Genomic DNA, 72,089 nt, shown 5'->3' with positions numbered 1-72,089 from the left:
GTAACTGCACTTTGTATATGATTTCGTGTATTTGATAATAAAAGAATTAACATTTCTGTATATGAAAAAATATTGTTAGGATTGATAAAAAATCATTGATTATTAAGTAAATAATTTTTCAGGGATTCATATATAAAACTTTAATGGTGATTTAAGTAAAAAATATAAAATGCGGTATGGAATTCTTACTTATAAGTTCAGTGTAGCTAGACATATATCGTATGTAAAGAAGAAATAAAATAGTTTGTATAATGTAAGTATCTTTATGAACACAATTTTAATATAAACTCATATTTTTCCTAACTGAAAAAATATTAAAACAAAAGCAGGTATGAAAACTAGCTGCACCAATATATCTTAAACGCGCATTAGAACTGGCACTTAAATGTGGTAAAAATTCTAGATGTGGCTTGCATGACAGTTTATTGTTTTTTATATAGATAATATCGAGCCATTATTCTAGAAAAAAAAGCTGTGAACCACATCTAATGACTCGTTGATAAAATGTTTACATTAAAAATATAATAAATAATCAATCATTTCTCCTGTCTTTTTTAATAAGTTTGTAAATTACAAAATTTTCTAATCAAATTATACTGTTTGATTATCAATTTAGTAATTATAAGTAAATAAAAATTATTTAAAAAAAAAAAAAAATTGAGCTTTTACCGAAATCATTATTATACGTGTCTTACAGTGTTGTTATCTTGAAAATTTTAATTCAGTAAAAATTAACAAATATTATCTTCTGTTATTCCAAATCGGAACTACGGTTTAAAATATAAAAAATATATAAAGAGTGAGTGTTTTTTTAATGTATCATGCAAAATAGTAAATATTAATAATAATTATTATTACATAATTAATACTTTTTAATTACAAATATTATAATTAAAAATTAAAAAACATAATTTATATATATTTTTATCATAAATACTAATTTTACAATCATAATTGCAGCTCTTTAACATTTATTAAAAATAAATTAATGAATCTTTCACCTGATACTCAAATCAAAACTATACTCTATGTTATTTATAGTCATAAAGCTGTGGAAAACTTGATATTATTATATTTCAAAATTAAATACCAGGTGAGAGATTTATTAGTTTTGTTAGCCGTAAAAGGCGACGGTCATCACACCATTTTATTCTAATCAAAAGATATAAAATTTATTAATTTTAGTCGAACAAAGTAATGAATTTGGGGAGAAATAGAACTGTTTGCCAAAATGCAACTGAAAATATCACTGATTATTTTGAAATTAAAAGGTTTTATCGATACCGAACTATATAAATCCTCCTTCTACCGCATACAAATTAAAAAAAAGAAAAATAGTTAGATGTGTGCATTTTGAGAATCATAGAGGAAAATGGAAACATTTATTGAAGACTGATAAAAGTAACATATTGAAATCGTTTATTTCTGTAAAATTAAACGTTAATTTTATATTTTGTCAATTTCTTCTAACATTAATTCAATTCAAATATATATCAATTTTGTATATTGATTTATTATATTATTAAGAATGAAATAAATTTAACGATGAATATATGTGTTTAATTACCTGAAAATAAATCTTGCATCTTAGTTAAAATATGTATAATACAGTGTAAAAATAATTGAATGTCTAAAATAATATAAAATAAAACTATTTATTCGAAAAATATTTATTTTTATGAAGTAAAAGTGTAAGTAACAAAAGTTGAAGATGAAATTTTTTCACCGAATAAATTAAATATTCTGGTAATTCATTATTAAATTTCTGAACAACCAAAAATACTTATAATAAGCATAGGTGTCATGGCCGACTAATCACCGCTTTTAATATACTGTTGCCTGTAACTAGTACTAAAATTATAAACGTATGTAATTCACAGATTTTTTTTTTTATATATTAGTTACATATTTTTATTTCAATTTGTTTTTTTTTTTAATTTTTAACTGTTCGCCGACACAAACCATTTTCTTAAAAATGAAAAAAAAAAAATTAGTTTTGTTGTTACAATATCGTCAACTAATGTATAAATTATAACTGTAATCTATATTAATAACACATTGATTACATCTAATGAATTCATTGAAGTTCAAATTTTTATTTATTAATTTTTATTTTCTTTCCTCATTGGAAATCGTGTTTTGTGATCCTAACACGGCGCTGAACAGAGATAAGAGGGAAATGCGGACACCATAGACGCGATGATAACGAAAGAAAGAGACATACACCGTGATAGTAAGAGGCTGTAATTTTTACTATTAAAAAGAGATTCTTTCTTATTAAAGTTGAGAAATAAACTCCTGAAATCATTTATTGTAAAACAAAATCTACACATCGAAATTACAGTTTATTATTGATTTTATTAAAAAAGATTTTATTTAAAATTTTAATAAATTATGAATACAAAATGATCTTGGAAACTGACTTGGAGAAGATTTTGGCCTGTGAAAATGCAACTGTAACTCATTGATGCTGTCCTTTATTACCAATATATATGGAATCACCAAGAGATTCGACTTTATCTCCCCACTGAAAATGCAACATTATACCTGTAAGAGATATCACTGTTTAGGCAAGTAATCCTAAAAAAAAGGTATTCCAACGCAGTCAGGAACTGAAATAATAAAAAAATCTGCCTTGGAGCTATTAAATTTATCTTCAATTATTACCTTCCGATCAGACTGGCTCCATAATGCAGGAGTCATCTCCGGAAGTAGTGTTATATTTTATGTTTTTAGCACTGTGGAATAATATATGTTTAAAATATAGAGTATTTATGTGTATTCTACGTATAATGTGCACAGCTACGATAAAAAACCTTCGATCTTGCAGGAATGATTCTCACAAACTTCTCCAAGTTTAAATAAACATGACAGGAAACCAGACAATTTATGCAGAAGTCACTGGTGACGTATGATTTTATTTTGCACAAGAAAATCTAGAGGATTGAGTAGGAAAGAAGTGAGAGTAATTAAAGAGTTTTAGGCAACTAAAATAAATTACAGATGCTAACAAGCTAAGAAAGAATTCAAGGATATTATAAGAAATGTAAAGTGCATATTTCGTTATAAAATGAGTACCGACATTTCAGAGAATCGGAGCTCTGTTTGGGAATGTTGGTACATATATATAAAAAGAGAACATAGTGAAAGATATGAAAATATAAATGAAATAGTAATATTTACTGATCTTAGACAGAGTAGGAGAAGTATATCCTAGATAATGATATTATAGCCAAGCAAAATATGATAAGAAGGAGATAAGCATAGAATTTTAATTATAGAATTCTATTGGGTGTCTTATAATTACCAAACGGCTATAACTGCCTGGTGTAATTCAGTTAATCTGTAATGGATTTAGAACTATCTGTTTAAAATATTTTTAATTGCAATTAAGAATTTGTCATATTCCTTTTTAAATATTACAATTCTGTAGATTTTTTTAGTAAATAACATATTAATATAGAGGTAGTTCAATGAAATCTTCAACTTCAGCTGTACGGATTTTTGAAAATTATAAATAAACGTTTTAGTAAAACACAAAAAATACTGTTTTGTATATAATTTATTCGCTATTTTTCTTTTACACATTGATTTCCCAATTTTTTAATTATTATTATAAAAATCCCTTATAGTTATAAATATTCTTGATTTCACAAAGTGATTGATGCGACATATATTAAGGCTCATGGACCGGAGATTGTTTTACTTATAAATATCTGAATATGAGGAAAAAATTATAGATTTCAGAAATAAACCAATTACTTCATTATGTATCTATAATATTTTCATTTTAAGAGCAACTCATACCGAAAAAAATTTCTAGGTTGATAAACATTAATAATATACCCTAGATTTCATAATGTATAAAAAATGTAAAGGTATCAATAAAAAAAAAAATTACAGAAAGCGACGAAAACAGTATTTTAAGGGATGAAAGATCATATGTTTTAGATGAATATCAATGTTTTAATTAAATTGTTTTTTAATTTACAATTTGAAGGAATAAATTTTTTTTTACAATAGAATAACAATCAAATTTCAACTTTTCCCTAAAAATATTCTTTAAATTAAGGATTACTTTTAAAATAAATGTATAAGTTGTATTAAAATTGTATTTTTAATTAATCTTATATCTATCAAAGTTAGATAAAGTCTATTAAAGTTAGATATGTTATAGAAATAAGAGTACTTCTTAGGTAGATGCATACGCATAATTATAACATCGCGAATGTAGTTATTCATATTAATTAATAATTAAATGTTACTTACCTGTGAAATTTAAAATAATTAAAATATTTATTTGGTAATTTTGGTTTGAAAATATACATTAATTTCAAGATAATATCTCATTTATTAAAGTAAATATATATATATATATATATATATATATATATATAAATGTACAGCCTACATTTATGTTCTTCAAATATAGTAACAGTGTTGGTTTATGAGCAGTTCTCAGAAGATACACTGTCCCAGAGATGCTGTAATAAACACACCATAATCCCAAGAATCTTAAATCTATGTTGGAAGGGAAAATAGTACATGTTACTCAGGGTAAATATACCACCGGAATTTATATGTACAGGTCTGAGCAGGAGGGGGGTTTTACTAGCTCAGAGTAGAGTCCGTTTTTGCCAAGATGTGAGGGATTTATGTTCCGTATCTCCGTACCCTCTATACCATCTCCCTTTTCGACTCCACTTCACTAGCATCCACACACTGCCTAGACCTATCCGTCTCCTCCTCAACACTATCTAACCAAGCAACCAACCCTAAATAATTTTTTAGGTCTTTTCTACATCTAACAATTCATAGGCATTTTTTTCGGTAAATATAGGATATTTGTTGTTTTATGGGCTTCCTTATTGCCCTGTCTAAGACTATTAATAAAAGACTTGATACAGGCTATAATTTATTTTATACTTTAACCAACGAGGTTGTTTCCATTATATATGAACTAAATCTTTTCTTTATTACTAACAACACAAAAACTACTAAGCTTAATTAATTAATTATCTATTATTTTTAAAGTATTTCTAACTAATCGCTGTATTAGTAATTTAAAACAGATGAACATAAAAAAAATAGTCTGAAAGAATGATAAATTAAAATTTAAGATGAACCGATTAAGAATCTACAAATGTATGTATCCTAGTATATTTTTTTTGTACATAGAAAAAGTAAAAAACTTGTGGTATTAAACAAACATTCAAACATCAATATCTATTCCTCATGGTTTAAAATGAATTAGTAGGGAAAAATTTATAAAGTGTGATTAATTTATTGTAATCAAATAGTTCGAAATTACATTTGTTGTTTTTGTTTTTGTTAAGTGTCAAGAAAAACAAATTGATACGTTTTTAAGTTTTATTGTATTATTATAATTTTGATTATTAAATTATAACTAATATCATTAATGTGGAAGTCACTATCCGACGATACCTCTCAGAGATTGTTTAAACAATCTTTGTGATATTGACGACCGATAAATTTCAATAATCGTAACATAAGAACATCAATCCTGAACTTTTGTTACACTCCACTTCATTATTTTTTGTCTTTATATTGTTTGGTCAACCTCTATATGATTTTAATTATTGTGGTTTATGGTCTGATGAATGTATCAGCAGAGAAAAATTCGAATACCCCTGTCATTCCATGTGTATTCGTCATTAATCATTGTAGGCTATGGTCTTATCTTTTTTTTCAGTAATAGGAAGAAATGTTTATGCACTTCTTCTTCTATTTGAACAATAAAACATTTTTTCTCTTGATATAATCACAAAAACCAATTGCTATGGTAGGACCTTTTAAACTTGATTTTTCAGAAGAAAAAACAAACTTTTATAATTTTTCACAGTTGTTTCAAGTCCACAAATCGGCAATTGATTCTTTAAAAAACTGTCGGAATAAACATTTCGCATAAAATTAGACTAATCTCTTGGTTCAAATTTTTGTCCACAAAATGAATAGACGACAGGTACTTTTCCCAATAGTAATTAAGGATGTATTTTGTACATAATTAGCGATGCCGTTTATCTCAAAACAAAACCATATCATGGCTCTTGAAAATATAATCGAGGATAATATAAATCTCAATACGCTTGCAAAAAGGGAATGCATTTGTTTGTCTTTTACGTGTCTGACGGTATAAAATTCATACCCATACTTGAGCGCAAAACATAATGGAAACAAGTACTGAAATCAGATAGGTAAGTCTAATTTAACGATTAATCACTCTGACTCGCATCTCATACTGCCTGTCTGTGTATTATTTCATTTACTATTGTAAAATTACACTATCACATAATAAATAGTATAAAGCATACAAATAAAAAAAAACAAAAAGAACACTAATTTAAGTTTCTTGACGCTTAATATTAATTTTCATTTATAAGAATCTTTATATAACCTGTACATATATAAGAATTATTTTTTTGTTTGGATAATTGATTTATAAGTAAGAGTAATTAATTATTAAGATAAAATTTAATCGGTAAGGGAGATTTTTTAATCAACATGTATTAATTAATAAAAAAAATTTAATTGATATTTTATAATTATTAATATATTAAATCGACTATAAATTTTAAAAGTAAAATTGTATGAATAAGAAAATAAAAGTGATTAAGAAGTTAATTCACAAATGTACATTTCACCGTTTTTAAAAGCTGATTGCGTTTCACTGCACTACCATCACTAACTATTTCACCCTATTACAAGTTTGTATAACTTTATAATATAACATATAGTTTTTCTTATAACTGCGACTATTTTGTAAGTGTAAGATAACAGGCACTGGCCAGAATTTGTTTTTGTAGAGTGGTAGTGGTCGTTCTGATGAAAGGAATCTAGTTGTTAACTGAAGTGCTAAAATAAAACTTATAATTCACTGGTTTGACATGTTAATACGCAAAAATACGTAGACCAAATTCGGTGAAGAAACCAAGGGAAGAAATTCTCATTAATCTCTCTATTACGTCGATAATACTTTTCTCTTATTGTTGAATTATGCCATTTGCCAGAATGACTTATGTCAGATCTCTTAAAATTAATGACATTTATAGCATGTTTCAAATAAATTGGATTACTATAATCTGGGGTATTTTATAACATAAATACTAATTATTTTATTTCTTTGAACGAGAACACAAACTCGAAACCAGTTTATAAAAATAAAATCTTAAAAACGTAAAGTGATTCCTCAGATTAGGAGTCGGAAAGTAAGATAACTAAATAAATGTAACTTTAAAATATTACAGGACTCATAATTTCTATTAATTGAAGTTTACCACAAAACAGATTACAACAAAAAGTTTTGTATAACGTGCACTTAAATAATACATAGTTAATAGCAGAGGTCCTCAAAATATCAGTCAAAAAATGGATGTTAGCTATAGAAGCTTGAAAGGACATATGTGATGACGACATATTCCATAATTATGGGGGCTAATGTATTAAATATTAAGCTGAAAACTCGTAATTAACAATATGCATATTTATTTTCTTGGTTTTAAAATCAAATTTTTAAACTTTTTGATGCAGGAGATGGTGGGTATCCTGCTGAAAAGGTGTATATGATGGAAGATTTTAATCAATGGATAGGAACTTTGCTCAAATACAGAATTATTTATGAAAATAATCATGATAGTACCTGAAGTTAAAAAAACGTAACCGTAATAGAAAATATAGTAAAAACTGATTATTCTGGTTTGTTCTTACTAAAAAGTATTTATATCCAGAAAAAAATATTAATTTATATAATCTTTATTACCATCAATTGGATTGTTTCTGCCAATCAGGGATCATTGTTATTTTATCAGACTTGGTAATCTACATTAAAAACTAAAATATCCTTGTAAATGCAATATCAAATGATAAATATTTTATGAAAAAATATGTTAACTAAATTAGTGGCGTATGTAAGACAAAGTAACCATGTTTCTTTACTAATGTAAATTACTTTCGGTACCTCATTATATTTCCAAATTCAAATTATTTTTACAATATTTAACACTAGTGAATTTAAAAACATTAGAAAAGTTCAATCTGTCTACTTACCTCCAAAGAGGTTGTGTAGAAAAGATTATAGTTGAGTTAGTGTGGGCCAAAGCTCAACAATTGTAAAACGAGTAAGTTTCCTTAGGAATTCTCAGCCACGTGCTCTGGCTCTTTAATTTGCACAGGAAAATTAATTTCTATGAACACAACTTTTAACAGATCTATGCTAATCCATTTATCAGTAATATGGTGCTCTGATTCTGGTCACCCAAAACTGTTAATGATTTTGCAAGTGTGTTCAAACCAAACATTAAAGAGCCTTCAAGCATCCTTTAATTAAGTTTATCTTCACGTTTGATTCCATGATACCTTCATAAATAATATTTACTTTTCAATATCTATTCCTTTCCCTTACCGTTGATCAGTTCTTTCCGAATGTGTTCTAAAGATTTTTGTCAGATTTCTATCTGATTGGGAATAACAGTAGAGAGATGTAAAATATTTCTAGACGCAGTTTTTGAAAATATTTTGTGTGGTTAATGGACCTAAATTGATCGTACTAACTAAAGACTTATGTTCTATCCGGTGGCTGTACAAATTCAGATAAAGCTGGTGCCCCTTTTCTCTTCTAATTCTTAATTAGAAATATTATATTTATTCTTTTAGACTTTTTGAAAAACCATTTAAAAAAAATTTTAGGTAAATATGGAATAAAAAAAAAACTGTTTTAAAAATAAAAATAAATGATATGCAGATTACCCATCTGAAATTTTATTTTCATTTACCTTGCGTGATGAGTGTTGTTTGCTACACCTCATATTACCTTAATCCACCATATTCTTCTACTCAATCTTCTCACTATAAAGCAATTCAAGAAAGCCAATCACTTCAGTCGTTCTTTTAATAAAACGCAGAACAACAGAACCTCGATTCTTCAATTTCAAATATAGGCATTTCACTCTAAAAATAAAGCAAAAAGAAAAAAATATTAACAAAGAAGTATAAAAACTAAAAATAATTCAAATACAGTTAAACTTACATCCTACATAAGGTTATGGTATACAAAAAATACCCAGAACACTCATAAATGGAGAAATTTTACTATAATAAAACATTTCTTATTAACACTTTTATTAAAATTTACTCGTAGAAATGCTTTTTGAACTAGGATATATCAGGGTGGAGTAGAATTATAGCTGTATAACCACTTAAAAGAACGAAAGACAAATTAAAAAAAAAAACTGTTAAATTTTTAGATTAACGGTTCCTCAATTTTACCATTTTTTTTCTTTGGATTTATATACACCCCTCCCGGAGACGGACCCGCAGTTAAGCATAATTCAGCTCCGGGAGGTTTCGTCGCCAACTCAACCTAACCAAGACCCACTCGCGTCTTGGACGTAACAGTTATCTACCTCTAACCGGGTCCCCCGAGGGGCCCTCAGCCGGGTCTTGGTCTTAACAGATCAAAGGCGACTGAGTCGTGTCTCATCATCGTCGACCATCCCGGCAAGCCCGGACGAACGACGACTCCATAGACTGCTTTCTATCACCCCCTCGCTACCTCGTCGTTCCTGTCTTTGTGCTGTAGTATCGTTTTTATATATTTTGACTCAGCCCTGAATTTTTAGACTCCAGATTGCATGTTTGGTATAATCGTGTCTACATAGACGGGTCCAGTTATTTGTTCGCCATTGCCTCTTTCAACCATCAACCGTCGATACCTGAATACTACATGTTCAGGAGAGTCTTAGTCTCCGCAATAAAGGCACTCGAAATTGAAAGCCCTCTTCTTCCCGAAAAGTTATGAGTGGAAGACCCCCTGCCCCGTTAAATACTGGATTGTTAACGCCCAATTTTTCACTTGTTGTTGGTATTAATTAATAAATACCCTTACCTTATGACCTCGGGTGTAGTTAGATATTTTACAACACCTCGTTTCAAATGATATCCTCTGCAAGTTCCATCATAGTAAAATATAACCAGAATATTGAAATATTATAAGCTCTGTAGAAATCTACCTATTAACCTTTCTACCTTTTTATCTTATTATTATTATTATTATTATCTACCGTATCAATTCTGATAATATAAAATTTTCCTACTTAAATGTACATATGTATGTAAAATTGGAAAATAATCGTACATGAGAGAAAAAAATCACATCCATTAAATAATTTTGCTTTCCTCTTTCAACTGGTTTTTTTTTTTTGCGTATGATCAGGATGACTTAATATGATGTGCTGAAATTAGCTGTTAATAAATATTGCTAATTATCTATTACCGGAGAAGTTATTTAAAATTCTGTAATGAATTCTCATCGAGCTATAAATGATCAAATTACCAAGATAATTAAATTAGGTTTAAAGAGATTTACTTCAGCCGTACCAAACTGTTACTGACTGACTACAAAATGAAAGAGATAATTTTTAAATACCTCTTTAATAAAACGTTATCTGTAAATTACTTTTAAGTAAATAGAAAAGCCTCTATAATCCAACCTCAAGAAAAATAACTTCAACTGAAATTTTTAATTTTCAATTAAAATAATGGAAAAAATATCTTCTTTTGCAAAACAAAATTAATTTAATCGAGTTGTTATACAAATTGTAACAAAATTATACCACTTAAACCCTCGACAATTTAAAATCTTATTAAGTTTCTAGTTAATTGGAATTTTCTTTTGGTTTAAATATTATGTGTTATATACCTACCCATTAAAAAGAAAACGTGAAATTAAACAGTGCACGAGTTGACCTTTAGGAAAACTAATGTCTATTTGTAGAACAATGAAATTTTGTATTAATATTTATATGTATATAAAACAGCTTAGTTTATTTACAATAAATTGCTACAATAACATCGAGTTAAATATAATTTAAGAATTACTTTTAAAAATAGGAAGTTGTGTTCATTCTTCTCTGAAAGAAGAAACTATCTCCAGTCTCTAAGAAGTAAAGGTAATTTTCAGGATAATAGAGAAGGGACAGTGTAGTTGCAGATAAATAGGAAACACTGCACTTAACAACGTACTGAAAGCTTCTTATTTTCTTTATAACTGTTATTTCTCTTTCTCTTTCCCATTCGTGCACGTACGAAAGAATAAATCGGTGTGTCTTAGTACGTGAAAATTTCAACATTGAAACACGTATACTCCAATCACAGGTCAAAATTTTTCTTTATTTTCTAATATCGTCTTCATTTAATCTTTTCATTGCACCAAGTTATTAAAATTTCACAGTGAAACTATGTGAAAAAAGAGTATATATACAAATAAATTTAATATATTTTATTAAAAATTCTATATAAAATAAGAAAAACGTTAATTAATTTCACGTGCTTAAACAGATGCATTTTATTATATCAGTAAATCAAAGAAAACATTCCAAATCTTTTCTTTTAATATCACCTGTTAATAAAAAAAATATTACAAAACGACAGAATAATTATGAAATTTCCACCATTATAAGTAAAACAAAATTCATACTTGTATAGTATAATTGTATGTATAATTGGTTATTTAATAACATTAACCCTAAAATGTAAACGTTTGTTTGCAAATAATGTATAAAATTGACTCATCGGTTCGATAACAACCATATAGGATTTAAAAGCTTTACCAATTTTTAAATATTACTGCAATTTTTTCATATTATTTATACAAAAATAATAATTTTCTATTTTTATTTTTTTACCCCTGTTAGCTACGCTCAATCTCCATGTAGACCTTATCTTTCAGGAAAGCGGAATGACTACTCTAGTGTGAAGAAAGTGCATAGAGCAGTATAGAAAAATTTGGCCTAGGCGCTTGTTCTACCAGGGAATGTTTAAATTGAAAAGTCAAATAATTTACCTAGAGAGTTTAAAAGTACAATAATAACCAAATTTCGTTATAAAATAAAAATAAAATAAACCAGAAATAAAAGAAAAATATTAAACAATCCACAATATCAAAGATATCACATGAAAAAACAATACATGAATAAAAGTCCCTAATAAATCATATTTATAATATTACGCGATCTAATACCAAATATGTCTATCAAGTGACTATATTAATTGAATTTATCAACACACTTAGTTAACGAGTCAACTTGCTATCAGCAGACCACTTAAACAGATTATGCCTAGCGAACAAAAGTAACAGGTAGGCTTATATTTGATATATTATCTTCAATAATCCCATTAACAATCTTATGACTGAAAACAAGTATCTAACCAATACGTCTGATCTTAAGAGTATCCGTATTCCAACAACTAAATTCATCCTTATATCCATTAAAGGAATGACTAAAACTATTCAAGCGCAATATATAGAATTGTCACTTCTAAACTGTCTCTATCTGACGACTAGTGTAATGATAATTCCAAATGACAACACAGTACTCATGGATAGGTTTTACCATAGCCATATATTGGTGCACGATTATATGTGCATGCTGGAAATATCGGCCAGAAGGTCGATAAACGTTTATTCTGGTTTTGAAGAGTATTCTATTTAAATGCTCTTTGACGATTATTAAGAACTACAGAGAACCCAAAGATCCGAAGTACCTTCAACGCGCTATATATATAAAAGCTGACCAATTCTTACATATATTGTGTGCCCCTGGCACACAAAAGAATGTCGTTATCAGCGCCGGGACACAATATTACTATAGTGAACAATAAAAGCTAACAAAACCAAACTTAAACATTAAATGACAGTAATAAAACCACAAACAAAACCATCCATTGAAATGCGCAATATCATCACGAAATATATTCCTCATATAGTAGAGCGTAGATGTAAAGTAGTTATGTCGTATACTAAAGGCAAAATATAACCCCACTGAAATACAATTTAGTAAACCTAACTTAAAGAAACTAAATTACTGTCCGACATTCGCCTCCTAGCATAATAGCATAAATAGACGAAGCACATTTTAGCCAAGTAGCATAATAGCATAAATAGACGAAACACATTTTAATAATACTCTTTTTTCTTTTTTTTTTCAAGTTTTTAGGGGCATCGACTACTTTGGTCATTAGCCCCATCCCACTTCAAAAAATAAATTTAAAAAAAGGTTCAATGATTCACATTCTCATGAATCAAAAAATGTTCAAAAATTTACATTTTCATATAACTTCGAATCCAAAAAATTACTTCCTAGGCTTTCCTTTCGGCCATCCTTTCTTGCACCGTTTTTCCATTCTGCGAACGACCTAAACTTCCGATTACAGTGTGTCTGAGGCCTCAGACATGGCATCGTCTTCTCTTTCTAATGCCAATGACGTTCGCCGGCTTACATCAGGTGATGAAAGCTTCATTGGTGCTGTTAGCTCGTTGCTATGGAATCTAAACTAGCAAGCGATGTACTTTCCGCGGCTCATGAACTGGATTCTATCTCTATTGCAGTGCTGGGTCCAGCTGAAATAGATGCTCTCACTGAAGCTGTTCTTTGAGCTTTTGGGGGCTCCATTATTGCAGTTTTTATATCATCTGCGTCTGGTGCTTTTTCAATAATAACTTGCACCTCCATTTCAGTAGACTCGGATTTTCTTAGGCTGGTGACTAGACGACGGAGTGATCTGTTTCTCTTTGTCAGATAAGTCAAGATTTTTAATTTTTACGCTAGTTGGTGGCTTTACGATCGCAGAATTGGCTGGTTTTTTAAACGGCGCTGGTGCGTCTCTCATGTCAATGGCGTCGGTCCGGGGATGAGCCGTCTCATCTTTACTTTGTTTTCTCTGATGAGTGAACTCAATCATTGAATCAATGATTCTTTCAATCATTGTCGCAAGACTTGGTGCCATCGTGTTAAGCAACTGCTCCACATTAATTTCAGATGTGGAAGGGGCAGCCGCTGCTTCTGCGTAAGAAGTCGATGGTCGTGGTGTACGCTGATTAACAATTTTCTTCGCTTCAGGATAATTGACCTTCTGAAGCGTTTTAACTTCCTGATTCGCTGTTTCTAATTTATATTTAGGGCAGTTTCTTGAACGACAATTGTTATGGCCTTTACAGTTAACGCAGGTTGGAGGGTCTTTACACGGGTCACCGTGTATATGTGTTTTTTCTCCACATATACATATTTCCTGCGCTTCACATTCAGCTGCTGTGTGTCCGAATCATTGACACTTAAAACATCTCATCGGCTGCGGAATGAAAGCTCGTATATCAAGCCGATGGATGCCAGCTCGTACCTTTTCAGGAAGATTCGGCCTATTAAATGTTAAAACATGCGAGGCCGAAGGAAGAATCTCACCATTTCTTCTCATAGTGAGTGTGTGACATCGAGTCACTCCCTGACTCGACATTTCTTGTACAATTTCTTCTCCTGTAAAATTAAGAAGATCGCGACAAACAACAACTCCTCTGGATGAGTTCAGTGTGCTATGCGGTTGGACAGAAACCGCAAATTCACCGATCTTCTTCAACGCCTGAACTTTCTGGCTTTGCATGTCGTTGATGGTTTCGACATGCAATCCATTAAAAGTTTTCGAATTTCTTTGACAGGACCACCAGCACAATTAGTAATTTCTCTTGCGATTAAGAACGGGCTAACTTTTTGAAAGTTTCCATTCTCCTATGTAATAATTAAAAACCTTTGCTTAGGTACGCTATAGCCAAATAAGCTTTTACGTAAGTCTTTACTGATTCTATCAGCATCTTTCTTGATTTTGTCACACTCTTTGCTCTTTTTCCTCTTCACTTGTGGCGAATCGGAGGATTCTAAACGAGGGTGTTTACGTGCACCCTCTGCCACGTTTGATTGTTCAATATTCATGAACGATTGATTCCTTCTGTAGCAAGGGTAGCCGCCGGGTTACACCCCCACTCCAGGGCTACTAACCTTGGAGGTCCGATCCGGTACTCCGGTGGAACCGGCATATGTCCTGGAAGAGAGCGGATGCGCAATCTCTGCACTGACTCCAGGCTCCTACTCACTGAAGCTTTCAGAGCTCCCATGCACCGACATACATGGGCACCATTGCTACATGCTTGCCATCTCAGGGAGCATGTGGACAACGGAAGGGTCTCCGTTACACCTCCAATAGCATTGACCCTGGCCGCCACATCGCCAGCTCTAAAAGTGGTATGAGTCCATTTCCAAAATCGTTTAGTATTCCATTTCTGCAGGTAGCCGAAAAATCCAGTCCGTTTAGTGACCTGAAGTTGAAAACAGGTCAAAAGTAAAAAAAGCATAACCGAGGAATTTACTCGGAACTTAATTTACTCAAATATTTAAATACAGATGCACTACCTTAAGAAATAATAACACAGTCGATAACATCGTCATTATGTTCCCTAAAATATTTAAAATAACCCCCTAATTTAAGTTTTCGATTCATTCCCGAATAACGGGAATTCATTCCCGAGGGCTATAACTTGTATAGCCCACAAGGATGTGGTGTACCATTAATTGGCTGTCACAGCGAGTGCAAACGGGTCCATCGGTCTTGGTCGTGAGATGTCCATGAGTAAATCTGCTGTTCTCTAATTGCAAAAGCCAAATAATATCTTTTTCTCGACGGTTATTTCGGCATTAAGAATTGCACGGACGACATAGTAGGACTCCACGGTGACATAATATTCCTAACTGGATGAAGTTTACTGTTAATGGTAGCAATCCAGCAGTCCACTCACCTTGCACTCATAACGAACCACACTCTTCAGAAAACAGACAAGGTCATCCAAAAAAACACGATTAGTGAAAGGAGGCTGCAAACAAGCCTCTTTTGCCGTAAAATCTGCGCGCTAATTATCTAACTTACAATATGGATGGAGATTCAGCAAAACCTCACACTTGTGTTACGCCGAGTCATTTCAGAAATAATAGACTGTATCTCACAGATCACAGAGTGTCTAGAATACATGTAACTAGCAAGGCACTAATGGAATCTGAACAGACAAGTATGTATTGTAATGTTGGGTGAACTATATCTAAAGCCTTATAAACAGCATACAGCTCCGTGAAGAAAATACTGATGATGCTAGGAAGGCCAAACACGTATGTTCTATTGCCAACCACAGAAACACAACCAACAGAATTCTTGTTATTAGAGCCGTCTGTACAAATAACAGAATCAAGATTAAAGATATTTACAATATTATAAAATCTTTCTTCTATAATAACAGGTTTCGTGTAGTTCTTATGATACCGACAAATAGTTAAGCCATAATTTACGAAAGAATGCCGCGGAGGGGGTAATAATATTGAACAACAGAAAGAACTGGAGGTAATTGTATATTTAGATATCAAATTTTATATATTTTATGTATTTAGTCATCAGGGTTTGTCGAGCATATGTACAAAAAAAACAGTTTTATTAAGATGAAGTGCCATCCTATTTTCAATTGACCAGTATATATTGCATCAATATCAGACTGCCATACTGCATGCTCATAATAACTGTTAACGTGATTTTGAGATAATCGGCTTACGATAATTAGTTAGAAGTAATATTCAGACCATTATTGTTTATAAAGAGAATTAACTAGTAACGGGCCAAGGTTGGAACAATGAGGCATCCCAGAAAGAGCCTTCAACTCACGAGAGACCCTACCAAGACTTTCACGCGAAAAGGTCTTTAAGCTACGTAGCTCCATAACCAAGTTAACAGTGGTGCACTAACACCGAGGCGACTATGCTTCCACAAAACTGAATAACGAATCACGATGTTAAACACCTTATAAAAATAAAAATAAACATGATCAACTTGTTAACGAAATTTAACTTCTTGAGCAAAACACATTAGCAACTCGCTAATGAATTTATCTTGAATAAATCTAAAGTCTTGAATTTATCTTCAAGGAAACCATGCTGATAAAATTAGTAAGTAGATCGGACCATAATTACTGGCAAAATGAGGATTTTTTCTCTGGTTTCGGTGAAACAAGAATACGATTCCAATTGGCCGGAAAAATACCAGACTACATACCGAAATTATAAATCTAAAATAAAATAGGACCAAAAAGATTAGAGATGCCTTTGATAGTAAAATAAGGCACTCTGTCAATACCATCCGCAGAACGGGACCGCAGAAACTTAATGCAAAATTTGAATTTTCAAACGTTATAACCCGTACGTCAACGGTAACGTCATCAACACGCCTCCCGAAATAAATATATTAAACATCCTGTATACAAGGTTTCTAAGCAGAATCAAAATGCTAACTGAAGTCTGCAAATAAATTCGCGGCGTCTAACAATAGTCCTTTTATAAACTTTAATCTGGAGTATTCCACCAGCATTTTTGTATTCTTGGTTTCACGTAAAACAAATAATTTTTCTGACTTTCCTACCAACCAGACTCTTCTTAAGATATCAGCATGTAAAGAATTTTAATCTTGCTACGCAACTTTTGGACTTATTTTCTCAACTACTCCGCAATTAATAAATCGAAAGGCCCGTTTTCTACTATTCTTTTATGAAAAAGCTGCTTATTTTTAAGACATTTGATAACACTAAATGAAAATCAAATCGGAAACATTTTAGGTTTCTGTATACATATAGGAGTGTAAAGAAACAATGTCGATAAAAACAGAGACAGTAGCGTCAACATTAAGGGATTATAAATCTACATTAAGGGCTCTTTCCTGTCAATACCCTGTGCAGATTGATATAAATTAAGATGTTTCCACCTTTACTGTAATTTAAGAACGCAATATCAATGACAGGAACATTATTAAAAAGTATATCATGTGGCAAGTCAGAAAGGACAAGAATATCACCCACTAAATTAACATCAAAAAAATTATTTGAAAAAACAAGCTCTAAAATGTTTAAGCTACCGAGAGGTATATGAGAAGTATACTGATTTAAGTTGATGACATCCATAAAGTTAAAAAAAATATCGGCCTTTTTCTTCACATAAAACTGAACGGTACTGCTAACAGGTATAGTTTTCCACTTAATATTTGGGGCATTCAAATCTCCAGTAATAACAGCACTATAAGCACTAATGTCATTTTTAGTAGCCAGGCTACCCAAATAATCAGACATTATCTAAGGTTTAATATTAGGAATAAGATAGTGATTTTCAAACAGAAAATTAACCCCAAAATGCAACCATACTTCAACCCAAACGCATTCGTCAAAGCGTTCAAAATCAGGACGTCTTAAGGAAGCGATAGAAGAGCGAACAGCATGTATCCACTTACTACCAAACTTCTTGTCCGATGTTTATAGATGTATAAGATGTTTATTTAATATGTTGTCCGAATGTATATAGACATTAAAAACTTCTGAATAGTATTCAGAATTTAGGGAAGTGTGATTTGGTATGAGTGATGATATTATAAGGACTTGCAGCAGCAGACACAAAGAAATCAGGAGCTTGTCAATCTCCCTCTTTCTGTCTGGTATGTGATAAATCAATAAATCTACCGTAGAATCTACGTGTGGAATCGCATCAAATAGTTTTGTAGATCAAATCTTCACAATGACACTCAGTGACGCAATGACGATTCACTTTGACATCCTTGATATTTCTAACACTTTTGACACCAGAGTTAGAAGACAAAGAGGAAGAAACACAAGAGCCAGAAGCCGCAGACCAACTGTTACCACAACCAAAAGCCATGTTGTCGTTTATACTAATTCGACTACCAATAGGCGTGTTGTCATTGCTAGGAATCCTACTACAACTATCACAAAATATTTACTTACACCGTTCAACATGTAGATGTCGAACTCATCACTACCTTCACGAACACAATCTTGATGAAATAACCTTTAATGGGTAATCACTTCTGTTCCCCATAAAGGGTTTGCTGCACCTATTACTACTACAAATAGTTTTAGATGGATCCGTCATGTCAATAATATAGAAAAAAAACAGAACCTAAACTATAATAAAACCTAAATCTAAGTTAAAAGCTGTCAAAAAAATAAAAAATTCGTTTGATGCCAGTTATAATATTTGTTTAAAAAAAAGAAGAAAAATTCAACCCTTGACCGAAATGAGATAAGGGTATCGCTTCCCTGGCCTTCCAGGGGATGAAAAATTAATTTCACTCATGACCTACATATCGGGAATAATAGATGGTAAAACTGATCAACGGTGTAGTTGTAGATGTAGTTTCACAGAGCGTAATAGGATAAAAAGGTCAAAACAACAGAAACGCTGTCCAATTGTCCGACTAGAAAAATATTTTTTTTCTTTCGGAAAGAGGCTAATGGACCTTAGTATTCGGTTGCCCCCAAACCCTAAAAAATACTATCAATGAAACAGGAACCCTGACTTAGTAATCTTAGTAGAATAACAAACAGAAATAATATATTACTAAATTCAAAATAATAATATTTTTACTACTACTGTTGTCAATCTATAAGTGTCTTTGTAGGAAAAAACAATCCTACAAAAAAGCTCAAATTTATTATACGATTATATCGTAAATATCACAGTGCAATTAAAAAACAAAAACAAGATTAAAAAAAAATTGAAATACAGAAAGTAGCATGATGTGTTGGAAGGTAAATTTACTTAAATATATTTAAATTTAACATAATCCACTACTATAATATAATTTATCTAGAAACGGAATACATAAAAAACTATATTTATTCTTATTTTTAAAAAATTAAAATATTCCATTTAAAAAATATGGAATATTGCTACCTCACAATAAATAACATTAAAATCATTTCTAGTTAAGAGTTCTAAGCTGTTAATTATTGAACTCCTGAACTAGTTACTGTATATAATTCCAAGCGTCTCCCCAAAGCCTGCCAGCTTATTCTATTCGAAAAATTTATAAATAAATCATTTGACAGATCGATTGACCCTAGGTAACGGCTTCTTCACTTGGCGAGGATAGGGCGTCGAGCAGCAATATGAAAAATATCATTTCGCTCTTCTGTTTTACATAAGGAACAGAGAATATTTACAACCCTGACCCACAGTTTAAAATCAAAATCGATTAGCTCACCTTGCTTTTACAACCCATTTAACTGATGATAATTTATTTACCTGCGTAAGATAACAATACTATTTAGCCGTGGACTTCTTTCGTAACTACTTATAGAGTGTAGTTTTTATAAAAATGTTCGAAACATATAGTTTCTTCTCGTAAATTTTTCTTAGAACTATTTTGAAGAAATTTTGTAAAAATAAAATTACGCATATTTTAAATTAACTTGTTTGGTTACTTGTATTATTACAGGATTATGTTAATTATGAAATGTTTCCAGTTAAAATGAAAAAAGAAGATACGGTATACAAATCTTTATATAAGTCTTTTTCCTTATATACGAGCAATATAACGAACTGTTAAGTGCAGTATTGGATACATTGTTTCCGTATAGCTAAAACCTAGATCTATGCAGTACATTAAAGTATGTACCAGGCTTAAGATGCAGTAGAAATAAAGACCTGAAAAGGATATTTTTATTCAGTTGATTATAGGAAATGTTATATGTATTTAAAATTGCTACACATAAACTACACAAGAAAATAGAAATAAGATTATACCCGTATAAAATACGTAAATATTGTTATATCTCAGTTACGTTACGGACAGAAGATATCAATGATCGAGGTAGATGATGTCACAAATTAATTCATTTTGTTTGGAATCATATTCGTAGTTTTTTCTCAGAACAAGAATAATTATTAAAATAATAAAAAAATTTAATTAAAATAAGTGGAATATATTATGTCTTCAATCCATATGTTTTCATTTACTTTTTATTATTACTTTAATTGAGTATTTTATAGAAAGAAGTTTAATTGCATTTTAACGATTAATTTTGCTTTTTTTTCTTTAAAACAAATTCATAGTAAATTGCAGGCAAATTATTACTTAGCTTTTTTTTTTATTTGTGTTTGTAATTACCATCAGAGTATAAAAACAAATTTAATTAATTGTTTTTAACAATGAATTCATCTAAATTCTTTTCTAATCTTACCTTATTAAATTTACTTTAATATTATGTTGAAACCAAACGGTGTAAAAATAGAACTTATTTTTAAAACAACTGAATTATAATCATGTTAATTACATTACACATCTAACCTCCACCCTCAACCGTTTATTTATCTATTCTATAACGCATCATATAATTATTAATATCACACACGCACGCCCGCCCGCGCGCTTAGACACACACACACACACACACACACACAAACAAACATATCTACATACATATACATACGCGTATATATATATATATATATATATATATATATATATATATATATGTGTGTGTGTGTGTGTGTGTGTGTGTGTGTGTGTGTGTGTGTGTGTGTGTGTGTGTTACTGTATATATTATATTATTATTGTAATTTTATGAAGATGTATGATCACAAACAAAGTAATAAATAATTTTTTTTTAATTTAGAGACTAAATTATCGGTACATAATAGCAGGCTCTAATTGTAAAATATTTCGGCTACGTTCATTTAAATAACGATTGACTTTTTGAGTTTAAATAGTTTGTCTGCATTCATCTGATATTATGTTTAAAAAACAATAATATATTTGTATCAAATAAAATAAGGTTCGGATTATAAATGTATTTTTTTTTTTATTTCATTGGTTCTAAATATAAAAAATTTGAAAGAGAATAAAAAAATTTTCCTTGGTTTCATTTTCAAAATATATACTGTTAGTACCATGAAAATCCTAAACGAGATACAAGTCACTTCCGTGAAACGACATTGCAATATCGTTTAATTGTTAATAAATAATTAACAATTCGAAATTGATTTACTATAAAAAGTAAAATAAAAATTAATGCAGATTGTCCTTTTGGCTGAACCAAATACTCTCTTCCACAAAAATCCCTCTAAAATCGCATTTATTCTTATAATACGTAAGACATCTACAATTGTTCACCAAAAGGATTTTAAAGTGAATTTCATTAGTTTTGTATTACGTTATTATTGGTGTCGATTAAACCTTTGAAAGTTTCATAATGTTAAAAAACTAGACTTACTTTATTCTAATGTAAAAAATTTTCTGCTTGTAGGAAAAAAATACATAACAAACAGTTGCATCACTGAATACATGAAATCTATTAAAAAAAACGGTAATTTAACGCTGCAATCTATTATTTTATTTCAAGTAGCTATTGTTGGGTATGACTTGAATGGAAACGTAAAATAATGTCTATGTTGCCATTCAAGTCATATATTATTTAACACATCACTACTAGTTTGATATTCTTCAAACTACAAGCTTCCCGACGGAATGAAAGGTATCGCAAATTGTAATTGGCCCCGAAACCGGGTATGACGACTAATTATGTAGGCTTCATTCAGGGTTTCTTGTTACCTATTCTATCACAGGTATTTGAAATATTACTTTTTCTGAGGCTATGGACGATTTGGAGGAAGGGAATTTTATTCTTCACCATCAGTTCAGCCGAGGTGGTCACTCAATAATCGAATGAACACAGAATTTTCAACGTTATCAGCAAGTGCCTAGGAGAGAAGATGTATGGCTCGACTGTTTTTTTTTCGATGTCAAACAGGGCTTTGATAAGGTCTGGCTTATAAATTCAAAAGCCTTCCTACAAACATTTGATCTTACACAGACCCATTTATATATCAGATCTATTTGATACTTGGGGAGACTTTTTTCCCAGATGAAAAGGAATCAAGTCTTTCTTATATTCTTTGATACTGGGTCTGATATTCTTCAGGGTTTAGTTCAGACACCGGTTCTATAGTCAGTCTTCACTGCAGATCTCCCAACTTCAGAGGACATTACATTTGATCGTTGGCAGGTGACGCGATGATCCTGGTTGTGGATGCTGACACTATCGTACTCCTGCTAAACTTAAAAGCTATTTGATCTAATTAACGAGTGGCAGCTAAATGGAATGTCCAGCTAAGCATATACATGTTACATCTGCGATGAGAATGGGGAATGCCCGCGAGATCAGATTAACAGCGTTTCATCCTGCATGCTAACAGCATGCTATAACTAGGACTTCATCTGGATCACTGTCTGACGTGGAGGATTCATGTCAGGTAGAAAAGTATACAGCTTAACATTAAATTCAGGGAGATGTACTTGATACGAAGGGCGTTGAAACTATCATTACCTAACAAGCAACTGCTGCACTCAGTGGTCCTGAAACCGCAACAGGTGAAACCGATTGGACCTACGGAATCCAACTATGAGGCACGATAAGTAAACTTGTCATTGAAATCGTACAGCGATTCTAGAAAAACTCTTGAAAAATATACAGAAGCGCCGTTTGCCAAAGACCATTATCACACACAAGGTTATTTGGGATTGCCTACCGTTCGAGAGGAGGTACGGCGATTCAGAACAAGATACAGAATGAGACTGAACAAACGAGTGAACTGGCTTCTGTTTAACCAGCTGGGTAACAGCGAGGAAATTAGACACCTTAAACCACTGCATATATTAGATCTGTAAATTCTCCGAGATTTGAGGTGAGTCAGCTACTCTGGGTGTTATGTATCGTCAAAATTCTTCATATCGTTTCACAACTTACTCTTTTTGGTTTTTTGATATGTTTCACTGTTTCTTTGTTTGATCAGGCAGTTTTTTTTTCATAATCGATAAGACTATTTTTTGTGTTTTCTGTTTTTTTTTTGTCCTGAATTTTATTAATGTTCCATGGAACCATCATTGTATGTGCTTATTTTTGTTTATTATATATTTATGTATACTGTTGAAGATAAGTATACTTATGCATACTTATATACAGTACATATATAGTTTTTTGAGTGATTTCAATAGAAACCCCTATTCGCATGTCATAGTATTCTTCTTTTTTTTTAACAAATTTCCTAATGGTTTCGGCAAACTGGAACTGATTGTAAATTAATTACTACGGAAAAAAGTAGCTTTTTTACTGATTTTATTTATTTTTCTTTATTGTCTGTCCTAATTTAACTATTAACAAAATTTGAGAAGTTTTTTGTTGTATTGTTTATGTATTTAGTTTTTATGTAAAACAGAAAATTATCAAAAAGGACAACTCATTTTAAGATTACTAAGTACATGAATTTTGAAAGAAAACATTTAAAACGGAGTTATTTAATATATGATTAAATTTTAAGAGCATTACTTACATAAATACAAAGTAATTTTTACTGTATCAATAAATCGCGAATCCTCAGTTAATGGCCTTTGTGGAAGGAAATTAAAGACTACTACCAATTTAAGCAATAAGGTTGCCATTCTCCAAACTCACAAAATAACTCGTGAAAGATAGATAGATATATATTGTATCAGCCAGGAAAAAGTTGTTCTCTGGTTAATCATATCAGTTTGTCTTATATACTGTTGATATTGATAAATCTATCTTTGGTTGAAAAATCTTAGTTTGATAATAACAATGTAATTTTTTGTTGGCTCATACTTTAATGATGATAATATGTAAATAAATATTTTACCACGGTTGAAGCGAAAAATAGTATTTCAGACAAGTTGCCACTTGTATATCCGTCCAATCCACATTTCTTTCCTTTTTAATATTATTGTATTTTTTGTTTGTTAAAACGGTTGTTGAAAGGCAAATATTTTTAATATTGTATATATGAAAGAACTTATATTACTCATAGATATAAATCTTCCCTTTAGTTTCTTTACTTTTTTCTTGAAATTAGATTTTTAAAAAGATTTATTTTCAGATGTAAAGTTATATGTTCAATAAAAATGTTTAATCATAAGTATATTTAAAATCATACATGTTTAGATGTAGAAAAAAAATATATATATGTATTAATTTTAAGAGAATACTAAATACCCAGCTGAACTTGAGGCTTTGTTTTCGATTATAATATGCATTTAAAAATATTTCACTTCACTCATTAAAAGAAGTTTCACATTTGAAATGTTTTGTTCCATTCTCTTTATTTTCATGTTCATGTGAACAACAACGCTTTTACTTAAGTTTAAACAATAGCAGTCTGAAGCCCTCAAACTTTCGTGTTGAGTCTAATAACCTAATTTATGCTACAATCAATCACCTAGTCCAAATCATTAAATTATAATGTAAGTCTCTGAAGTAGTACGGTCGCGGATGAAAGTTGCTTTATTGTTAAATAAATTACATGGTAATATATACGTAATCTCGTAGATAAACAGAAATAAATCATTTTAGTTATTACATTAAAAGTATAAAAAGAACTTTACTAAAGTATAGAATCACCGATTATTGTTAACTAATATCAAAAAAGGAGTTCTCAATTCTAAGTAAAATTAAATTATTTGTTTGATCACCTCCCACTCATCGCAAGTTTTATCATTTTTCATTCGTTCGTAAATCGAACCAAATTAAAATTTTTTAGGTAATTACGTATTAACGCCCTCACAGCTACAGCTTTATTTAAAAACAAAGTAGTCAATCGGATTTCGGTGGAAAATGAACAGTTTCTTTATTAATTTTAATGAATGGTTATTTATATTTATTTATTTTATAAATATAATTTAACCAAACTTGACCTACGCTCGCTTCGCTCGCTAACCTTGACTAATTAACACCGTAATTTTTTGAGTATTTATTTAATAAATTCAGTAATTATTGCAATTATTTATTATTTAAATAATCAAAACACTCCTGTTAATTAGTCAAGGTTAGCGAGCGTAGGTTAAGTTTGATTAAATTATATTTATAAAATAAATAAATATAAATAACCATTTATTAAAATTAATAAAGAGACTATTTTGAATCTATGTTAAACTCTATATCGGCCCATTTTCCACCGAAATCCGATTTACTACTTTGTTTTTAAATAAAGCTGTAGCTGCGGTGGCGTTAATACGTAAGTACCTTTTTTTTATATGATACAAAATTTTCATTTCATATTCCACAAAAAAACTACAGCTTATATGATGAATCCATAATCATGGATAAATGGTTTATAACAAATTATCCATTTAGAATTCTTTTATGAATTCTAAATTTAGTAACAGGAAATTAAACCTAGTGAAAAAAGCAAAGAAATATTTGTAATGCATGGTTGTAATGCAATGTATAACGAAATACCATTTGAATGTATAGAGGTTATCCATTGTCTACATGAACGTGTTGGTAGCATTTAATTATCCATTTACTTGTATTTTATTCGTACCTGCGTCTCCAAAAAAAAAACTATACTTCCTTTCTAATTTGACCTTTCAAAAGACAGCCAAAAATTAAAAACAATAGTTAAATTCCTTTAACCTCCACAAAGAAAATCGGGGAAAAAAACAGTCACAGAAATTAATATAATTGTTGAATTGTAGAAATTAAACTAAGAGAAAAATTTTTCTTTCGGTAAAGTTGATTAAAAAATAAAATCCAATTCCATAAAAATTGAATTTTTAAGTTTGCACCACATTAAAAATTATTTTACCGTATAATTTTTTCAATTTGGCGTTAAATTCATTAAGTTGAAATTTAAGTAGAACAATATATTATTTCAGTACGTTTTAAAGTCTGCTTTATAGTTTTATATGTTGATTTTACAAAATTGAAGAGTATCAGACTAATACGTGAAAATTTATACTCTTTGGTCTCCTGATCCCAGACTTACTAAAATTATGGCAAAATATCTCAAAAAGTGCGTATGATATGATGTAAGAATTTGCATATCAAAAACTGTTTTAATTAACAGTAGGAGATTTGGAGTAGAAACGTTTGTATTAGAGTGATCTAATCTATTAATGTGAAATATATATATTTTAAAAGACTGGTAGACTCTGACAGGTGTTACCTTTTAAAGGGGATGGACTTTTTTATTGATTTTTCTAACTGTATTGCTTCAATTAACAACTTAAAAAATTTTTTTTTTTATTATTTAAGAGATGCTGCTGTACGCAAAGATTGGTTTTATGTTAATAATACATATTTTTTCATTATAAAAATTAGTTAGTTTATATTTGCAAGAAATTTAAGTGATTTAATGAGTAAAAAATTATGAAACATCGTAAAGTGAATAATTATTTTCAAATATAATCACAGATAAGTTGTATTAATTCTAAGAATTTTGAAGATGTTAGGAAAGATTAGTAACAGCAAAAGTTTTTTTTTTAAGTTTCATATAATCCAATTCTTATCAAAGCTGATGAAATAAAACTAGATTCAAGGATTTCGTAATAAAACGTTCCCATGGTTTCTCTGTTAATTTGGAATATGCAATGAAGAAATTAATGTAGATCAAAAACTGTAGGTCAAAATTAGAAGTCCTATTTACAAGTCAAAATATTGTAGCTCAATATTAGAAGTCCTATTTACAATTCAAATCAATTTTACTCCACAGGGTGTAAGAAAACCACCGTGACGAGGCGGTACGGGAGTCGAAAAATGATACATCAGGCTTAGGAGCCTCTATATTGGGTAACCTATAAATGGAAACCGGGAAAAAATTCCGGCCGCGAGTGATCGTTTTCAAAATTAAATTTTGTCAAAATTATAAAAATCTATACACCACCCACGAAGAGGCCACAAACGGTACGTATCTATCTATCTATCTATCTATATATATATATATATATAATTTTTTTTCTGGCTCAAACTGAGGATCCTAGGACTTAACCAACTCAAAACTGAAGAAGGAACCCCGTCAAAAATCTGGCCCAGAAATGGGACAAAGTTATGTAAATAACCGCGATTACACATTGGCCACAAAGTGACCCAAATAGCAAGAGAACGCTGTATTTGGACTATTAAAGCGCGGTTTTTCTTTAATTTTTTTTTTTTTTTTTAATCGATGTGCGATGTTACAATCCCAGTACGTACCCCAAAGAAAAAAAAAAATAATATACACCGTGCTACATACAACTCCACTTACAGCATAGTTTGTTGTAGTCCCCGTGCCTAAAGAAACTTCTTATCCCTTCCTATCCTACAAAAAAAGACCTTTTTTTTGTAGGATTTTTTTTGTTTTTCTGTGTCTATGTTTCAGATTCCACAGCCAACACAACATAGATAATTGACGGCGGCCACGCGGTCCCCCCAACCCCTTACCAGACACACGTGTATATGGATGATTTATTAATTAATTTTATATAAGAACTTCACTTCTTACTACTTCAAACATCAAGCCGATCGCCGCTTCCAAATCGTGACCGCGAAATTTGACCCCATTGTAAGTTCCTTACATCCTTTTTCCTTTCAAGAATGAAGAAGAGAGAATGAGCCAAGCAGCTACCTGCCGCAGACCGAAGAAACAAGAAACCTGTACTTTCCCCCGTTCCGCCCTTCCGGGCCACGGAACAATCTAAGTTTAGTGGCGTGTAATTCTATTACTGCCAACTCACGGAAAGTGCAGGCCAAAGAAGAAAAAAGAAATCAACAAAAGAAGAAAGAAGACCCACAACACGACCCATCGTCATGGACTGGAGTCCGGTAGAAGAACCCAGCAGAGAAACGGCGCGAAGGGCAGCCACAAAAGAAGATGAAGATCTACAGTCCTCTTACACACCATCCTCAAAACTTACAATTTAATTCAATCAGTACATGCGATCACCTCCGAAGATGGGAGCACATTGCTTTCTCCAAATAACTAGTGCCCCGATAGGCGTATTCCTGCTAGCCTGAAAACCGTTAGCACCGAAAGGATTTCAGCGGACGGACTGAAGGGAAATCACGCCGGGTATACGAGGCTCAAAAGTTTAGTCTCCTACGGTCAGACCCAGTAAATAATTTTCCCGCTGGTCCATACGGATAGGAACGCAAATTACCAAATCCGTCCATAAATAAAAATAAAGCTTTAATCCATGTAATCACGTAAATACAAATTAAATCAATTAAATTCTATCTAATTTTTATTTTTTTATTGTGCTTAATAAATATAATATTAATAAGAGGTATGCTTACAAAACGTAATAATAAATTTAGGATACATTGTAGACTTAAGCTTTTAATAGAATTTAAACATGGATATTATGTATTAAGTTTTACATTTAATTCATATTTATTTGTTGCACGAGTAGATGCAAACTTATTATAAATACTCTTCTTTGAAGGACATTCTTATCCATTATTTTATTTTATAAATAAAATTTCAGTTTTCTAGCGCAAGAATTTCAAGAGTTTTAGCAGTAAAAAAAAAATACTTCTCTTTATAAAACAGATAGGAATCAAACCTTACCATTTTTTACATGAATAAGAAAGAAAACAGTACGTTATTTTAATATAGAATGTATGTACTGCATAATTATTTTTGTAGTAATACAATTTTTTTTTTTTAGAATGCTGCTATTTGACATTATTCATATTTTAAACCAGCGTACAAAAACATAACATTAAAAAAAACAAGGCCGTTGCTGGTAATTATTTTTTCATAATTTTTCGGTTTTTTATAAAAATGTATAATTATAACTTTTTTTAATCAAATAAAATTAAAATGCATAATTAATTATTAACCAGAAAATTACTTATCAATTTGACATTATTTGTCAAATTATGATTTTAACAATTAATTAAAAATGTAATTAAATGTATTTTCATACAAATAAAAATTACTAAATTAAAATCAAAATTTAACTGATTATCTCTTATAGTTTTAAGTAGTAAATGAAAGTTCTTTACATATGGTGTATTATGAATACTATCATTCTTGTGTAAGTTAATGTATAGAAAGCGAATAGCGTATATCAGAATAATTAAATTAGGCATTAGAAGATTCATCATCGAGTAAACAAACAGTTGATTATATTTTTGTGTGTATTCCTGTTATTGTATCCATATTCTCATAAACCAAAACTGTATTGCATATCTTTGTCTAAGAAGACAGATAAATTATTTGTACTATGTATAATTATAATCGAACAGTAAAATAAATTGTACATAAATTATTAACATAAAATTAACATCATAATTTAAAAGATAGAAAATCAATCTAACTAATAATACTTAAAATTGTTACAACGTCAGGTCAAAATTAAAGATGAACTGGTGATAAATGGGACTAATTGTTAGTTAGGTAAGAAATTAAGTTTGAATGCAATCAATAGCAACGTGAAAGAAAGGAGGAAAACAGGATTTACGTAATAATACATGGAAATACTATAAATAAGAAGTTAAAAAGACTAAGTAAATAAAGACTAAAGCCGTGCAACCAAGGAGTGCTATTATATAAAAATAGTAAAAATAGTTAAAGATTAAACTATTAATCTTTTTATAGTCTAATTACCTTTTAATTGATTATTTTGAACTTATTGATCGGAAATCAATCACACTAAATTTTTTTCATTCCTTTCTTTAACAATAATTTTAAGTAGTAGGTTCTAGAACAATAAGTAGTTTCTAGTACCTTCTAGAACTAGGTTTAAAAACAATAAAAAACTTCAATCTTGTCACAGAATTCGGCCTCACTTTACCCCTAGTCAAAGGAATTTTTAAAATTAGGTGGGTTGAGACAACTGGAAAGATGTTTAAAAAGAATTTTTTTTTATGACAGAAGATTTTCATTATAATAATAGGGGCTTTGATACTGATGTTTATTTTTGATTTTAAATATTGTTCTTCATAGCCTTTTAAGCAAATAAAAATATTCTTTGAATTCTTTTAAACTCCATTACCCGTCCATGTTTCCTACGTATACTAATCCTCTAAATAAAAAAAATAGTATTTTTTTTTTATATTTAATATGAGTGAGGTAGCAAAGAGATTAGAATTTAAAATTTGTACAAACTATAAAATAAACAAATTTTAGCGAAAGCACAAGTTTTGTTTGTATTTTTTTTATTGCGGTCAACCTTCATGTATTGTAAAAAAGTTCATAAAATTTGCTATTTACTCTATTTGTGAACATACTCAGAAATAAAGACTTAATTTTAAAATATTCAAAACTGTTTTTTTCAGAAAATTATTCTGCTTTGGTGGTTATGAAAAACCTGAAAAATGTTTATGATAAAAAAAGTAACACTAATAATTATACATTACAATATTAATAATAGAATTTGAGAATTTAGATTGGTAGTAGAAAACTTAATTCTCTGCTGCCTATTACAATTGAAGTAGCCACTACCAATTAACTATATTTTTGATGGGATTCACTATTTATATGAAATTAATAGAAAAAAACAAACTAATTTGTTGTTCTTAAATTTTATTTAGAAAAATTAAATATTCTTATAAAATAAAACATAAATATAATTGTCTAAATTTTGCACGTGGTGATCTTTTGATGTCGTACCATTCAAATAAAACTGAAGAAACATTAAAACACCTTAATTATTTTTACGAAAACATTTTTTACAACGTTTTCCCTTTTCCACGTTATAAAATGATTGCAAACTTCACCCTCATTCTACTTCTTCTATAGAAATCTATTTTTGTTAAAATAATATTTATTAATTGTAATAGTAGATGTTATGAATGGACCGAAATCAGCCACATTGTGTTAGCTAACGGGTTTACAAAGTACAACGTAAGTTATTGAAAACGTGCAATGCAATCATTATAAAGATAATCAGGGTAACAAGATAATCCGGATTAGAAATGAATAAAGAATTACAACAATCAGTTAAATGACTGATGATAAAGAAATATGCAATGAATTTTTAGATAGAGTTACTTGATGCAGTAAATATATTTTCTAAGATATAACAATTTATTTTCCTTTTATTTAATCTTTTCATTTAAGTGTTCTTAATGGATATATTTTGTTACATTAAAACTAACTGACTAAAACGCTAACTATTAAATAATAGTTGACTAAAATAATTATTATTAAAAAATTTCGTTAGAAAGTGAAAAATAAACTGACATTTATAAAAGGTTTTGTCATAATTTGTGCTATGTTGTTTACCTGTTTCACCATCTAACTATGAGAAGCGATATGTTTTTTGAAATAATATGCACTGAAACTGATTAATATTATTTTATTACCACATATTTTTTTTACGTTTTGAAATTTTAATTAATTATCCCTTAAGACCATTTAACAAAAAACGAAACGCTTTTAGCAATTTTCTTAGGTTGATAGTGGAACAGTAACAAAATATGTATTCTTTAATAGGTAATTATAAATATTTACATTTACAATTTTTTTTTTTAAATTTTGATTGCGTGTACCTTGAGAATTTTTATTTTGACCACGTTAGTAGATAATATATTTTTTTATTACATTAATCATTACATAATGTTTTTAGAAGAAAAATAAATCACTACCTGAATTCCTTATCTGATTGAATGAAACATTAAACATTTAAAAAATATTATGCATTATCCATACAAATAGGAATTAAATTAAAAATATATCTATTATTTTCTAAATTAATTATTATTATTATTATTATTATTATTATTACTGCAGAATATACAAATAGAATGAGTAATGATTTCAACTAAATTATTAAATATAATCAAAAGAAAAAATAAGGAACATAAAATTCAAAGTTAACGAAGGTTTTTTGTTATGAGTAGTTAAAAATGTATTAAGTAAATTCACGATGTTGAATTACTAGCACATGAGGTAAATGGAGAACTGTGGCGTGGGTCATCTCTTAAGGGAATCAACCATTCGGCCATTTATTTCAACCTGGTAAAACAAATACTTTCTTTACTTTTCTTTCTACCTTAATGTAAATACAATTAACATTATAAGAGCTAATTTTTCAACATTTTTAATTGTAAAATATAGGTTTCCACTTTCCTTACATTGAGTTACAACGTAAAATAATAATATAAATGTGTATATTTTTTATTAATATCCTATAAAATAGAAATCAGTGCACTTATTGGTGGAAATTTATTAAATAGTTACTTGTTAATGTATTTATAATGTTTACTAGATGTGGTTTCTCGTTTAATTTTGGAAATTCAAATGATTCTAATTTATTAAATGAATATTCAGTCCCGTAGCTTGAACTTGCTAAAATTAATAAGGCTAGATTTTTGATTATAAAATGAACTTGATTTTTAAGGGTAAATTGTAACTTAAGAAAGAGGAAAAATATTTCTTAAAAAATATATTCACTTACACATAATTTTAGTGCGCATTTTTACCATTAATTGTACTAACCTATAGGTTATAGAAGAATGTATACATGAGTCAGTTATCAGCTTATCTAAACGATGATGATGAGGGTTCTATTTGTGGGAAATGTTTACCAACCTTTCGAAAACATGGGTCAGTGGCGTCATCAAGTAGATACCCAAGGAAATAAGTTATTCTTGTTTATTTATTTATTTTTTTTTCAACAAATTTTTATTGAAAAAGTGAGAAAAGTAATTACAGCTTGGCCCAAAATCATTTACTGTTCTGAAATATTTAAAATAAAATATTTTTAATTTCTTTAAGCTAATAAATTTTGCAAAAATTATGTAAATCTAAAGAGAGAAATTATTCTTGTAACGTTAAAAACAAATTACTGAGAAAAAAATTTTAAAGTATTTTATCCTTTATAAAAATTGTCATTTATTAATTTTAAATTAAAACAACTAACCAAGAGAAATAGAAACACTACTTACACAAAATAAAAATGTATTTTTAAGTATGAATTACTACATAAATGGAGAAGTTTTATTTTAAGAAATAGCTTTTTGCAAAAGCGCTAAGATTTTTTTGGACATATCTTCTATGAGCGCCTCGGAAATTTTATAGCCTGATAAAGAAACAAAATAAATTTATCAGAATCGCTTTTTTTTACAATATAGTCACTTTACAATTTCATACCTTTAGATCAATGACTTACAAATTTATAATACAATTTAAGCGATTATTCCTACTCTGTAAAATGAGCGGTTGTCTAGCGTTGACCTCGTCATAGGAAGTAAATCTTCATCCAGCGAGACATTTTATCAGGTTTAAAAAGAGAAATTAATCTTTGGGAGCTTAATCCGATGAATAGCGCGCATGTGTAAGGACTTCGAAGCGTAGAATATGGTGTTTTTACAGAAACATCCCGAGACCTGTGTGCAGGAGCTTTAGTGTGGTAAAAGAGCACTTTCTTTTTAGTCAAATATGAACAGAGTATGAATAAAATCCTTCATTAATCCAGTAAAGAATCGTAATACTCCCTACGGTTGAAAGAGGGAAAAGGTATTTCCTGTTTCTAGGTAGTATACACGCATAAAAACTATGAGAATCCTAAAGAACGTAGCCATGAGGTTTGCAACGAAGGAAAAGTTTTTCACTTTCTTTGGCGCAATTTTACCTACTTCCGACCTGTGTTTGGCTATTTTTTGGTCTCTGGCGAGTAATAGAAAATTCATGTTTCGTCACTGCCATGTTTCAAACGTGACGACGAAACTCAGATAAATTCCTTTAAAAATTGGCCAGTCGAAAGCGATTTTGGTCGACTGATAACAAAACACGGCACTGACGGAAGTGGAAACTCTTTTATACACTAAAAAAGTGGAAAGTGTAGTGGACGATATTTTAGATGTCCGCAAGCTCGAGTACCTTCAGTCAGCGATAATTTATATGAGATTTGTGGATTTTTGTGGCGATTTTTTCGGTGGTAGCGGTTTTGAGCGACCTGAGAGTTAATCAACTTCCATGGACGTATGACCCTTTAACAGCCCCTTTTTTTAAAAATGTGGGTGGAAAGTAAAGAAAAAAAAGTCCTTTATAGTCGAATCTATTTCTACACGTCCTTCGGAATAACACGTTTAAAACCAAATAAAAAAAACCGAAACCGTTCAAAAATTTCAATTTTAGACATTTTTTCAGAAAACTTGTTTGCTTTACTCGATTGCCACAAACAAGTAACTAAACACACTCTTCGTAACATTCTACCTAAGTTCAAGTTTTGAAAATATATTCAAGATCAAGTTTTGCAAATAAAATAAACATCAATACAGTATCATTTGGTCATACTTGCGCCATACCTGTTTTAGGCCAAGAATTTTTCAAAGGATTGTGGTTACTCTTTTTTTTTCAAAGTAAATCAAATAGACGAATAGCAATTAAATAATTATTTTAAAAATTTCCTATTATTTTATGTTTTTGTGAAAGCAAGTACTAGGAACAGCGATCTGAAATTATCATTCGCAATTTTAATATGAACCACACTCAGCTTTAAATACATATAATTATATTTTTGTATTTTCAAATCATATTCATATTAAATCATAAATATCATATTAAATCTACTAGATTTTAAAATGTAGTGGATTTATAAAAATAATAATAATAAAAGAAGAATTACTTTATTTTTGTGTAGGTCTTGGGTTTATCTATAGTTTTCTTTTAATTTATTTTTTATACTTTTATTTTTGAAAATTATTATTTCAATTTAATATTTTTCTCAATTAGTGTTTCTTCAGTTGCTTCAGTATTACAATTTGTGAAATTTATAAATATTTAATGATAAATCGGAAATAATTCAATAAAATATGCTACCGAAAGGGTGCAGACATAATAGATTTTTAATGAGTATTTTATTATTATAAGAACAAAAATACTAAGAGATTGATTTTGCCACAGGATCAGCGGGTTGAGTGATTATTTATAGAATTAGATAGACTATATATTATTTGCAATTCTTCGATATCATTGCTATCAATAAGAAACATTAAAGATCATCATTATAGAAACGTCAACTGTTATTTAAACATTTTTCTATTTTATGAAAAAGTTTAAAATTTTCTTTACATTCTCGTATGCTGCATAAGATAAAATTCTAAAATTAGCCGCAATTAATATGCTATTTACAATTTGTTTCAAAACAAACGAATTAATTAAGCTACAATCACAGAAATTTCTTATTTATTCTTTTTTATCTCATTCGTTAAATATTCACAATCTACATAAATCTTTATTGTCAGTTTCGTTTCTGCATATTCCACAGCTGAATAATTGCCTCACTCAAAAATCATTAACATAAAAATAAATGATTTTTTTATGACTATAAAAAATTTATTATTTATTTTGATTTTATATCCCATTTTTACTCACTGGTTTTTGGAAATAATTTTGATTAAAAATGTACTTTATATGAAAACAATTAATTGAATTATTTAAAATGAAACCATGCTTTTTCATATACAATTTACAGATAATATTCTATTTAAAAGTTTAATTATATATAATACAATTAATAATATAATTTATACCTATTAATACTATACATTCTTACTTTTGCATCAACCAATAGTTTTGTTTTTTTTATTTTTATTTAACAATTTTTACTTAAGAGAAATAGTATAGAGGCTGAAATATATATTGTTCAAATAAATAAAATTGACATTTTTTAAAAGAAATTGCTATACAGTGCACTTAAACATGCACTTTATGTAAATCGTGGCCAATTATTTATATTACTTCTTTTTTAAGTTTTTCTGTTTTATTACAGAATGGCAGATAGATTTTATTAAAGTAGACAACGGATTTCAATTTGTACTGGCAAGTCATTGACGTTAATATTGTTATGTTACTTGCAAGATCAGTACCATTAATGCAATGTATAATATATCTGAACGAATCTGGGTTAATCACGAGAGTATTTTGAAAGGAAAAAACCTTTAAATTATTAATGTTTTGCAGTCGACCTTTGCTGTGAGTTTCTAGATAAGAAACCTATCACTTATCTTTACGTTTATCATAATCATTGAAATAATAACCGTCTGAAGAAATATAATGGATTTAATTTTTTATCTTTATATTTTTTTGTAATCATTTCCTTACAAGGAATATTAATTAATCAATCAGAAATAAATCATTCTTTCTCTTTCTAATTTAATCTATAATTTAGTAGATCATGATTAATTGGGTAAGTTATTTTTTTTATTATCAGTCCTATTAATTCGTTTAACTTTTAAGTTTATCATCCGAAATTAATCAAATTTTTTTATTTAGCTAATTACTATAAAAACAATTTTGATGAAAATATAAGAAAGCACTGATTCTCAACTTTCTGGTCATTAAAATGGTCCAAAGTTTAAGAATTTTATAGCGAAAATTATAGCAACTTAATAATAATAATAAATTAAGGATAACAATAATATCCATGAAATTTATTGGAAACAAAAGGCTTCATCAAATTTTCAGGGTTTTAAATTATAAGTCAGTCTATTGTAATGGGTTCAGTTGTATATAGTAACCAAAACCTCGATAAAATTGAACATTACAGAAAAACGTGCATAAGCGATTCATTTCGTGAATGGTCATCATAAATAATGAAAATTTCACACAAATTACTTATAACTATATACATGAACACACATAAATTGAGTTGGGGAGCTTCAACTGGGCGTGCGACTGTAGTTACTGCACCGAGAGTATTAGAGTAATTTTATAAGTGGTGTATATTTACGAGTTCATTAATATATATATACATATATACTAGAGCAGTTTCCCATTTGGATCGCGGACATCTGGCGTGGTTGAGTCTTAGTATTATTTTCACCTCCTTATTTGACATGATCCCGTTCCTACTTTTTCTTTCTACCTTAGCTGTCAAACGTTTTAGTGTTCCGTGGACTGACAGCCAAAGTATATGTTGTTTTTCCCTTTTTATAATTTTTATTTTTACTCTTATTTCATTAACGTTTTGCTAATTCCTTTTGTTAGAATATAAATCTTTTAATTCAGGGTTAAATTGACCTTATAATTCTTCTGAACAAAACTGAGATTAACTAAATGACTTAAGTAACATGCACCGTTTAACTAGATCTCCCGATAAATCACTCTTTCTTTTTAGTTCTATTATAATTACCAATTTTCCTTAATTTTTGGCTTTAATAATCCAGCATCCGGCTTGAAAGATTTAACGAAGAGAGTAATGAAATTTAATAATTAAGGATTTGTGAAATAATTTTTCATTATAATCATTACTTCAATCTTTTTTTGTATTTGTAGCTTTTCATTCATATATAAATGGCATTTATTTATTGATATATAGATTACAGTGCAGGTGAGGAAGCGATTGATAGATTATAAAAACTGGTGTGTAATATTTATGAAAAAGGGGAATTTCCGTCAGACTTCAAAAAAAGTGTTATAGTAATGATACCAAAGAAAGCAGGGGCAGATAAATGTGAAGAATACAGAACAATTAGTTTAACTAGTCATGCATCAAAAATCTTAACTAGAATTCTATACATGGAACTAGCAGTTAATGATGTTAAAGAACAATTTAGATTCGGAGTAACAGTACAAGGTGAAAAGATAAACATGCTACGATTTGCTGATGATATAGTAATTCTAGCCGAGAGTAAAAAGGATTTAGAAGAAACAATGAACGGGATAGATGAAGTCCTTCGCAAGAAATACCGCATGAAAATAAACAAGAACAAAACGAAAGTAATGAAATGTAGTAGAAATAATGCAGATGAACCACTGAATATAAAAATAAGAAGAGAAAAGATTACGGAGGTGGAAGGATTTTGTTATTTGGGAATTTCTAAAGATGGACAAAGCAGAAGCGATAAAAAATGCCGAATAGCACAAGCTAAACGAGCCTTCAGTAAGGAATATAATTTGTTTACATCAAAAACGAATTTAAATGTCAGGAAAAGATTTTTGAAAGTGTATGTTTGGAGTGTCGCTTTATATGGAAGTGAAACTTGGACAATCGGAGTATCTGAGAAGAAAAGATTAGAAGCTTTTGAAATGTGGTGCTATAGGAGAATGTTAAAAATCAGATGGGTGGATAAAGTGACAAATGAAGAGGTATTGCAGCAAATAGATGAAGAAAGAAGCATTTGGAAAAATATAGTTAAAAGAAGAGACAGACTTATAGGCCACATACTAAGGTATCCTGGAATAGTCGCTTTAATATTGGAAGGACAGGTAGAAGGGAAAAATTGTGAAGGGAAAAATTGAGGATATTTACGTTTGGAATATGTAAAAAAAATTGTTAGGGATGTAGGATGTAGAGGGTATACTGAAATGAAACGACTAGCACTAGATAGGGAATCTTGGAGAGCTGCATCAAACCAGTCAAATGACTGAAGACAAAAAAAAAATATAGATTGTTTAATAACTTTTACAATTAGTTTATTAATTTAGGATACATTATAATGTTGATAGTACAATTATTTCTCATACTTTTGCTTGTTATATTAACGTCGGGCCGTTGTTATTCCTGACCAAGTAGGAATAGATAGTCAAAGTTCCTGCTAGAATTTTTTTTTCTTTAGCAAATCTATTTCAATAATATTGAATTAACGTTAAAGTTACTCCGATAAAATTGATGTATCAAAATTAACGATAATTAAATAGATTCTCTTTTATGTATAAATTGGTGTTTTATTAGAAAAGGAAAACACTATAGAATAGGTCAATTATTTACCTACTATAAGATTATAATATTACTGACACTGATTAGTAATTTTTTTAAATATTATTATTGATTATTATTTCTCTTTTATTATTATTATTATTCTTATTTTTTTAATATTGAATGCTGAATCTAGAATTCAGCAATTTATATGTGCCCTCCATCATAATTCTTTGGTATCCTGCTTCAGTAAAATATGTAATTTATATTACGTAGGAAAGATTTAATTTTGTTTGGATACATATGTAAATGATTAATATTACGGTAATTCAAAAGTAAATACACAACAATTTAGCTAAATGATTATAACCATTGTATTCTTTTGGTATAAATATAACTTCAATAATAATTAAATGAAGTACCTTACTTAATGATAAATAGCTGATATGAACAGTATTCGTTTATTTTATATCCTTAATTTTTTTTTTTTTTTTTAATATAAGTACGTCACTATTAAACTGTTTATTACAATTTTATTTATTCATGTAATTTACCCGTAATAATATTCCGTGTAAATATAACAACACACTACTTTGAATATAATAAAACGTAACAAGTAATTCTTTCTGTGTACTTTGTGTCAGAAAATAAAGAAATTTTATATAATTTCAAGTGATTGCAAGAATATAAAAAATAACGTAAAACTTACATAATCGTCTATGTATTTATAAAATATTTTTTAATTAAAATTAATTAATAACTTTAAATAAGGGTGAAAATAATAATTAAAATAGGCATCATAATGACTTGCACGTACGTTATTGCTAGATTACGGAAATATTAAAATATATATTATTCCATTTTTTTACGTAAATCATAATGAACCTCTACATAATATAATTGCCCTTTACTGATAATCATATGATTTAATTGTGGCATGTATGTAGCGATGTATGTAGTTAAAATCACAAGAATCTGTTGACCGATCCAAATACTTCTTTAATTAGTCACTTTACTGAATTTTGAATATGGTTTTCGGACTACATTTAACCTGATACTTCCAACATTAAATGAGTATTTTAGATAAAATTTAGAACATGGTATAATAATTTTTTTGTTTAAAAAACCAGGCTGTATATATATATATATATATATATATATATATATATATATATGTGTGTGTGTGTGTGTGTGTGTGTGTCGGTTTCGTCCACTCTATACGGTTACTTGCGTTTACCGTCTAAGTCAATTTTTTATTGTTTTTTTGCTTTTTAGTCAAGTGGCCGAAGGCAGGCGCAGCCAGTCGTGTCGCACATACAGTACTAGTTGCAGTAGCTGTGTTGGTTGAGCCGTAGCGCTGTATAATGTCACACCCCTTAAAAAAATTGAAATTTTAAAAATACATAAAATGTTTTTTTTTTAAATATTTATCTGAAGAGCATCATTTCTAAGTCTAAATCTACTGAATATTTTATTATAGTATAGTTAGAAATTGGAAAAACTAGCTTCGAAAATTTTACATTTCTTCACCCCTTACAAGGTCGAATTTCACAAAATCTAGAATTTGGTTCTTGATATTCACATGAAGATTACACACTACACAAAAAAAACAAGTTGATATTTAAATTTGTTATCGAGGAAAAAAAATAGCCGGTTCTCATTAAAAAATCAAAAATCCATTTTAACCTTTTGAACTCGGTATTTGAAAATATCTAAAAATTATTTTTTAAATATTCATATAAAGATTACATGCACCGAAAGTCAAATTGATATCTTTATTTGTTCCCGCTAAATTAAACAAAATAGTAAGTTGTTATTCCATTTTAACCCTTTAGACTTGGAATTTTTAAAAATCCGTTTTATTGTACACTTATACCGTAAGAACGTGTATATAAATTTTCATAAATTTGACTTCAGTAGATTTGCTGGGTGAAAACCAGTCACGATTATGAATGAATCGTGAGTGGTTCTTTTTGTTTTATAATATTACTGACACTGATTAGTAATTTTTTTAAATATTATTATTGATTATTATTCCTCTTTTATTATTATTATTTTTTTTTTAATATTGAATGCTGAATCTAGAATTCAGCAATTTATATGTGCCCTCCATCATAATTCTTTGGTATCCTGCTAATAAATAAATTTGGTATCCTGCATATAAATATATGTATATATTTATACAAAAATATATACATATATTATGTATATAATATATGTATGTAAAAAAAATATATATATATATATTACTGATGAGTTAATTGACTACAGAAGCTTACAAAAAAAGTTTGTACGTCTTGGGAATATGAAAATGGAAATTTGCAGTGAATAGAAAATGATATGCCAGATTGGAATTCGAACCCGGGACGTCCGGATAAAAGGCCAAGACGCTATTACTCCGTCCCGAAGATCGGTAATATTTAATATTAATATATATATACACACATACACATAAATTTTACATATTATAGTAAGGTTAATTTTAATTGATTGTACTAAGTTTAATTTGTTTTTTGGAGGTCCAGTTTCTCCTCTTCTCATATAGAAACCTAATTCATATATTAACCAGAATCTATTCGGAATACAAATATCATTATTTAGAAGCATTATGAAATTATTCAATAATAGAATTTAATATAAGAAACAATTATTTATTAATAATTGTATAACAAGATTTTATTATTAAATACTTATCTAGTCTTCATAAATATCCAAAAGTATTACGACTTATTGATACTTTATTAATGTTACATTTTTTAATGGTTGATAAAATGAAAATTAAGGTACTAAACAGAGTTCATAATTTATTCAGAAAGATTTAGCCTACACTAAAAATAATCTTACAGTATGTCTTAAACATAGTTTTTAGCGAGACCGAATATTACATATTTAACTATTATGGAGGTACTTCCGGATACTTCAACTAAGCAATACTATATAATCACTACCATAATATATACAGAGCAATTCATGAAAATGTAACAAATATTCAGGATATGTTCTACTGTTGACAATAAACAAGAAATTTCATATAAATATAGGTCTGGAAAAACTCTATTAGCGAGTGACAGCTGGCGAAAGATTTCTGTGCCTCAGTAAAATTAGGTCAAACTGTTATTATTAACAGTTAATTATTCGAACCCAATTTAAGTGATAAATTTAGGAGCTTAATATAAAATCTAACCTGAAAAATTGGAAAAATATGTTTCAGAATTGTATGTTTAATATTTATTGGAAAATGTGGGGTAAAGTTTTGGGGCCGAAAAACTTAATATTTCGTGTTTTAAATAAAATAATTTTGTTAAATAAGTAATAAACGCATAAAAATTTTAAAAAATCTGGTTGGAAAATTTGGTTCTCAGTAAAATAGTATGAATGAAGACCTTAAACGTAAGAATTTCAAAGTTTATTAAAAGTAAAACATATGGCAGATTTTAACTATGTATCAAAAGTAAAATAATTTTCAATACAACAAAAGAAAAGAATTACGTATTTTAGAAAAATAGGAAGTACAAACGTAAATAATACAGCCAACTTACAAACAAATAAATTGCTGAAAATAACCGCCGCTATAGTGGATATAGTACTTCGTCCGACCAACAATGTTTTTGGTGCCTTTCCTTATTTCAAAAGGATTGCTCTACATTAGTTGTACCGCAATAGCAATTATAATAACTAAATCTTCTTTTGTACTACAGTTATTTTCATATAATTATGATTTCAACTGATCCTCATAGGTAGTAAACCAGAGATCCGGAAACTGGTCAGGGTACCTTAGAAGGCACTTTGGCAGTCTACTAGACTTTAAAAAAGTCGAATTGTAGTGTTATCTAATAGCTACAGAAAAATGTGGAGTCGCCCTATCGTGCTGGAAAATCATCTGCCTTCTTGTTATCAGAGTACCCTTAACATCTTGTTGTCATCTTCCTATAGAACTGGCAAATTACTCTGCAAAATGTTAAATATGAAGTACCTGAATTATCCTCATTGAAAATAAATTATTCCAGGAATTTGTTTAAAAAAAAGTGTTTTTATCGACCCAATATATTATTATTTATTACGGGTTTTTCGTATGCTACTAAAAACATTTTGGAACCGATTTGTTCAATTTTTCAAGTCAGATTTCATATAAAACAACTAAATTCACTTATTATTTAAGTTCCAAGAATTACAGTCTTTCTTTATTTAAACGAAAACGCAGAAATCAGAATGAAAAAGAATGTTGTTCCGAGTAAAATGATATGAATACTTGAAAGTGAATACAAACATAATAATTTCGAAGTTAATTAAAAACAAAACTCATCAAAATGTGGCAGACCTTAACTAGGTATTAAATGAAACAAAATTTTCAATACTATAAAACAAAAGAATGAAACAAACGATTTTCGAACATGGAGCAACTACACAATTTTCTCTAGCAGTTAGTCCAACTGCTAGTTGGAACTATCAACTGACCTTTAAGGTCGTGTGGGCATTTTGAAATCATTAGTACGTGAAAAAAGTGTGATTTAGAAGAATTCATTACAAAGTTCTCAGTGCTGTACAAATCATACAAAACAAGCCTGTTGAAATACGGAAAGTCACTACAAACAAAGTTCGTTGAGCAGATTGCTATATCCATTGTAATGGAGGACATTTTTAATAATTTATTTATTTGTTTGTAAGTTGGTTTTTCTGTTTGTGATTGTATTTCTTATTTCTATAAAATACATACTTTTGTTTTTTTATTTGACTGCATTTTGATATATTAATATTTAATGAACTTCGAAATTCATATGCTTGAACTTCTATAAATTTTATTCATACCATATTGCTCAGAATCACATTCTGTTCAAGATAGGTTTAAAACGGTTATGTGTTTATTGAATATGTAAAAAAGTTATTTCAAAACCACAAAACCAGAGTGTTTTTTGACTCCAAATCGTTTATCTTTCAACTTAGATTTCTAGAAAACTATTAAAAATAATATTGTTGGATGTTTTTTTTTTTCAACTTTTTCAGGTCAGATTTCATATAAACCGCTAAATTTATCTCTTAATTTGGACCCCAAGAACGACGCTTTGGCTTACTTTTTCCGAAGGAGGAAAAAATTAGGGTGACTTTTTTACCAACCGACACTCACTAACGAAACGTTTATAAACCATGTCTCTTTTATTTTCACCAGTAAAATATATAATGAAAGTTGGTTAGATTCTTCGTGAATCATTATGTACTGTTATATTAATGTATTATTCGTTATTCTCATACATATATATACCATTAATCTAGCGTAAGACAGCATTATTTGATAGAGCTCTGTGAAAGGTGAGGAACAGCGTTCAGTTACTACCACCGATGGGGTGGCTTGATGACGGAAACTTCACTCTATTCACTTTTTTCATGAAACGGTAGAGAAAGATCAAACACAATTTTGTAAAAGAAAAATTTATTAAAAATTATTATTCATACTGAAATTACGCTATATTTCAAGGAACTATATAACAAAATTTAAAAAAAAATCAGAAAAACCATTTTCCATAATTGCATAACTAACATGCCAATAGACGATGTGCGAAAACGATTAGCTAACTAGGATATTGCTTTGTTCACACAATTGCAGAATCAAACTGTTACATTACAGGGGAATTTATAGAAACTCATAACTAATTTAATACTTATTACTTGGAAGCGAGGTTGTCTGTAAATTTTTATTTTGCATTTTTGTATATAAAATAGAAAATATGTATTTTTTTTTAATATAAAACGTTACTAATAAATCGTTATGTTTAATAAATTAAAATATAAAGAGTAGATTTTTACTACATTAGAGAAGTGAATTAATTTATTTGTTTGGTTTCATATTTCTTTCACGAAATCAACATAAAATTTCATTGTTTTTTTATTAAACCTTATGCAATAACTTTTATATATGACGAGAAGAAGAGTTTATTGAATCATACGCGTATGTAGGTAGCTCTCACTCGTACCTTTTCAGTGCGTTGAATAGATAGAATCAAAGAAAGGTGAAGATTTCAAATTGCCTACTTCAATATAAATTTTCTTAGACTTAGATGGTATGACTGATTTCATGATAGTGAAAATGAAATTAACTTAGGTCCACGTACGTAAAAGAAACTGATGTGAGTAAAAATGTTCTTAAATTATAGTAGAATCATATTGTATTCTATTGATCAATGCATCGAAGAAAATATCGACTGTAAAACTTTTATTTTTTTTCTCTTCTTTCAGGTAGTAAATAAATGAATTAAAATATTTGATTAATAAACCCGTCGTAAAAAGCTGTTTTTTCGTATAATAAGTTAAAATATTTTTCGTAATATTACGATTAAATATATTTTTAATTTAATTTTTTAGTTATCCTTAAAACAAAAGATATGAAGGATAAAAATTAATTTTACCTGCAAAGTTTTTTGGCTGATTGTACGTATAAGTAAATACATTTCTTGTGCAAACAAAATACATGAAAAAATTTTAAACTCTTTAAACACAAAAAGCAATACGTAAAAGCAATTTTTAGATTAGAATCTGGAAAGAGATGAAAGATTTTTTCAGATTATAATATGTTTTTGTCAGGAAATAGACTTAATTCTGCATCTTTAACCTTTTAACGATATAAACAATATAAATTGTACATTTGATGTTAACATCGAATATAATAATATTTGATCACAAATGTTTTTGAAAAGGCGGTACAACCAATAGATACATAAATAAACACAGAAATTGTGAAGAAAACTAATTCAGTTTTACTTTCAAAGAAATAAAAATGTCTATTCATTTTTTTTTATGTTTATTTATGCTCAACCCCCTTTTTCCTCCCTCTCAAACCTCACTAAGTATGAAATTGTTAGGTGACCGTATGAGAAGTATTTGGAGGAAAATCACATTGGCTAGATATAAGAAAAAAAAATTAGAAAAAAAAAAATATATTTGAATAACATTTAAAATACGGTAGGGTGGGAGTGAAATTAAAAACCCATAGTGTAGGTGAAAGCATGGAAAGAAATTGCAGAAAGACTTATTGACTACAAAAGGTTTATCGAAATTAAAAATAAAATCAATTTAAAAAATATATTATTTAATTCTTTAAAATTTTTAATCGTGTACTCCATTGTTAACAGTAAAATTTCATAATACATACACCCAGACAAATTTACGATGTGTATTGTCCAGATAAATACCAGGAAGTACGGGATAAAAATGTTCCCTAAATAATATTTATGAACATTACTTAGGTTAAAATAAAATTGAACTCTTGTTATCCGGCTAATATAATAGCCTAAACGAGAATACATTAGGCTGCTGCCTGTACCGCATTCATCTTCATCAGCCAAGCCTGTTCAAGACTAAAGAATTCATTCTGACGTGCATTTCACAAGTTGAAGCAATGCATATTTGTTTTTATCTTTTTTAATTTTAATCACCTAATACAAACTGTTGAACGGCTCAAAAATATCATATTTTTTCTTCAAGTTACATAATAAAAACAGAATAAATAATGTTATACAACCAATTATCAATAGTTATACAACTATTGATAATAGATTTTATTTTATAGAATTAAGATAATTCGATGTTTGAAACGATCGTTATTTTTTTATATGATATGAAAGTTTATAAAATATAATTTTTCATTTTTATTATTATAAAACGTTTTTTATTTTATTCAATAAAATAATAATATCATTAGAAAACATCCAGGAATACATAATATTCCTAGAAAATATCTGGAAAAAATTTTTTTATATTTGTGCATATTCAGCAATCTTTCGATTGTACATGGACAGCTTTTAAACCTAAAAAAATCAGAAAAAAAAAAAAATAGGCTCTAATAAATCAATAAAATTAAAAAAATCATAAATGGATATTATATCCATGCCTGCAAAAACCATTGCAGGTTTGATTTAAATAATATAAAAGAGCACGGTGTAATTAAAAGAAATCTTCTAAAAATACATAGTTAATGACTTTACCTAATTATAGCACACAATATAGTATAATACATGTACGATTTCTAATGGGTTAATGTTTCGAGTCTAAGATTATTTTTTCAAAGTTTTGAGGCCCTGTAAAATAAAAGTAAAATAAGGCGCAATTGTATTAGTGTTTGTGTTTTTTTTTCCGAAGGACAGGTAATCAGAAGTTTAGTATGGTAAGTAACGTATATGGGAAATTGCTGTTCAGTTATTAATTTTAATGAAAATTTTTCAACAACGGGTTGGAATAATTCTTTTTCTATCCAGTGACTACTAGCTCAAGATCAATAAACGAGGATTTTGGTTAAAATTTCACTGTAGAAATTTTGAAAACTGTTAGTATATAAAAAGGTAGAGTTTTATAGAAAGTTATTGAGAAATTTAACTGACAGTTATGTTTAACTACTAGTAAGTTAAGAGGCTTTAAATAGTTTTACATATAAAAAGTAGAAATGCAGCACACATTGTGTACATAATGAAATCAAAGGGCACTTCAGCCTCCCACTCGTACTAAGTAAATAATCTGAAATTAATAACTGTGCATGACAATCACTCTTAACATAAATGTAAAATATAATTTCTAAAATGTACGTTTTTCAGTTTTCCTATTAAAAATTTCAACTTACTCTTAATCACAGTAATATAATTTTTATGTATATGAAAAAATATGAAGTTAAATACAAATCCTTAGGTTTAATTTGTAAGCAACTTTTGACTGTAGGTTACAATCATTTAAAAAAAAAACTTACAAAACATTCATCAGTTATATGCGTTAGTTATATGCGTTGGTTAATTTTTGATATGAATAATTTTTTTTTATTATTAACATTTTATAGAATAAAATTTAGATGTACCATATAAGTAAACAATGTCAGTTCATTTAAAATATTAATTAGTATTATCATTTCATTTGTTGGTAATGAATATATCAAAGCGTAATTAAAATTATAACATGAAATTAGAATACTTTTATAAGTGGTAATATATTGTTAAAATTTAATTTTAATTGATGTAATTAGTTTGTGAATAGGATGAAATATTCATTTATTTAAGTAGCCGGCAGTCATCAGCAAGAATTCTAGTCTCACCTCCTTTGTTGTATTATTAATTGTCACATAAAATCTGCGCACTCCAGTACGCGTTTACTTAGCAGAATTGTTTGAGAGGAACTTGATCTTCTGAGAAAATCAAAACTGCTTATTTTTATAAAAATACCCAACTAGTTTCGTTTTGTTTTCAAGAGTCTTATTAAACTTCTAATCCTGATAATGTAATTAAAGATTTTTATGCCGAAGTATACTTTTGTAAAAAAAATTATTACAGGTTTTCTTTTTATTTCATTAGTCTCTCTTTAACTGTTATAACTATTCACATCGACATAAAATGAAATATTATATTAGTGTAATTATATTTCAATTTTAATCAAGTAATCTGACGATTGGCATATTTAAATTATTATTTTGATTAATAATGTGTGTATTTATAAACTATAGTAACAAATTCCGTTACTAACTATTAATAATTCTTTATGTTTTTGACTTCAGACATAGATTGGTTTCCATATTGAAGGAAACAAATCTTATGTTTTTTATGTAAGGAATTAAACGATTTGTTTACAGCATAATAAAATGGATGAAATGATAGCTGAAAAAATTCCAAACCCAAAATTAAATCAAATCTGAAAACAAATAATCAGAGGACAGATATTGTACTGAATACATGGTTCTTTAAGCCACGAGTAGCCAAATAGCTCGAAGTTTTGGAAAATAGATTTACAAAAAAAAAAAACATACATTTTCTCAATACATCCAACATATTTTTATTAATTCAAGAATTAAGAGACTGCAAATCTTTTACATAAAATTTATCATTATATTTACGAAGATTTAAATAACAGGAAAAGTTTTGCAATCACATTAAGCTTAAATAAATATAGTTAAATTATTAAACATAGTAATAATCTTTTAAACCTTACTCATATAGATTTTAATTTGTATTTCCTTTCCCTTATTTATACAGTAAATTCAACCAATATAAAAATCTAATCCTGTTTTATGAAAAGAAATATTAAATATTTAAAAAAATGTATGATTATTCATTGTTTTAAGCAATAATATTGTTTAATGTACCGTATAAAATTAAAAAAAAAAAAACTGTACATTTAAACAAATGAGTTTTTTATTGGATTGTTTTCTCTGAGGATATTGGTTCAGAAACAAATCAACTTACAAGATATTTTTTAAAAAATACATTGTACCTAGGTTACAGAATAATTGAAAAAAAAGAAAAGAAAACAATTTTTATTAAGTATTTTTACTACGGAAACAAACATTTGACATAAAATCAGATTGATCTCTCATCTTGTGATTCATGACATCTTATCAAATTATCAACATGGACTGATTTTTTAAAAAGATTAATCATCCCACTTTTGTATATGAAGTGATATCATCTTTCTATAAAAAATTGTTACATTACAAAATGATTATATATTTTAAATATCTCAGTGTGAAATTAGATTATCATTCAGACACTACTAACCTTTACAAAAATATAAAGATCATTTTAGTACACAAATTCATAAGTTTAAATATTTATCTCTAGTTTTTACTTTAAATCAAAGTCATAAAGAAAAGATAAAAATTAAAATCAAAGATAAAAATAAAAAGCATCGCGTACTAATTACTAGCATGCATTACAAAAATATAAGTTAATATTAGATCACCATTTCTACTGGAAAAAGACAAATTATGGGCAATAAAAATCTGTATAATACGTGGAAAATATGAGCAAGAGAAATACTTGTCTAGCGGGTAACTAACGTACTGCAAATCAGATAAAACTTTCTTCAGTAATATTATCTTCTCTATTTTAATTAAAACAATCTCGCCATTTTATCAGTTTATTCATTACTCGAAAGTAAATTTAAACCGAATGACCAGACACCATTGAAACCTCATGAAATTACATTTAAACCTTAAACCATAAGCAAAAACAATCTACCTCATTGTAGAAAAAGAGATATGACTTTCTTCCGGATCTTTTTAAACTCTAGTAAGTAATAGTAAATATTATTATTCCAAACCGAAACTCAAGATTGAAGTTATACAGTTTCGTTTTGTAGCAACTAATTCTTTTACTCGGGAAAAATAAAATTTTACTGATTTTTAAAAATATTTCATGTGATTTTTATGAATCATAAACTTAAAAAAAAAACGAAAAAGATAATGTGAAGTAACTTGAGATGATGTAATAAATATAGAAGTTTTAAAATTTCCCAAAACATCAAAAGAATGTTCGTTACAGCTCTATTTCTTACATAATGAGAGTGCTTTATATCAGTGAAATGTAATGTACGAGTGTAGCTAAATAAATTGTTGATACGTCGATAACGTAACAGTACAATGTTACTACTTTTTCACTATATACTCGTAATAATCCTTAACCAAGAATATCTTTGTTATATGATAATGGTTCATATTTTGAATTGCACTGAAATTACTTATTATTTATTTTTTAGTTATTTTATATTTTCCAACTACGTATAATATTTTTAATTTCTACGAATTTAAAAGTAAGAAAACTTAATGACCATTAAACAGTGTAGCAAAATGTGACTATTCCTTAAATCAGTTTTTAAATATTTATAAATTCATAATGACGAAACAATGAAAACCATAAATAAAAGTTTAACACGTATTATGTAGATAAGTTCTTATTACTCTTACGCTCCTGGTATATCATAGCTCTAGAGCAGAGCTATGCTCGATGCTCCAAGTATGGTAACGACTCAAAAATCGGGTTAAGGGATATTTCTTTGCATTTCTCGACGTTTCATGACCCAGAGTTATCATGAAAACAAAAAAAACGTGGGGATAATACTCGTACGTACGTACATTGTTGGCGAGTTTGAAGCTTAATAAAGTTTGACAGGATAAACATATTTTGATGAAATTTGACACACAGACTCATGAATGTTGGGCAATTGGTATAGCGGGCGGAGTATGGCTATGCACATTGCGTGCAAGAGAGATAAACTGATAGGACTGGTGGAAGAGTTAGATATTCATTCCTTTACGAAAACATCTCGTACAGCTCCGTATACTTACATAGTATACAGTATATTGTCAGAGTTTCAGGATAGTTAATAGAGCGGTAAGCCAGCCGTCAGCCTATATGCACAGCAATACGCCGCCCGCTAATAAACGGGGGCAATACCTCAAGGAAGTGGTGAGCTCAAAGTAAGTAGATACTTTCTTTGAGCACAAATTTCTCAAAATATTTCAAGCATAACCTTACATTATATATACCTCTGTACATGCTTACATGATTATAATAATATTAAAAAAGCCCCCAAATCCTTCCCCTTCAACAAAAATCGACTTTATTTATTATTATTTTTACCACCATATAATTATCACCATCATCCATTTTTTTGAATTTTTCAAACGTTTTTGTACTATGGAAGAATTAATAATCAATGCTAGAAAGGTATAACAACTTTTTTGTCAGTTTTTATTTTAAATTTTTGAGTGTTCTTTATTTTCTATCTATATTTTCAAGAACCGTTTAGCATAACTGTTCTTTATTTATCATTGCTTTTTTCAGTATTCAGTATTTTTCCAAGTGCTGGTTACGTAGTTCTAATTCAATAAATAAAATTATATTATTATATGTATATCCTGTTTTATCCTGTTATTTCCATTTTAACAAGAAACAAAGTTTAACTTTAATGTGAAAGATTAATATCTAAACTAATAATATATGGAGAGTATTGCTTATTACAGTCATGTTTAGCAATTTTGGAATAGCTGATGTTATTAATATCAGTTAATAAACTGATTAAACTTAGCAAACATCTACCGATGCAGTATAAAGTTAAATAATGGACGTAACTGGTATTCAGGTAGATTTTCATTTGAATGTGTAGATTAAATTTTATGAAGTTTCCTAAACAGGAATGGCAAATAATGGAGTGGATCAGTCTGTGGTTAAGTAGTTATTTCTAACAGCAAGAGTTAAAGTGAGAGAGATTACTATAAGGAGAAAGATAGAGAGTTAAATATGAATAAGAACTACTAAATGAAGAGAGTAAATCACAAGAGTTATAGAAAACACACAGACAAAAGTAGTTGATCGGGAAGATAAGTACAACGAACTTGCTGTTGAATACCAAATTATGTGAAGCAAATAGTGACCTGAATACATTGCCATCAAAGTTCTTATTCCTGTAATATAGTTTATAGGGCTTTAGTAGTCGAAGTAACGTTTGTAAATGTATATTTGTATATGTAAATATAACTGTTACATTTACACTGTTTTTACAACTATTTTAAAGTAAATTATATTCAGTTTGAGTATTTTGTATTTATACTCAGATGATATTCACAATTAACGTTTATTAATTTTACAAACAATAAAGTTTGTCAAGAATAAAACAAGTTTAGGTAAGTTACAGTCGTTATTGTATTTTAGTTTATTCAAAAGATAATTTTATTTTCCTTCAATTAAAATTTACATCTAAGACGATAAAGTTTAATTTATTATATGAAGTCAGTTTAAACGTGACTTAACTGTATTCATAAAATTTGTGAAAGAAGTAAGATATTTTTTAAACAAGTATTTAAATAAAATGCCAAAAATCAACTAAATTAAAATTCACTTTAATAACTATTAAATATCGTTAAAAAAACGTTAAGCGTCTTTCGTCAAATTGAAATATTTTATGAAGAAAACTTATTTTCTTTGAAACGTGTTCAAAATAATGGATTAAAAATCCTTTTTACATAGGTTAAAAAATATTATTTAGGCAAAGTATATATTTTTATTTTATTTTTAATAATAATATAATAATAATAATTTAATTATTTTTTAGTATATAATATTAATTTTTCTAAATTTATTTTTTTATTTTTTTCTAATTCAAGTTCTTTAAACTTAATCTATTAACGTTTTGACGGATTGTTAGAAATCTGATTTAATTATGTACTGAACTATAAAGAAACACACTCAACAATTTATAATTTATTTGTTAATTTATTATTTAAAAAATGTTATTGTTTACTTTATTATATCCTATCATAAAATTAAATAACGACGGAAAAAATTATTTCTTAAGAAAGTTGAGAATAAATTCAAGATATAAATCCATTAAAATACTACTGGAACTTATACATTTTTTTTTTAAATTATAATTTATCAATAATTATCTCCACCTACCCAAGGTAAAATAAAGTGATTCACTAATGATTTTGTGTTAGATACACACTGTTTTTAAAGATGTTATGTCCTGGATAAAATTGTTACTCTTCTTACATGATTTGATCGTCTTTTCTAATCATACATCTCAATGTCTTAGCCTAAGAATGGAGTAATTAGTAAGCTACTATCAATCCAATGATGGTATTAATTACTAGTAAAAATATTTATTTTTACGCTATTAAATATCACGGAGGACGTGTGACGTCACTACATTTGAACTAGGTTTTACGATCCCGTCTTCATGTTAATGATTATTAAATGAATCTAACGATAGAAGTATCGATTCAACTTCGGGTATCGTAATTATACAACAAACATTAATTAGACAAATATGATTTCTACATAGTACAGGATAACTTTGGAGATTGGCTTTCTTTTCACGTATAGGTTCTAATATTATATTATATTGAATCTAATTTTATATACTTTACATTAATATACGAGTATTTTGGAAAAAATTATAAACATTGTTTTCATTTTAATATATGAAGGCAATTTTTTTGATAAACTAGTATGTATAAATGTGATTTAAATTGAAAACATATACTGTACCGTTAAAATAAATTTAAATACTTAATTAAAAACAAAAACTTCCTTTTAATACAAATTTATTAACAATAAAAGTACTACCTTATATTGTAATAGTTGATATGTCTTCCCTTGTTGTATATTATTTCCAGACAACGTTTAGGCATAAATTCTACTATAGTAGTTTTTCACGTGTTTTCTTTTCTGTTGATTGTTGTGAAACCATATATTTATTATTGAAGAAATCAGAAATTTTTGTTGTACAGTCTTCTTTGGCAAGTTTTGACTAACAAACTGTTTCCGGATTCTTGATCGAGTTTAGTATGGTGAGTTTCCAGACCACTAAAAACGTTTATAACCTTTCAGTGAAGAAAGTTTTGCATTTTTTAGATGTATGGTAAAGTGGTGCAAGATGTAGCAGGATAATAACGTTGTCGGCTAAAAATTATTTTTGTAAGATTGGAACCAGTTCCATTCTGAAGTCTGAAGTAAAAGTTGAATGAGTTTATCAAATTCATCATTTCTTCTACAGGAAGCAATGGTTCGTGCCCATGAAAGACCAAACTGTCACAAAACACTTACTTTGAAGAATGTTTTAGTAATTGTAGACTATGAGAAGATGATGTAACCTCATTTGGTCCTTTGCGTACAAACTTTACTTATGTCCCCGGAAATCAAAATGTAATTCAACAGAAAGGGAACTCTTTTACCTAGTCCTACTGCAAATCTTCAGACATTTTAGCTCATTGTAGACGTTTCTTGAAGATTATTGCAGTAACCAGTTACTTTTTTATTGGTCGGTGTGCTCTCCAACTGACTTCCAAGTATCTTCGTTTACAGAACAGTATAAAATAGATGCAAGGTTTGTTGAAAGAATAATCATATGACGTAAGGGAACTTTCCAACTGACTTTCGTCGCCAGAGATTCACATTAAATATTTATAACATAATGATAAAACCTGAATTTTTTTTGAAATTAAGACATTTTTTTACACACAAATTAAAAAAAATTAATAACAAAAGTAAAATAATAAATGTTGTACACATTGACCTTTAAAAAAATTAAAACTCAATTTTGAATGTATTCTATACTTATTTCTCTGAATGTTTAAAAATTATTTTTTATGTTTTTACAGACTTCGCCTTTTTTTTGAAAGTTCTATTTCATACGGACAGCTTTTATTGGCAGTCTGTAGTTTCAAATAATAATTAAAACATTTTTCTAAAGTAAAATATATTAAAAAATACACTGACGTAAAAGCGCCTAAAATCACCTAAAAATATCACTTTTTTATTTATTTTTAAATTTCGATGTCTGAAATCAGTGCCAGATTAAGAAATTGTTAGTATAAAATTTATTGGTAATAAAACATATAAATATTTTTTAAATTAGCATAAACTTCAAATTCTGTTTTCTAAAAATCTTTAGATTTCGACACATCAAAATCTAAAGAAAGATTGTTCAATTCATACAAATTTAATTCCATTTTTTTAACGTGCACTAAAAGGAAAATATTCTTTTTAGATTGTTTTTCTTTTCAGTGAAAATTTTGTCTTAATGAATGTTTTTTAAACTTCTTTTAAAAGTGATTTATTTCAAATAAAATGAATTTGAGGAAGACCGAAATTGCGCAACAATAAACTATAGTTACTAGACACTATTATCGACAGAGCATAAGTAACATTATTATCAGTTTTCTTATACCCGAATGAAACAGAACTTAACCACCATTACGTTCCGATATCTTATTATATGCTGTTTATTTTATTTCTCTGGAGATGCGTATGTATACATGCGCGCGCGTGTGTGTATGTCTATATTAATAGCTGTTCATAATTTTTTTCACACAATTTTTTCAAACCAAAATATTATAAAGAAAATATAAATTGTAATACATATTTTAGGTGGGGCTTTTCGTTAACTGATCACGTTAATATTAGTACAATAAATTCATTAACTTAAAAAAATAAATTTCTTTTCCAATGCCATTTTTTTTTTCTTTTAAATGACAATATAATAAATTATAAAACTCTGATAATAGTATATACAACTTAATAAATACCTAAACAAAAAAATTGTGTATAATTATACCACTAATAAAGTTAAGAAATATCAATTAAATAAATGAACAAGAATTAGATATTATCTAAAAAAATTAACCATAAGTAATAAAAGAAAAAAATTAAAAGTTTAATCTACATCAACATAATTTAAACCGGTATATGTAAACATTATTTTCAAATTTAATAAAAATTATTATTTCTGTTAATTTTAAGTGGATACAAAAGAAAATGAAAAACGTATAAAAGAAATAACAATTACATTTGCAATAATTTGAATAATAAAAGTTAATGATTTATTATAATTTTAAATTATAGTATTAAATGAACGAGATCCATTAAGTAGTGATCATAAAATTTCTGGAATCTGCATTAAAATAAACTTTCTTTTATAAAATATTATAAAAACTTTTATTGCAATAGTTGTAATAACATCCAAACTGATATATATCACCATTGCTATTAAAAGTGAAGTTTTATGAATAAAACCACTGCAAATAGGACATAATTCATCAAATAAAATTAATATTTTCAATAAAATTTTATAATTATTTTATGTTCAAAATTATGTTTATAAAATGTTATCAACTGTTTATAATGAATAATATCAATGCTGCTTTTGCATTTATTTAGTTTTTAAAATATATTTTAAAGATTTATATAAAAATTATATGTAGTTGCTCACATTTTGGATTAAAAGAAATTTTATTTCTCTTAGACTTGATAAAGTTTGAAAATGAAATATTTTATAAATATAGTAATTATATATTATTTTTTATTTTATTTTTTTATAAAAAGCTTTATGAGTGAATAGATTCAATGAAGCATTTGCAACTGCCCAAAAGAATTTCTTAGCCTTTTTTATGATTAATCCATGCATTATTTTTTTCCTAAAGAAGCATCACCCCCTGATGGAGAATCCTAAATTATGGTAATTTTTTTCACAATATAAGTTTAATCCTATTATTTTAGCATATTCTAAAAAATCTTTGTATTTTTTTATGAAACTGCAAAAATACGAGTATTATTAGATAATGTAGAAGGAAATTCAAAATTGGCTTTTATGAATGAATTAAGAATTATTTTATCCTTTTAAATTTAAAATATTTAAAAAAATTAAAATATTAATTTTGAGTTTAACATTACTCTTCAAATTTGTATAACTTTTCCCTCTGTTTTACCATTAAGTACAGTACCTTAAATAAGAGTAGAAAAAAACTATATTTATATCAGGCGAATATTTAATTTTTTACTTAGGTGAATTTCATGGGATTTTCATGGGATTAACGATCACATTCTTCTATTACAACATCACATTACAACACTGCTAATTGTTAATAAAGGCAGGACTCTTTGTAGATATTTCTATAAATCTATTTTTTAAGTTATATACAAATATTTCAACTGGGTTTATTTATTTATTTATTTTTTTTTGACGGATGTACAAGTAGTTTTAACACAGTTCCAGGGCGACCTTTGCCTCAAACTGCCTCCAGACCACCGGGACTCGGGTTTTTGATGAGACACAACAAAAGACCAATCATTGAAGGTGGGAGACCTAAGCGGCCCACTCCTCCTGGACGGGGCTGTCTCAACAGTAAAGTCATCACAAGAATGAAGGCGAAGATTCATTTCCAGGTGCCGGCTCTACAATCACGGTCCTCAGAAGCGTGCCCACGGGCATTGCAGTACGAACACTTAGCCTCCATTGGACAGTCCTTACGGAGATGCCCAACTGCCCCACAACTGAATCATTGCTTCCGACTCTCAGGACCCCGCAGGTCCTGCCCGATGCCTTATACACGAACATCTATACAGCAAATTCTTCGTCGGACCTCCAGGACACCCGATAAGACACCCACCCGACTCTTAATTCTGCCAACTTGCAACTATTTTCACCAGCACAGGAGGGACCGCCACCGCTGCCACTTTTGTTTCACCATATGACCCCCACAGGGAGAGGACATCGATGGTATCCGAATCACCAAAAGTCTTACGCATCTCGCGCACCAAATCCTTAGACTCCCCAGATCGATCACGGTCATTCATAATTGCAAACAACTAGTATGGTGAGGGAATTTTTTACCAAAATTTCCTCGTTTGAAACGGCTGACCGAAAAAAAAAAATTTTTTTTTCTAAGTCAATACCAATTGTTCGACTTAGAAACTGCTACAAGCCGAACGTAAACAAAGAATATAATTATAAATGAGCTGGGTAACTAGGATAAATACACTTTCGTAACCGTAGGCTATACTTACAAATATTAAATAAAAACACGGAAAATAATTAAATAATAACAAACAGTAAACAAGATACAAAAAAAAAAAAAAGTTTAAATTAAACTAAATAAAAACAATATATCACAAACAACAAATTGATAATCAATGTCAGGATTAGTCCGTATGGAAGCTAAACAAAACGGTAATATCCAACAAAAACAAAACACGAAAAAATAGCACAAAAAAACTAATAACATAAACAAACAACAAAAACGGAAAACGAAACCACAATTGTATGACAAACTGGGAGCTCGAACAAGACGTATTCACTCTCTCAGATCCCGACACGTACTCAAACTTGGTTACTTATATATTTTTATGTAACCAATTTACATATAATTTTTTTAGGTTACATATAAACATGTAACCTAATAATATTTATATATAAACTAAAACTATTCTGATGATATATTATTCAGCAAACTATAACACATTCATTAAACAAAAATTATTATTTATTAAAATGTCGACGAATTTTATTGTAATAATCATACCATAATAATATACTAACAATAATAAAGATAATAATAACCTTAAAGAATAAGTAATGTTATAATTATATCTTATAAGTACATTTACCAAAGTTTTCGGTAAAGAAGTGATGTTAAATTTCAAAAATGAATGAAAAGGTAAAGAAAGTAAGTAAGTTATGAAATGACCCATTCATGAAGAGAAAACGTAAAAACTAAAATAATGCAATATTAATTTACTCATAAATGTCTTAAAAAAAGGAAAGATTCTAAAATTTAATCAAAATTTGTAATTTTTCTTCCATACAAATTTTTTTTTAAATTTAAGTTAAATTAGTTTCAATAAACTTAAGTGTTAATCAGGTTATAAAATCAATTTTTTTAAGTTTGAATGAAATACATACATTATCTCTTTAACTATAAATCGTGTACTTACTTACATTCAATTCCGAATACGGATACACGAGTAAAAACTGGGTTAAAAACACTTGAGGGGTTCCCAGCGAACACCCTCAATAAAGACATTTATGATGAAATATATATATAAACTAAATATATATTCAATAAAGTCTGTACAAATAAACAGACTTGAATTGGTTGCGATTACAAAGATAGAAGAGATTCCAAAGTTCTGATGAAAAAAACCCAAAAGAGCTCAATAAAATTATCAAACAACAGACTTAGATGAAAAAAATGGTAACATAAAAGTTCAAATAAATCAAAGGGAGCTAGGCCTTCATTAAGGCATTGTAGATAAAGATCTTCAACAGATATGTGATGCCGAATTAGCTCGTGTCGCTCAGATATCCCATTCGCAGTACGAGCAGTCATTTCAGTCACCGAACGTCTTTCAGGCGACGGATGTGAAGAGTTACATCTTCACAGTTGTCTAGGAAAGAAGCTGCCGGAAAGTTCACGTTATTATCTAACAGCAATCTGTATCTTGAACCGAACCGTTTGGTATCGTTGCGAACACAATGAAATCCAAGGTAATCTTGAATTTCCTCGTTCCGAACAAACCACGGTGTCTCTGCAATGGATATCGCCAACTTATTCTGAAAACGTTGTGTAATCTGAACGTTCAACGTTACTGATGCTTGTAGTACCCAATAGCTGTGTTTCATACGTTCAAACCGGTTTTAAAATCTTCTTTTATATCAAAAGTTTGTCTGGACAGCGAAAGGTGCGAATTCCTACTAGAAATCTAGCCATTTGCAGACAGCATAAGGGTAGTATTCTTTATTCCGAGTAAATATCAAGATCTGTTAAAATAACTAAAATATAAACATTTTGGTCAGGTAATATTTATTTATTAGATATATAAAAATATTAATTTAATATATAATATTACCAGCAGCAATGTTTACGATGTAAACGACTAGTTTTATAAGACTTCAAAATATGACATCATATTGACGAAAAGAAGAGTACTTTTCAAAAATGAAAAAACAATTAAGAAATAGGAAACAATATCAAACCGCTAGTTAACCACTTGGCTTTGCCATCTAGTAAATCGATAACAAAAAATAAATTGGAATATCAAATTAAATATTATGATATTACAATATATAAAATATATATTTATATATAAATACTTTTAAATACTTATAAATATTTTTATATGTAAATATTGGGATAGATTACTTTTCTGGTGTTTACTGGTTTTAGGAATACAAAATAATACTTAAAATGTATTTCCAAATCATCATGAAAATTCATAATTTTCATGGTGGCAAAATCAGTACTTAATTTACTCGTATATTTATTTATGAATTTGTTTATCCGAAGTATATTTTCCAATACAAAATTGAACTAATATTTTAAAGAAAAACTGTCATAAAATAATTTCGTTTTAGATTAATGGCCATATTTAATTTTTTGAAGTGTTTTTCATTACTTTTTACATGTTTTCAAGATGAAAACATTTAATATTTATTTCAAAATGCCTCATTTTTAAAACTATTTTTCGTTATGTGTTGTTATAAACGTGTACAATTTAATTATGATACATATGGTTAATTTACCATGTAGGTATCGGCCTTCATATATTTATATATATATATATATATATATATATATATATATATAAAATCTATATATATATAGATTTTAAAATCGCCTCTTTATTTGATTCTTAGATAAATAAATTCACAGAAGATGCGGTTTTACGGGTATAAAAAAATGGCCTAGTCTCTTACACCGTTTGCATGTTTATTTAGATCGTAAAACACATACTCCCCCAATTGTGTCTCAACATTTTATGTCTTTTCCATGAAAATCGGTACAGCCCTTATGTAATACATTCTGTGAAAAACTCCAGTGACGTAATATAAATAACAAACGTATCACTAAAATATATTATTCAAGGTTTCTCTCACCCACTCTCTCTCCTTCAGGTGTAGTAATACAAATATAGAACGGTTAGTTCTAAATTAATAAGTTTTTATTAATTTATAGGCAAAATGTTGGTACTGGATATCAGCCATTGAGTTTTCGTAATGGCATTGATAATCTCTGGCATGACGAATCATTCCTTTTAGTTTCTCAATTTTCTTATTTGGGCTAAAAATCGAAACTGCAAGTATTTTTGGTTGTATAAGAATAAAAATAATGGTGTTTTATTTATGATTAAATACCACAGGTAATATTCTTACAGGTAAGATAATGTTATTAACATTAATGTTCTTACGTACCAACGAATTTTTATAAGTCTTCTTTTCGAGATAAATTATCAAAACATTTTAATAAGTATTTAAAAATTTCTCATTTAGTTTTGGAGGCTTTTCTTCTTGTAATATTTATAAAATTATTTTCAATCAAAGAAAAATAAATGAATAGCAGATTCTCATACAGGAAAGAAACGAAGAGTAAAACTTTATTCGAACAATTAATGCCTGTTTCTTGAAATATTTAAAAAATCATATGTATACTATAAAACATTTGAGTAATTTATGTGAGATTTACTAACATTTTAGTTCGTATATTTTTTGTTTGTACGTAGTATATTTATGAAATAAACGATATTTCAAACTGGGAACAAGTTTCATAGACTAAATTAAATAAATGATGGAAGAACTATTTTTCGTTTACGTTTGGTAAAAAAAATAACCAAGTAAATAAATAAAAACGAAAAGTAAATAGGAGGTATAAATACAAAGATCAGCAGCTTCAAAAGCAAACCGATAAATTACCTGTTACCCTCCCCGTACACCTGTATGTCCTGTTAAATGAAAATTTTCCTCTAACGTGTTGTTTTGATGTATTTAAAAAGATATTTTACATGTATTATCTCCAGGAATATTTTAATTCAAAGGACTTTTTTCAAAAGATAATTTAAAGAGTACAACAGAGAAATGTTAGCAATAGAAACATATAGTTAACAATAACAAACATCACAGAAATTCAATTGTAAGCCAATAACACACCTTTAAAATTGTAATTGGTCGTTTAGTCATTTGACATTACTGCATCCTAATTATATGCCATTTACAACAAAGAAAATTTCTTCTAATAAACGCAAATAAATAAAGTAAAACATTTTCCTTTGATTTGCATCTTAAAAACTTCTCATTTTTTACTTCTCAATCAATTAAAGAGTCTCTTGCTTCTACTAAATCTTCTTTTTTTTTTTTTTTACTGCGTTAGCAGTTTTGTGTAAATAGATTTGTTTCTTCTATCTTAGTTCCCAATATTTTTTATATTCTAATTTTTGCCTCCGTACATATATTGATTGTATTTTTATCGAATACTTTCACCACTGTTTATTTGTTTAAATATCCAATTTATTCCTTTTTAAAAAAATTTAAATGAATATTGTTTCAAACGAAAAGAATAAGTTAAGAGTAGGTTTCCTTGTCACAATCCGATTACCTACAGCTGGTTCTATTTGTTTATGATGAAAGAAGTTTAATTTCGTTACCGACGTTTAACACAATTATTTGGGATTTGGCAAATAAGGAATATCGCATTGAATTTCTGTAATTGCTTGACATTCTGCCGGGAACCATGACATTTCGCAATGGATAAGTTATGCGTCATTACAAAGCCGATAATGTTGTACGGCGTTGCAAAAAAAAAAAAATACTTGCCAGTCGAAAGTCGACATACGTGTTGGTACGTAGCTGGGAAATTCAAACCTCAACTTTGTGAATGCCATACAATCTCTATGTATTTTAGCGTTCGAACTATCAAGTGTTGCTTGATATCACCGTGAATTACATATGGGTCCCAATACAGTAGTCGACTGAATTAATTTTATTACAGTAATGTGTCTCGACTATATTGAATAGCATAAAGTAAAATTATAGAAAACCATATTGTTATCGAAATCGATGAGAGCTGATCTCGATGCTCAAAAATGATGCTGGTCGGATCTACTCTCAACAATAGTTTTTCGGCGACATTTATTGTGAAAACGGAGAGTGTTTTGTTGTCAAAGTTGCTGACAAATCAATTCAGTACCTATTGAATGTTATCGCAGACAACGTTAATGATGGAATCATATTGTATTGTGTACGGATTCCTGGCATACCTACAAAATCACTAAAGCAATGCACTGGAAACGGAAGATTCTGCCATGATAATATTACTCATTGATACTATTTCGATGATCCTCTCAGCGATGCTCATACTCTAACCATCGAACCCTTCTGGGGATACTAAAATGGCGGAATAAAAATCACAATGGAACTGCCAGTCACTACGCTGAATCCTACTTCGCCAAATCATGTCGCTTTCTATGATAGAGGACGAGATCCCGTTTCAGAAAATACTCCATGCAATAAGGAACATCTGTCCGCTGGAAATTGCATGTAGCATTCAGTAAGTAAATGTTTCGCGATATTTATATTTTAATAATTCAGTATCATATAAAATAAAAAATTAATCAATAAATTAGTTGGACAAAGTCATCGATTAGAAAAGAAGTGGAGGCGCCGGAATTCGGTAAAAGTAATATCGATACGTTTCCATATTAATATTTCAAAATAATATTTAAGATCCAATCATAATACCTATAAAATTAGTATTTTTTTCTAAATTTATTGAATGACCAATTATTCAAATTTTCCTAGTTACATTTTAAATACATTTATATATAAAGTATATTTTCATATTTATGACTTCTTAGTATCCGTATTTGGCCTCTATATTACTTTATTTCTCCGTAACTATAAATTTTATCAGGAGACTACTCAATACTTTAAAGGATGAATGCTCCTTTAATTTGGCAAACGCTAATTAAAAGGAATAATTATTTTATTCTGGTCACTATATATTAATTCATTATGTATATTACGCCTCGAATTAATAGATATGACTTGTAAGTATAATAAAAGAAGTGTCTTTTACTTCTGCAAAATGGAAGGGTGTGACCCTGCATAACAGTGTACGTATCTAGGAAAACACTACTAAGTTATTTTTCAGAGCAGTACCAAAGAATACAAAATTACTTACAATTCAAAAAAATTTCATATTGATATATACAGATGATATACACTCATAATAACGTTTAACATATTAAAATCAATATTTTTCATACTAAAATAATAATAATACACATCGAGTTCAAAAAATATTTTTTTTTTTCACGTTATTGGTCTAAAACGGCTACTACATTTGGTTTCTTTATGAATATTATTATTTAATTTACTAACCAATCTTTGCTGTCAATTGAATAGTTGTCATATTAATAAGGATAAAATGACTGATAATAAAAATAGGACACATGAATTTAAAGCAGCCTATAGTGGAAAAATAAACTTTAAACTTTGAATGCTTTAATTTTCTCAACATCTCGAAAGTTGTGAATGAAACAATTGGTTGCTAATGAACGAGACAGCCTGACATAAATCAATATTTTAAAAAGAGGTATAGTACATACAATTTCTAATATGTTACCCCCCACTGTATCTATATTTTTCTAGCACGACTACGAAATTTTATTCCCTGAAACTTATGTTAATAAAAATTCGTTCCTTGGACGTAACCCGATTATTAACATTAATTTTTGAGTGTCGTTAAATTTTTTTTTTCAAAACCGAGTTAATTTTTAAAATTCAAAATTCAGTAAAACGATTAACTTATTATTTTGCCAGTTTAACTGGTAGAGGTACATATGACTAATATTCTTTGATTTTAAAGTTTTATGGATTAATTACCGAAAATACCATGTTTTAAGCCTTTAATTAATCAACAAGAAATTGTTTGTTAAAACCCGTTGCAAAATTTAATTTATTCAATAATTTACAGTTATTAAATATTAAAAACATATAATTGTTTCTTTAATTAATAAAAAATGAATAAATTTCTCAAATTATGGATTCTATTACGTTAAACTATTTAATTGCTTACAGGTACACATATTTAAACAATTAATGAGAGATTTTTTATATATTTTTCATCCATTTAATTTATATTTTATTAAGTTTTGTTTTTTTTTCTGGTACATAATGAAGAGTTTTTATTAGCGCCCTAAAGCAATGCTTCTATAATAAACAAACTATTTATTTGCGGTCATAAACAACGTAACAATAATACACAGTAAATAAAATGAACAATCAAATACGGAATATTGCAGGAAAATTAGTAAAATACATTATAAAATACAAAAATAAGCATATTTAAATATTTATTAAATATTTGAATACTGACATACAGCCTTATGAAATAACAAAACCTTAGATAAATCGTAATATTGTCCCCTGAAATATTTCGAACGTTAGCTCTCATTTAAATTTTCGACGCAATGCCGCATAACAGACATAGTCCTCAAGGATGTGGCATACCGTACGTAAGTCGGCAGTTGCAGCGAACACAACGGGTGCATCGTTCTGAGTCATGAGTAACTCTATGTGCCCTATTCGTAAACATCAAATAATAATCTCCTTTCGACGGTTATTTTTGTATGAAGAGGTCCTCGGTGGTACAGTCTTCTTAACTGGGAGAAAATTATTATTAATGGTAGCACCCTATTCCCTTTGCCATAAATCACGAACCATCTCTTCAGAAAACACAATATCGTCCGAAAAAACAGGGTTAGTGAAAACGGGCTGAAAACAAGCTATTATTGGCGAGTTATAGCACGCTCATTGCCTGAAATTCCAATATGGCTGGGGATCCAGCAGAAGCTCATACTTGTGTTACTCTAGTCGTCTCAGAAATGATAGTCCGATCTCACAGACATCAGGGTGTCTGGAGTACATATCATTAAATCTTGGTGGTTTAAGATTTAATAGCTAACACATTAGAAGATAATTAAAAGTTAATAAAACCTTTACAAATAAACAGTCAAAAAGGTTATCCCGTAATAAACCCATTCATATTACCTTTTAACAAAGATGTTAATTACGCGGTGTACAAAAATCGGAAATTGTTTTAATGGCTACCATAGACGAAAAAAACAAAAATGGTATTTAAAATACCAATAAAAATTTCACTAGATTATAATTTAAATGATTACATAACGTTTTATAGACCGTTAATTATAATACCATTTATACTGGTAAATTATTAACTATCGTTTTGTTAACAAAGTAAAATCAAAACTTGGTAATTTTCCTCAGTCAATCAAATAATATTTTGTAAAATTTCAAAATGATTTTCTTTTAATTTAAACGTAGATCAAATTATTGTGAGTTCTTTTTAAGAATTATTTAAGTTCTTTTTTTCCTGGAATACAAAATTATAAAATGTAAAAATATAAAATGTTTATTATATTTTTACTTATTTTTTTTATATTTATTATTTTATACCTACAAACTTTGATACATTTTTGACAAAATACTTTTTTCTCATTTAAGATCGTAGTATTACACTTCTTCTTTCTTACAGAATAATTAGTTAAAAAATGGAATCAACATTATGCTATTCGAAGTCAAATAATGTAAAGTTTACGTAAAGTTTCTAATTATTGAAAGTTATTTAAAAAAAAAAAAAAATTCATCAGATTCTCGATATATTCTCTTTTTACTGTTATTTTAAGAAGATATGCCTGACACTTTCTAATCTCAATTGCTATAAAAAATAAACATTGTCATCTGTGTTTTTTTATTTTTTTTTATTTGCAATTTAATTATTAAAATCTTGTTAAATAAAAGAATAAAAAATAAATCAGCTTAGAGCACAATTGTATATTATAGTAAAGTTTAAATCAAGAAGGGTAGGTGTACTAACACTTCATTATTTGTGTCAACAAAATGAACTGTTCCAAAATTTATTTATAAGAATAAAGTTTCCAGGGGAAAACAACGATCAGATTAGGAAAGTATCACAGCATATTTTTATTTTTTTATTATAACCACACAACAAATTTACAATCTGTTCAGCAAGATAATTGAACAATAAGTAAATAACGTCTACTTGAACAAATATTAAGCCGTCTCAGATCCAGCGGCTGGTGAATTAACGTTAACAACGAAACGAAAGAAACAAAATACAATAGAACTCTCCGTACAGCCAGATAATTGAAATTAAAATTTGTTGCTGAGTAATCTTGAAAGATTACTGACCGTGTTATCCAGTAAATTGACCGCCAAATAATTCGGGTGCCGATTCAAACGATTTTGATAATGCAGGGTGACCAGAGAGATTTCATGCAGAACGGTTCGCAATTTACGATCATTATATAATAGGCTATTGCTTATATACCAGTGTATGTTTAGCATTTTTCGCAGTGTTTTTGTCTGGTAACGTTCAAGTAAGTCAATACTGGAATTGCGCCCCGTACCCTACAATTTAAGCCCGTAATTTGAAACAGGCTTCAAAACTGATTTATAAATCGGTAATTTACTTTCCTCTAAAAGCCTAGATCTATGTCCTGTCAAACAGCGCATGATTTAAAGCTGAGATCCAACTGTTTCCGTTTAGATTTGATATGTTTCGCCCAAGGAAGTCATTGTTCAAGATAAAAACCCAAATATTTACAGTTCTGAGATCTCGGAATCGGAACATTGAAGATAGAAACATGAGGACAGTTTTCCTTACGAATGGTGAACGTGACGTGCTTTGATTTTGTTTCGTTTATTTTTATCTTCCAACATGTAAGCCACGGTTCGAGGAGAGTGATATAACCTTAAATAAAACGAGACACAGTAGCCGGATCCTTGTGGACAACAAGAATTGTAGTATCGTCAGCAAACACGTTACAATTGTGGTATCTGCTGAAACTGGCAGGTCAGCCGTAAACAGAACGTACAAGATGAATCGAAGAACGCTTCCTTGAGGCACCGCTGGTTGAATGAGAAACAAATTCGTCAAAACCATACGATATTTAACCTGAAAACACTTATGTTCTAGGTAAGATTTTATCACAACGTAGAAAACATGCGATAAAACCTTTTTCAGTTTATAGAGCAACCCCACATGCCAAACCTTGTCAAACGCCTGACTGACATCGAGTAAAATCGCTGAACAGTACTGTTTCTCGTCTAGAGCATAATTTATAACGTTAACAATTCGGATTGCCTGTTTCACAAATCATTTTATTCCCTAATCCCAAATTGGTGAACCGGAATTTGATCGTCTACGAACTGCTTAAGTCTTTTCCAAAAGGGCTTATCAAAGACCTCAGAGAGCACAGGAAGCAGGCTGATAGGCCTATAAGACGTTATATTTTCAGGTCTTTACCCGGTTTTTCCTATAACAATTATCTGTAAAATTTTCCACCGACCAGAAAAATGGCAAATTCGGACATTAGCATTATAAATCAAAGTAACCAAGCGAATCGCATTCCGAGAAAATATCTGGAGAACGCGACCGGTGATCAAATCATACCCCGGCGCCTTTGCCGGATGTCGTTAATGACTGAAGAGACCTCGTGTACTGTAATGCGCGTAATTGGTAAGGACATTTGGAAAGAAGAAGTTAAATAATCGGAGATTTTCCTGATCTCCTCTGGATCCTTCTCGATATCATAAAAATTAATAATTAAATTTAAAAATAAATATTGTAGCCTATATATAAAACATAAAAATAATTTGTGAAATAACAGCACTATAAATATATGAAGTAATAAATAAATAAAATTACATCAGAGTAAAATATTTTTAAAGATGTTAATTGAGACTTATTTAAATATATACATTTAACACATTAACACACATAAGCGAGTAACATACACATTAACACATTAAGTGAGTTTGCAGAAAATTCAGGTTTAGCGAAATAGTATACTTTGAAAATACATTAACAGAAAATAGTTTATCAAAATCAAAACTTTCATTTATTTATTAACTAATTGGCGGAAATTTATTTACACTTTGTTAATTTATTTAATTTTATTTAACCTGTTCGTTATGAATATTGTTCATAATATTAAATCAAATTTTGGTAATGACCTAAATACTATGGTTAAAATTAATAATCATTCTGATCACGTGGCTTTATAAAATGATGTAGATGGAATTTATACTTGGTCTAATGGAAACAGAATGCCACTTAAATTGTCCAAACATCTGGTGTTTCACAACTAGAAACACTTTGATATTTGGAACTATTTTATATTGATTGGGCCAACATTCCGTACAACATACATTAAGTATTTCTGCTCCCGGGGTTATTTTTGATTAATCTTAATTTATTTCAATGGGTGTAGCCACCACTTTAATTACGCAACTACCATCTACCACAGACGGCTGTATAATACTATGATTCGGACCATTCTTGAATACTGTGCCATATGGAGAACTGTAATAAGCACTTAAGCCAATCTGAAATAGAGGTGGTTCAAAAGAGACTATTCCGTATTTTACGCCTCCGTTGCTTAGCCGATCCGAATGATAGTTATGAGGATTCATGAAGGAAATAGGAAATTTGCACCCTTAAAACTCGGTGTATTTTAAGTAAAATAGTTTTGAATATTATTTGTGAATGATTCCATTCCAAAAATTATAATAATGATTGGTATTCATATCATATAATTTATATGGACTTAATTCTTTTGGTAGCCGTATTGATATAAGAGATATGTATAATGATTTATTTGAAATTTTTTTGTAATAAAGTACAGCACTTGTAATTAGGGCAGTTTTTAATTAAATATCCTTAATTTAATTATTATTTGAATGTTTGTATTTATTAAGGTGACATTCATGTTTTTTTTTTCCATTTTTAATTATTTTGTTGAAGATTAACTTTATTTACTGTAGGAAAATTTAACATTATTTGATTTAAGTTTAGTACAATTCTAAACTTATTTACTGCACTATCGATTTATTTTACATCAATTTATATTTATTTCTGATTTTAGTATTAATGATGATCCTGCTGTTATGTATTCCTAATTAGCTAAAATTTACATCTCACTACTGCGTAAACAGACATCATCTTTTTCGTTTGATCACGATAACCACGAAAATTAGTGAACCAATCATTACGAAATTTTAACTATTCCTTTCTTACAACTACCCGGAAACATTTACCACAGTTCAAACCTCACCAACCTCGCTACTATATAAATCATAAATAAAATAAAGTATAAATATTTAACCTAGTACTTCAATAAATTTAATGTAATTGTCTGAATTGATTGTCTTGTCTATGTCAATATCGACTTCTTCAGATTATATGATTTATTGAATGTAATGTCAGTGGTTATATATATCAATTTGTATTATAATCGGAATATACATAAAAATAAATTACTTTTATAATAAAGTTAAAATATAATAACGACTATTCATGTACTTAACAACTGGAAAGTTGATATTCATCAAAATTTATTTGTTTATCCGTAAGTTGTAAATAGCGATAAATCTAAGAGCAATAGCTCAAAAATAAATAACTAAAAAATTATTCCAATTTTTGAATTTTTATACACAGGCGGGCCAAGCCGCAACGGGGGTTGCTGGTATTATAATAAACTGACAAACCTGGGATAGGAGCCTCTATATCGTGTAACCTATAAATGGAAACTGCGCAAAAATTCCGGCCGCGAAAACGTTCGTTTTCGCAATTAAATTTGTTAAAATTATAAAAAAATAGACAACACCCCACACCGTCCCATGAAGAGACCACAATTTAATTTAGTCAGCATATGCGACTCCCTCCGGAGAAAGGGGCGCATTTCCCCCTCCAAATAACTAGGGCTCCGATAGGCGCAATCCTGCTGGCCCATAGGTGCTGGTATCGAAAGGACTTCAGCGGATGGACTTAAGGGGAATCACGCCGGGATTACAAGGCTCAAAAGCTTAGTCTCTCGCGGTCAGAACCAGTAAATAAATTTCACAATGGTCCATACGGATTGGAACACAAATTTCCAAATCCGTCCATAAATAAAAAGTTAAATTAATAACCGCCACTAAATAACCGATGAAATCCGCCCGATAATAGAAAGATACAGCAGCAAGAGACATTGTCAGTCTCTGATATCTGTAAGGACAAATATTGAAACTCCCGCCATTCTTGCGTTCTGTTTTGTTCCGTATTATAATATTATGTGGATAGTTAGAGTACGTAATACCGCTTCCCTGTTAAAATAAGTATCTTCCTGGAGGTTGGGATGGCTGTGAGTGGTAATGTGGAGGTCATCAAAAATTATTATTTTTATTAAAATGAAGAAAAAGTTCCTTCTTCGATAGACATTAAAAAAATTTCAAAAGAAAATATATAAATATTATTGAGAGATAGATTTACCATCTTTAAAACACCTTAACAAATAGAAATAGAAAAGCTACACACTCACATGTGAACGAACATACATGTATACATAAATAAACAAATAAACAAACCCAAAAATTTTCATGCAATACATAATTTACACAAGTTAACAAATTAGAAGAACAAATCTACCATTAATTAAATAATAAACTGTTAGTTTACACGTAAAATAGGTTTCATAACGACCGAAAACTAACGCCATCTATTAACATTTAGAGCAAAGCAGCTGAATAAAAAAGTTCATATGAAAAATCTCTGGAGATTTACAGTAAAGTATATTTTGAAATTCAAGTGATCTCAGGAAGACTGGTTTTATCTAATTGATATTTTATGCTTACAATAAAGCCATCATATGGGAAACAATGAATCACTCATTATTGTCCGTATGTTTGTCCGTAGAAGGCCTCTACACATCAGAAGGTAATATTCACTCTACCGGATCTGACATCTTCAGCACGATCACACTTACAGTCATAATCTAAAAGTTAAGTAACTGATGTTATTTGATTTATGATTAAATAAATATCTGAATAATAAAACAAAAACAAATAATATATTTAAGCATTTTATTGTTTTATATTAACCACATATGAATTCTTTAAGGCAAAATAATAATAATTTAACGCACAGATAAAATACTAGTATTACTCTATTTGTTATAGTCAAAGATTATTCTAATATAATTTTGTCATTTAATGTAACACGTTCTTTATCTTGAGGATAAAAACATGCAATCATCAAGTAGTCATCACTTACATTTTCCGTTTAGTTTTAATGTATT

The sequence above is a fragment of the Lycorma delicatula genome, chromosome 3 (assembly GCF_047948215.1).
Source record: "Lycorma delicatula isolate Av1 chromosome 3, ASM4794821v1, whole genome shotgun sequence".
NCBI lineage: Eukaryota > Metazoa > Arthropoda > Insecta > Hemiptera > Fulgoridae > Lycorma > Lycorma delicatula.
The sequence above is the reverse complement of the archived record's forward strand: the minus strand, read 5'-3'. Positions refer to the sequence as shown.